General features: G+C 40.4%; 1 protein-coding gene across 1 annotated transcript; it reads left to right on the top strand.

Moving 5' to 3' along the window:
• The first annotated feature begins 22,690 nt into the window (after positions 1–22,690).
• HAS2 (hyaluronan synthase 2) lies at positions 22,691–50,485 on the top strand. The gene is made up of 4 exons (XM_056522691.1): positions 22,691–22,725; positions 38,869–39,495; positions 46,156–46,257; positions 48,975–50,485. Exons 2-4 carry the CDS (start codon positions 38,869–38,871, stop codon positions 49,902–49,904), a joined length of 1,659 nt encoding a protein of 552 aa, XP_056378666.1. The 5' UTR covers positions 22,691–22,725; the 3' UTR covers positions 49,905–50,485.
• The last annotated feature ends 21,604 nt before the right edge of the window (positions 50,486–72,089 follow it).

The following is a 72,089-nucleotide window of genomic DNA, read 5'->3' as shown; positions in this document are numbered from 1 at the left end:
TGTGAATCTATATGTTGTTTTTGTTATTGTTATATTGCTGTTTATTATTATGGAAATGTTTTATATTTTTAAATAAAAGAACTGCAAACTGTAACTTAAAGGGGTATTCCAGGCCAAAACTTTTTTTTATATATCAACTGGCTCCGTAAAGTTAAACAGATTTGTAAATTACTTCTATTAAAAAATCTTAATCCTTCCAATAGTTATTAGCTTCTGAAGTTGAGTTGTTGTTTTCTGTCTAACTGCTCTCTGATGACTCACGTCCTGGGAGCTGTGCAGTTCCTATGGGGATATTCTCCCATCATGCACAGCTCCCGGGACGTGACATCATCATTGAGCAGTTCTTCAGAAGCTAATAACTATTGGAAGGATTAAGATTTTTTAATAGAAGTAATTTACAAATCTGTTTAACTTTCCGGAGCCAGTTGATATATATATAAAAAATGTTTTGCCTGGAATACCCCTTTAAGTCGGTACAAACTGTGTTGTTAAATTGTTTTTACTTACTTTTATATTGTTATTAGGAAACACTGATCTTGGTGTATAATAAGTGCATACTATGAGGGAGATTTATTAAAACCTGTGCAGAGGAAAAGTTGACCAGTTGCCCATAGCAACCAATCAGATCGCTTCTTTCATTTTGCAGAGGCTTTGTTAAAAATGAAAGAAGCGATCTGATTGGTTGCTATGGGCAACTGGACAACTTTTCCTCTGGACGGGTTTTGATAAATCTCCCCCTATATGTATCTATGAGCTCCATTTTCCACACAATTTTTTATATAACTCGTTCCCACAATCATTTATCTTCTCTCCTTATTGTTGGGTCCCTCCCATATAAATTATCCGCATTATTGATGCTAAAATGTGGAAGTGACTATCTCAACTCATCATGCGCTACAAATGGGGAAAAAGCAATTCATCAACGCATTACACAGCAACCAAAACAGTGATAATGATGTAATCCCCGAAGGCCGGCGCCCCCCACAGATCACCTCACAACATCACAGCGCAGTGTCCTATTAACACATCCACTAACCATATGATCCCCCATTAAAGGCGGTGTCTAGCTGGGAATAAACACTTCAGATTTCTACTGACTTCTGTAAAGGATCAAAATATTTTATATTATACAATTTATATTCTATTTTACTCTTCGATCCTAAAAAATATGAAGTTGTTCTATGTTAAATTGTTAAGAATCATATGAGGTAATTTCACTGTTATCTCTGTACCTGTTACAGGGTCCTGTAGCTAGGGGGCACATGACTACTATCTATCTATCTATCTATCTATCCATATCATATCTATCTATCTATCTATCTATCTCATATCTATCTCATATCTATCTATCTATCTCATATCTATCTCATATCTATCTATCTCATATCTATCTCATATCTATCTATCTCATATCTATCTATCTATCTCATATCTATCTCATATATATCTATCTAAATCATATCTATCTATCTATCTCATATCTATCTATCTATCTATCTATCTATCTATCTCATATCTATCTATCTCTCATATCTATCTATCTATCTATCTATCTATCTAATTTCTATCTATCTATCTATCTATCTATCTATCTTATTTCTATCTATCCATCTCATATCTATCTATTTATCTCATATCTATCTATCTCATACCTATCTATCTCATATCTATCTATCTCATATCTATCTATCTATCTATCTATCTATCTCATATCTATCTATTTATCTCATATCTATCTCATATCTATCTATCTCATACCTATCTATCTCATATCTATCTATCTATCTATCTATCCCATATCTATCTCATATCTATCTATCTATCTATCTACCTATCTATCCCATATCTATCTCATATCTATTTATCAATTTCATATCTATCTATCTATCTATCTATCTATCTATCTATCCCATATCTATCTCATATATATCTATCTCATATCTATCTATCTATCTATCTATCTATCTATCTATCTATCTATCTATCTCATATCTATCTATCTCATATCTATCTATCTAATATCTATCTATCTATCTAATATCTATCTATATATCTATCTATCTAATATCTATCTCAGATCTATCTTATTTCTATCTATCTAATCCAATCTGTGCCATCTTGTGTTTATATGCATTGTTTAGACCATTCCTCTGTTTTATCTGTATATCTACTCACTAACTTGTATAAACATATTTGCGTTTTACTTGTGTATAAATGCATTTGTATATATTTGTATATATCTATATTTTTGCGTTTTTCTACACTTTTTAGGTGCTGTTTCAACTAGTTTAAAAAAATGCTACTGCTTAAAAGCATGAATAATAAAACCTGTACTTCCCTCCCTCGCTTCCTCTGCCGTCACAGTCTCCCTGGGCCCGATCCCGATGCACAGCACTTTGTGAGTTTAGGGGTCACTAAAATGGCTAAAACGGACGGTGCCTATACCGACCCCAAACACAGCAAGTGCTCTGCTATGGGATCGGGCCTGGGAGATCGTCGGCGAAAGCATGGGAGGTAAGTTTAGGTTTTTATTATGCTTTTAAGCAGTACCAGCAATGAATGTATGTGCATAAGCAGGATGGAGAACTCTATACAGACTGTGGGGGAGATTTATCAAAGTTGTCTATGTCCCGCATCAATATAGACCAAACTACAGAGGGTTAAGCCGGTCTATTCTGCGCCTAATTTATCAAAAGGCGCACGGCTCCTTATAAATCCTGCGCACAGACTTCGGGTTCTATGCTTTAGACTGTACTTAAACCTGCTCCAGCATGGTCTGACATTTCGGCGTACTTTCAGCCGATGCGACTTGTCACTGAAAAGTCACTATTGATAAATTCAGCACCAATGCATAATGTTCTAAAATTCCTCTAGAGCAAAAGTCGCAGAAAAGTTGCACATATTTAGACTGCGACTTCCTGTGCGACAAATTAAGACAGGAAAAACCAGTCTAAATCCTTTGATAAATATCCCCCTATATATCTAAACTGTGTGCCTACAGCTGTTGCAAAACTACAACTCCTGGCAAGCTGGGAGTTGTACTTTTGCAGCAGCTGGAGATCCACAGTTTGGAGACCACTGCTATATAGCTTCATCTTGCTTCTCATGTCCTTAAGTAAACCTTCATAGGCCGAAGAGAGAACCCCACCATAGGTTCCCTATACAAAGGGTGTCTGGGGGTCCACGGTCACATGATCCTTCTCTGAGAAATTACACTGATATTCCGACTTTATCTGTGTTATTTCTAGTTACCAGATGCGGAGATGCAGAAGAAGAGGAGACCCCAGTGAGATGGAGCAGAGCCGAGCGGACTGCTCCTCGGCCTCCGGCCTCCTCTGTTAAATACTGGAGTATAATTAGTCGGGATGCGTCACTTCTTGGCTCTCCGTCCATTGTCTGCTGTCTGTCTACAGGCCGTGAGTCACAGATGGAGCAGATTTCTTTCTTTTTTTTTTGGCAGGAACTGCATCATAACTTATTCAACGCTGCAAAAAGCGAAGAAGAATATCATAGGAAATACAGTGATCTCCCCCCCCCCCCCCCAAGAAAAAAAGAACCCTTCGAGAAGACCACCCCCCTTATCCAGACCAGATTGTTGTATGATTGTTGTTTGATCCACCATACATTATATAAAAAAAAAATTCTTTAAAAAGAACCCCCCCCCCCCCCCCCATAGAAGACCACCGTTTTCATGTAATTGTGGGGTTGCACTTTGTGAGCTTACGGAAGGATGATTATGTCACCATTAACCCCTTCAGGACCAGAGTCAGAGAGCTGTTACTTTTTCTCAGCGGCGAAGATGTATAAGGGAGTGTTGGTTTGTTTGTTTTTTGTGGGGTGGAATGTAGATTTTATCAGCACTTGCCAATTCAAGTCTATGGAAAAGGGAGGGGGGAGGAGGGAGATGGAGGGTGAGTTTAAAGAGAAAGACTCAGACTGCTGTTTCTTTGAGTGTACTATAGGTAGAAGCAGGGCCGGCTCTGCCTATAGGAAAAATGGAGACAAATGGACTTCAAAGGTGCGCTGGGTCTTTTGCGGCGCTGACTCGGAACAGGCACATCAGATGAGTATAAAAGGTTTATTAAAATGCAACACGTTTCGCCGCACATGCCTGGCTTCATCAGTATGCCTGATGAAGCCGTGCATATGCGGTGAAATGCGTTGCATTTTAATAAACCTTTTATACTCACCTGATGTGCCTGTTCCTAGTCAGCGCCACAAAAGACCCGCCGCACCTTTAAAGTCCATTTGTCTCTATCTACTTGGTTGGGAGGCTGCAGACCGGGCTCTAACAATCCTTACAGGCTGTTCATAGTTGGGTGTGAGCTCACACAACCACCTGGGGTAAGAGGCTTTAAAAAGAATCCTTCTACCAATACCTACTCAGTCGCGCTCTCTTTTATATTTATAGGCAAAATAGGCAGCCGCCTAGAGCGCACTCTTGATAGGGGCGCCGCTCTGCCTGTAGCAATAACATTAGCCAGCATCTGAAGCACTCGCCCATCCTGCAAACCCCTCTGTGCCCCCCTCCCAGGTACCATAATAATCTGCATCTGGTAGCGCCACCTTCATGGCAGACAGGCGCAATCACTAAGGTCAGGTCCGTCCAGCATCCTGACATTGCGCGCGCCTCCAAACATCCGCCCGCCTAACAGTGTGTCAGCCCAGTAGTAAGGTGGGGGGCGTGTCAAAGGGCCGTTCCAATGGGCGGGGCGTCAAATTTGGTTTTCACCTAGGGTGGCAAAAATCCTCGCACCAGTCCTGTATAGAAGTGTGGGCCGCCTATAGGACACATAATAGAGACAAAGTTCTACACACTTATCCTGAGATGGAGGGTGTAAAGGGTGAACTGGTGAAAATGCCCTATACAAGCTATATAACGGCTCCTCGGGACCACTTCTTCTCAAGACTCATGTGCAATGACTACTACACTTTAACACAATTCTGCTATTTTATTGTGTGTTATTTTATATGTCATTCACGTGATGTTTAAAGGGGTTCTCCGCTGCTCAGCGATTGGAACAAAATGTTCCGAATGCTTAGATCCGGCGTCGGGAGCTCGTGATGTTATAGCTCCGCCCCTCATGATGTCACTCCCTGCCCCCTCAATGCAAGTCTATGGGAGGGGGCGTGACGGCTGTCACGCCCCCTCCCATAGACTTGCATTGAGGGGGCGGGGTGTGACGTCATGACTTTTACTATGAACAATTTCTTTTTTTTTTTTTGTTTATTAAATAAACTTTTTTTATTTTTTTTATTACTTCCACTAAGGGGTCTACACAATGTAATTTTCTGATCGCTTCTGTAGTGCTTTGGTAAACTCAATAAACAAGCATCATTGCCTGTATGTAACAATCTGCTATTGATTCTGTATGCACGTGTATATGTATGAACTATGAATATATGTATGTACATGTGTATCTATGAATATATGTAAATATGTCTTTGCCTGTGCATATATTAATGTATGTATGTATACACATGTGCGTGTATGAATATATGTATTTGCTTGTTTATGAATATATGTGTGTATACACATGTGTAAGTGTAAACATATGTATATGTATGTGCACATGTGTTTGTACGCTTGTGTGTATGCATAAATGATGTATGTATATGAATATGTATTGTGAATGTAATAAATATACAGTATACACATGAGCATGCATGTGTGTATGTATGCATGGATATGTGTATGTAGGAATGTATGGGTTTATTTATATATGTATGAATATATGAGTATATGTATGTATTATGTATGCATGAAAAAATGTATGTGTTTATGTATGAAGATATATGTGTGTGTGTGTATAAATCAATGCATGTGTGTACAGTATGAATATAGGAATATATGTGTGTATGTATGTACCTGTGTATGTATGCATATATGTACAGTGGGGATCAAAAGTTTGGGCACTCCAGGTAAAAATTTGTATTAATGTGCATAAAGAAGCCAAGGAAAGATCTCCAAAATCTCCAAAAGGCATCAAATTACAGATTAGACATTCTTATAATATGTCAACAAAAGTTAGATTTTATTTCCATAATTTACACTTTCAAAATAAGAAAAAACAAAAAAAATTGCATCTGCAAAAGTTTGGGCACCCTGCAGAGTTAATATCTTGTACTGCCCCCTTTGGCAAGTATCACAGCTTGTAAACCCTTTTTGTAGCCAGCCAAGAGTCTTTCATTTCTTGTTTGAGGTATCTTTGCCAGTTCTTCCTTACAAAAGTCTTCCAGTTCTTTGAGATTTCTGGGCTGTCTGTCACGCACTGCTCTTTTAAGGTCTATCCATAGATTTTCAATTATGTTGAGGTCAGGAGATTGTGAAGGCCATGGCAAAACCTTCAGTTTACGCCTCTTGATGTAAGCCCTCGTGGATTTCGAGGTGTGTTTAGGATCATTATCCATTTGTGGAAGCCATCCTCTCTTTAAGTTCAGCTTTTTCACAGATGGCATCAAGTTAGCATCCAAAATTTGCTGAAATTTTATTGAATCCATTTTTCTTTCTACTCATGAGATGTTCTCTGTGCCACTGGCTGCAATACAACCCCAAAGCATGATTGATTCACCCCCATGCTTAACAGTTGGACAGAGGTTCTTTTCATAAAATTCTGTTCCCCTTCTTCTCCAAACGTACCTTTGCTCATTCTGGCCAAAAAGTTCAATTTTAACCTCATCGGTCCACAGAACTTGTTTCCAAAATGCATCAGGCTTGTCTATATGTTCATTTGCAAAGTTCAAACGCTGATTTTTGTGGTGAGGACGTAGAAGAGGTTTTCTTCTGATGACTCTTCCATGAAGACCATATTTGTACAAGTACCTCTTGATAGTGGAATAGTGTACCACAACTCCAGTGTCTGCCAGATCTTTCTGGAGGGATTGTGCAGTCAAATGTGGGGTTTGAATTGATTTTCTCACAATCCTGTGAGCTGTTCTGTCTGATATTTGTCTTGGTCTTCCAGACCTTGCTTTAACTTCCACTGTTCCTGATGACTGCCATTTCTTAATTACATTCCGAACAGAGGATATTGACATCTGAAAATGTTTTGCTATCTTCTTATAGCCTTCTCCAGCTTTGTGAGCATCAACTATTTTCAGTTTCAGATTTCTAGACAACTGCTTAGAAGATCCCATGGTGCTGATTGTTGGGGCAAGGTCAGATGAGTCTGGGCATTTAAAAACTTTGAGATTGACATCACCTGGTCTTCCCAGATGATGATTGAGAACAATCCATGACACTGGCAGGTCTCAACTTTGCAAAGGGGGCAGTGCATGCTATAAATTCTGCAGGGTGCCCAAACTTTTGCAGACACCATTTTTTTGTTTTCTGTTATTTTGAAAGTGTAAATGATGGAAAAAAAAAGTCTAACTTTTGTTGACATATTATAAGAATGTCTAATCTGTAATTTGATGCCTTTTGGAGATTTTTCCATCTTTCCTTGGCTTCTTTATGCACATTAATACATTTTTTTTTACCTGGGGTGCCCAAACTTTTGATCCCCAATGTATGCATACATGAATTCATGTATGTGTGAATATATGTATGAATCTATGTATGGATTCATGTTTGTATCTATTAGTACATGTATGTGTGTATGTCTGCACCATTGTATGCATGCATTTATGTATGTATGAATGTCTGTGTGTATTTATGTTTGTATGTATGAATATCTGTATGTGTGTATGTACGCACCATTGTATAAATGCATTTATGTATGAATGTATGTGTGTATTTATGTATGTATGAATACATGTATGAATAAAAATATGTGTGTATGTGAAATAGATCCTGGTTGTACCCAGTGAAGATCTTCCCCCTTCCTGATTAGTTTTACCAGAAGCGGTGCACGTGCTAAGAAAGACCTCTCAGATACCTGTCAGCTGAGTTGATACTTTCTTTATTACAGAGGAAGCGACTACAGGTTTTTTTTTTCTTTAATATGGTTATACAATGCTGTGTGCAGGAGGTTATGTGAATGGGGCATGAAAAACAGATAATTGGTTAAAACTCCTTCTACGTATTCCTCTTGAAAGTAAAATTTCTTATCTTTGCTACATTCCAACGCCATCTCTGATTCTCGATCGGAGGGGAAAGGAGCATTTCAGGTGAAGGAGGATCTCTTTATGCAGTTTAGGAAAAATAGAAATTTTTATATATATATATATATATATATATATATATATATATATACATTTATATATATATATATATATATATTTATATATATATATATATATATATATATATATATGTATATATATACATATCAATCCACTACAGTTCATATTAGTACATATGAGTCCACTACATATGTATGAATAAATATGTGTGTTTGTATGAATAAATATATGCATGTTGTATGAATATATGTGTGTATGTATCAATATAAAAATGTTTTATTAATGAGTATATGTGTGTATGTCTGAAAGTATTTATGTGTATATATGGATATATGTGTGTATGTATGAATAAATATATGCCTGTATGTATGAATATATGTGTGTATGTATGAATATTTGCATGTATGTATGTCCTGTATGTATGTGTGTATGTATACATATACTGTAGGTATAATTGTCTGTATGATATACTGTATGTATGTGTGTATGTATGGATATACTGTATGTATGTGTGTATGGATGTATGTATGTATGTATAGATATACTCTAAGTATGAGGGTAGGTATATATATACTGTATGTATGAGTGTATGTATGGATATACTGTATGTATGAGTGTATGTATGGATATACTGTATGTATGTGTGTTTGTATGTATGTATGTATAGATATACTGTAGGTATAATTGTATGTATGATATACTGTATGTATGTGTGTATGTATAGATATACTGTATGTATGAGTGTATGTATGGATATACTGTATGTATGAGTGTATGTATGGATATACTGTATGTATGTGTGTATGTATGTATGTATAGATATACTCTAAGTATGAGGGTAGGTATAGATATACTGTATGAATGAGTGTATGTATGGATATACTGTATGTATGGGTGTATGTATGTATAGATATACTAAGTATGAGTGTATGTATGTATAAACTGTATGTATGAGTGTATGTATGATATACTGTATGTATGTGTGTATGTATAGATATACTGTATGTATGAGTGTATGTATGGATATACTGTATGTATGAGTGTATGTATGGATATACTGTATGTATGTGTGTATGGATGTATGTATGTATGTATAGATATACTCTAAGTATGAGGGTAGGTATATATATATACTGTATGTATGAGTGTATGTATGGATATACTGTATGTATGAGTGTATGTATGGATATACTGTATGTATGTGTGTATGTATGTATGTATAGATATACTCTAAGTATGAGGGTAGGTATAGATATACTGTATGTATGAGTGTATGTATGGATATACTGTATGTATGGGTGTATGTATGTATAGATATACTAAGTATGAGTGTATGTATGTATAAACTGTATGTATGAGTGTATGTATGATATACTGTATGTATGTGTGTATGTATGTATAGATATACTGTATGTATGAGTGTATGTATGGATATACTGTATGTATGTGTGTACGTATGTATAGATATACTCTAAGTATGAGTGTAGGTGTGGATATACTGTATGTATAAGTGTATGTATGGATAAACTGTATATATGGGTGTATGTATGTATAGATATACTAAGTATGAGTGTATGTATGTATATACTGTATGTATGAGTGTATGTATGATATACTGTATGTATGTGTGCATGTATGTATAGATATACTAAGTATGAGTGTATGTATGTATATACTGTATGTATGAGTGTATGTATGATACACTGTATGTATGTGTATGTATGTATAGATGCACTGTATGTATGAGTGTATTTATGGATATACTGTATGTATGTGTATATGTATGTATAGATATACTCTAAGTATGAGTGTAGGTGTGGATATGTGAGAAGGCTGGCGCAGCTAGCCTGTTTTTGTGGGAGGGGCGGGGTTTCTGCGCTATAAGAGCCTGCGGCTTCACTAACTAGGCACGCCGCGGGTTCTGTAACATCATCCTGGTCAGCTGACTGTCGGGTCAGCTGACCGGAAGTTCGGTCGGTCTTGGTATGGGTAAGTGGCTGGGACTGTCTGGGGCATGCGGCAGCGCCCTCCTCGCTCCGGAGGTAAGCCGTGGCTGCGGAGGGACCTCAGTCAGGCCAACCCTGTTGTTTACACGTTGTATCGGGGCACTATTAGGAATCTCATGGTAATATGGGGCCGCATCGCAGGCACGGTGTGAGGCCACGGGATGCGGCACCATGTGGGCAACATAGGAGTATTTGCGGGGCGGAGGCGGGCACGGGTGTGCCGTTGACTCCCAACCCCCCTTCCTGCTCGCATCTAACCAGCGGTAGGGGCAGCACGTCACGTGTTATAAGGGCAGGTGTTTGCTTCCATATAGTGTACCCAAAGCTTTGCTGTGTTCACACTGTTACGCATTGCACAGTTTGTCACTCGTTTCCAGCCTTTTAGTAGCCCAATTGCAAATCTAAAAAAAAAAATAATAATGATAAAAATAAATAAATAAATAAAAAGGGCAGGAATGTGGGATCATGGCGTCACTATTGCTTGAGGTGGAAACAGGTTGTCTTTCCATCATGGTGCGGTGTTCGCTTCTGTCATTTGGTTGCACAGGTAGGTTAATCTTAAGTCGCAGTGGGCGTTGCCGTACACGCGATCATAGAGTGCGTATTGTTCACGCACTCATGCTGTTTGTGCTGCACGCACGCTCGCGGCGTTGTTCTGTGCACGTGTTGTATCATACACAATCATAGCATTCATATGGTACACGCTTGTAGCATTTGTGCCAGGCACGCACTCATGGCATTTATACTGTACACACGCTCGTAGCATTGTTACTGTACACGCTCGTAGCATTTATACTCTTCACACGCACGTAGCATCTTACTGTACACGCTCGTAGCATTTATAGTATACATACGCTCGTAGCATTTTTACTGTTCTCGCCCATAGCATTCTAGTGTACACACACTCGTAGCATTTATACGGTACACGCTCGTAGCATTTATCCTTTACACACGCACGTAGCATCTTTCTGCACAGGCTCGCAGCATTGTTACTGTACACGCTCATAGCATTCATAGTGTACACGCGCTCGTAGGGTTTATACTGTACACATGCTCGTAGCATTTCTACTATGCACGTGCTCGTAGCATTCATACTGTATACACGCTCTCAGCATTCATACTGTGCTCACGCTCTTAGCATTCATAGTGTACACACGCTCGTAGGATCTGTACTGTACACACGCTCGTAGCATTTATACTGTACACACGCTCGTAGCATTTTTTACTGTACATTTGCAGTGTTCACATGCTAGTAGGGTTTATACTGTACACGCGTTCATACAGGCACGCGCTCGTAGCTTATACTGTACGCATGCACGGAGCATTATGCTGTACACGCTTGCACCAGTTTTTCTGTACACATCGAAATTAATAAATAAATAAAAAAAATAGTAAATAAATAAACGCTCCTTCAATTGTGCTGGCCAGTCGGTCATAGAGTTCTGTGCACATGTTACCATAATTAAGTCAATGCAGACAGTATTAGTTGTTCGAAGCATATGCTCCCATTTTCATTCCTCGCATACAGTCACATAGTCATTCGGTGCACGCTCCTATAATAATATTCATATGCACGGTCATTTGGTTACTTGCACACGCTCCTATAATTTGTCACGCTACTGGCATACGGTCACATTCCGCATCTATGCTCTTTATTTATTTAGCTTTCAACACGGCCCTCCCCTTGTCAGGAGGGGAATATCATGTGTTGCACGTGCACTTATGGCATTTGGTGCAGTAGCAGTGTTGCTGCATGGGTTCATTTGGTACAGACGTTACTATGGTTAAGGTTTTCATGTCACATTGACCAGTCACGTCTACAGGTCAGTTCTGTTACAACCTGACACGACTTCAGGTTGGCGTCAATGTCATTACGTACGTTGTGTTATTTAGCAGTAGGGTTAGGCTACTGGCATATAGCTTTATTTAAAAAAGAATTTTTTTTATTGTATATATTAGTCTATGCATGGTCACAAACTTTCGTTGCTTCAAGCGGACCAGTCACGTCCACAGGTAAGTCCGATACAACCTGACACGACTTCAGGTTGGCGAGTTTTCCATTTTCGGCTGGACCTGTCACGTCCACAGGTTGGTTCAGTCACTACCCGACACGACTTCAGGTGGAGGACGATGTCGTGATGTGCTTGTGCATGGTTATTTAGCAGTTGGGATGTGCATACAGGGATATAGCTTGGTTTTGGTTGACGTTTGTCTGTCTCGGTTGTCAGTGATGTAGTTATACTTTGGTTGAGTTTCATGGTCATGCCCGGCGCGTTAGTGTTGTCATTACCTGTCACGTCCACAGGTCGGTCACAGTTACAACCTAACACGATTTTAGGTTGACGTCTAGGTACTTTTCTCGGTTTCATGTTTGCACTTGGGATTGTGCATACGGTCACGGTTTTCATATTTTTACTCTTACTGACATATCATTGGGTTTTGGCCACTATTTGCTGTAATTAGCATATATCATCAAGGTATCATCATAGTTAATAAAGCGTTCTTGTTTATTATAATGAAGTTTTGCCCTCTATTTAATTCAAGTGTACCTACACGCAGCAGTACATGGCACACCTCTGACTGCCTGATAGTTCGTTAGATACTAGGATTTGGTAGGGATGCTACGCTTATGAGCACCGAGCACAAACTGTATGTATGAGTGTATGTATGGATATACTGTATGTATGGGTGTATGTATATATATACTCTAAGTATGAGTGTAGGTGTGGATATACTGTATGTATGAGTGTATGTATGGATATACTGTATGTATGGGTGTGTGTATGTATGTATAGATATACTAAGTATGAGTATATGTATGTATATACTGTATGTATGAGTGTATGTATGATATACTGTATGTATGTGTGTATGTATGTATGTATAGATATACTAAGTATGAGTGTATTATAGATATACTGTATGTATGAGTGTATGTATGGATATACTGTATGTATGGGTGTAGGTATGTATAGATATACTAAGTATGAGTGTATGTATGTATATACTGTATGTATGTGTGTGTGTATGTTTAGATATACTAAGTATGAGTGTATGTACAGATATACTGTATGTATGAGTGTATGCATGGATATACTGTATGTATGGGTGTATGTATGTATAGATACACTAAGTATGAGTGTATGTATGTATAAACTGTATGTATGAGTGTATGTATGATATACTGTATGTATGTGTGTATGTATGATATACTGTATGCATGGGTGTATGTATGTATAGATATACTAAGTATGAGTGTATGCATGTATATACTGTATGTATGAGTATATGTATGATATACTGTATGTATGTGTGTATGTATGTATGTATAGATATACTAAGTATGAGTGTATGTACAGATATACTGTATGTATGAGTGTATGCATGGATATACTGTATGTATGGGTGTATGTATGTATAGATACACTAAGTATGAGTGTATGTATGTATAAACTGTATGTATGAGTGTATGTATGAGATACTGCATGTATGTGTGTATGTATGGATAGATATACTCTAAGTATGAGTGTAGGTGTGGATATACTGTATGTATGGGTGTATGTATGTATAGATACACTAAGTATGAGTGTATGCATGTATATACTGTATGTATGAGTGTATGTATGATATACTGTATGTATGGGTGTATGTATGTATAGATATACTAAGTATGAGTGTATGCATGTATATACTGTATGTATGAGTGTATGTATGATATACTGTATGTATGTGTGTATGTATGTATAGATATACTAAGTATGAGTGTATGTATGTATATACTGTATGTAGTATGAGTGTATGTATGATATACTGTATGTATGTGTGTATGTATGTATGATATACTGTATCTATGAGTGTATATATGGATATACTGTATGTATGTGTGTATGTATGTATATATGTATAGATATACTAAGTATGAGTGTATGTATATATATACTGTATACAGTATATGTGTGTGTATATACCTTTGTGGACTGATTATCTAAATTCCTTAATACGTTTTTTGATATTTGGTGAGTGTCGATGTTTTCCTCATTATTAGTATCACATCCATTTGTATACACTTTGTCATTCTCCCTATTATATATTTTGTCTGCTGATATCTGACCCCCCACAATCCTCGAATAATGATCAGCTGATCTTCCATTCGGATTCTATTCACCTATTATTGTCTGTAACCAATGGACATGAATACAGTAACCGGGGGCCTCTTGTATCTCCATGATGTCAGCCTTCCCTCCCCTCCCCCACATTCACTGAATCCCTGTACAGTCAAGGAGGAAATGTCTCACCGATAAGGATTTCCACAATCTGAATAGGATTTTTTTCGGACGGTGCGTCTGTACGTTTTGCACATGATGTGGCGGTGACACGCGTCACTGGAATGCAATAGTAAGATGATAGGTTCACGACAATCCGAAGAGAACACCGCGGTTTAGATTTACTAAAACTGTCCAATTCTTATACAAATGGGGAATTCATTGCTCCCTGTGCACACACTCAGCTCTGCTACATCTGTATACCTGCATGTTTCTGGGAAATTCATTGAAAATTGTAGGATGTCCTATTGATTCATGTGGGTGGATGTATCTAACATCTACTGTAGTCATGAACCAAAATGTGGACCACCATCTGTTGCAAAACTACAACTCCCAGCATGCCCGGACAGCCGTTGGCTGTCCGGGCATGCTGGGAGTTGTAGTTTTGCAACAGCTAAAAGTCCACAAAGTTTGGAGACCACTGATATAGAGGATGCATATGTAGCAATTACAATTTCACGGACCAAAGTGGCACGCTGGCTCCCCTACTGGCACCTGAGGGTATCCCCTGCTAGTTTGCCCCCCATAGTTATGGTCCTGTCATCTATCATGCCGGCATTTATCACAGTGGCCTTTGGGCTCCTTATGGCCGCACTGACTCCCTATAGATATTCCCCATTAGAGGTTGGTTCTGTATGAAGAAAAGATACAGTCACCATCTGACAGTCCAATGTAAATAAATCCTGATAATCCAGCAGTAAGAAAAATAATCCTAGGACACATGATAGTCTGGTACTAGATAGATAGATAGATAGATAGATAGATAGATAGATACGAGATAGATATGAGATAGATATGAGATAGATAGATATGAGATAGATATGAGATAGATAGATAGATAGATAGATAGATAGATAGATAGATAGATAGATATGAGAGATAGATATGAGATAGATAGATAGATAGATAGATAAATAGATAGATATGAGATAGATAGATAGATAGATAGATAGATATGAGATAGATAGATAGATAGATAGATAGATATGAGATAGATATGAGATAGATAGATAGATATGAGATAGATAGATATGAGATAGATAGATAGATAGATAGATAGATAGATAGATATGAGATAGATAGATATGAGATAGATAGATATGAGATATATAGATATATAGATATGAGATAGATAGATAGATAGATAGATATAAGATAGATAGATATGAGATAGATAGATAGATAGATAGATAGATAGATATGAGATAGATAGATAGATAGATATGAGATATATAAATAGATAGATAAAGAAAATCCAAAGAGAGCAGTACTCCTGTAGTTCCTTACAAGAATGATGTGGTGCACACAGTCACAACAGATCCAGGTCACAGATCTCCATAGACAGCAAACGAATAGGCGACAGCACTCCCATAAGATGTAAATAAGCGGTCTTTATTCACATAAGCGTGGTGGCGACGTTTCGGCTAGCTCACCCAGCCATTATCGAGCCTGATAATGGCTGGGTGAGCTAGCCGAAACGTCGCAACCACGCTTATGTGAATAAAGACCGCTTATTTACATCTTATGGGAGTGCTGTCGCCTATTCGTTTGCTAGATAGATAGATAGATAGATAGATAGGTAGATAGATAGATATGAGATAGATAGATAGATAGATATGAGATAGATATATAGATAGATAGATAGATAGATAGATAGATAGATAGATATGAGATATATAGATAGATATGAGATAGAAATGAGATAGATAGATAGATAGATAGATATGATAGATGGATGGATAGATAGATAGATAGATAGATATGAGATAGATAGATAGATATGAGATAGATAGATATGAGATAGATAGATAGATAGATAGATAGATACGAGATAGATAGATATGAGATAGATAGATAGATAGATAGATATAAGATAGATTGATAGATAGATATGAGATAGACAGATAGATATGAAATAGATATATATGCAATAGATAGATAGATATGATAGATAGATAGATAGATAGATAGATAGATAGATATGAAATAGACAGATAGATAGATATGAGATAGGTAGATAGATGGATAGATAGATATGAGATAGATAGATAGATATGAAATAGATACGAGATAGATAAATATGAGATAGATATATATAAGATAGATAGATAGATAGATATGAGATAGACAGATAGATATGAAATAGATAGATATATATAAAATAGATAGATAGATAGATGGATATGAAATAGACAGATAGATAGATATGAGATAGATAGATATGAGATAGATAGATAGATATGAAATAGATAGATAGATATGAGATAGATAGATAGATAGATATGAGATAGATAGATAGATAGATAGATATGAGATAGATAGATAGATATATATGAGATAGATAGATAGATAGATAGAAATGAGATAGATAGATATAAGATAGATAGATAGATATGAGATAGATAGATAGATAGATAGATATTAGATAGATAGATAGATAGATAGATAGATATTTCAGTACTGATTTCCTGGTGTACAGTACACATTCAGTCTGTGATAGATCTGTAGCTGTGTAGAGAAATATCCATACTGTACAGATGGGCAGATCTGTGCCCAGGAGCTTCTACCAGGGTGCACCCCTAGGAGTCTGCAGACAGACGTGCCATATGGAGGGGGCTCAGGGGCACAGAAGACTCACTGGCCTCATACAATAGACACAACAGTGGGATCTTCTCTGACACCCACCTTCACACCTGCCTGTGACTGAGGGGAGGAATGTGCAGACAATACACTGCACACTTGTATATTGCTATAACAACTCAGGAACACAAAGCCTATAGTCACCTATAGAGGGCAGCACTGTCACTGCCCCGGACACTGCATGTGCTATATGTATTGTATGTATACAGCACAGCCTAATGTACAGGCTTATATCCACTACATAATAGGATTAAGGTGCCCTGGGGGAATACAAAGTCTGATCTCTATCTATACTATACTATCTATCTATCTATCTACCTATCTCATATCTATCTATCTATCTATCGCTCTCATATCTATCTATCTATCTATCTATCTACCTATCTCATATCTATCTATCTACCTATCTCATATCTATCTATCTATCGCTCTCATATCTATCTATCGCTCTCATATCTATCTATCTATCTATCTATCTCATATCTATCTATATATCTATTTCATATCTATCTAATATTTATCTATCTATGTCATTTCTATCTATCTCATATGTATCTATCTCATATCTATCTATCTCATATCTATCTCATATCTATCTATCTATCTATCTATTTCATATCTGTCTATCTATCTATTTAATATCTATCTATCTCATATCTATCTATCTAGCAACAGGAGAATACAGCAGCACACTGCTAGCACAAAGATATAGATAAAACATGAGTATATAGATAAAACATGAGTATATAGATAAAAAATGAGTATATAGATAGAACATGAAAAGCTATACAGCTATAGTGCAATAAATGAAAATATGAAATTATGAAACAGTGAGGCACTTAGCTTGCAAATTTGGTGGCCAAATAGCATGAACCGTCCCACCATGGTAAGGTGACCTCATTTTGGGATGGACCCTACACTATGAATATGCCTCTGTGTGAACAGCTCAGCAGTAGTGTTGAGCGGCATAGGCCATATTCGAATTTGTGATATTTCGCGAATATATGGACGAATATTTGTTATATATTCGCTAAATTCGCATATTCGTAATATTCGCGTTTTATTTTCGCATATGCGAAAATTAGCATATGCAAAAATTAGCATAAACGAAAATTATCATATGCAAAAATTATCATAAGCGACAATTCGCATATGCAAATGTTCACATATGCGTAAATTCGCACGCCAGTCTCACACAGTAGTATTAGAATCTTCTTTACACCCCACAAGCTGGAAGCAGAGAGGGGTGATCACTGTGATGTGTACTGTGAAAAAAAAAAACAAGAAAAAATAAATATTCGTAATTGCGAATATATAGTGCTATATTCGCGAATATGCGATATTCGCAAATAAAATTCACATTGCGAATATTCGCGAGCAACACTATTCAGCAGGCATTGCAAGATCTGAAACATCTATCTATCTATCCATCTATCTATCTCATATCTATCTATCTATCCATCTATCTATCTCATATCTATCTATCTATCCATCTATCTATCTCATATCTATCTATCTATCCATCCATCTATCTATCTATCTATCTATCTATCATCTATCTATCTATCTCATATCTATCTATCCATCTATCTATCTCATATCTATCTATGTATCTAATATCTATCTATTTACCTATCTCATATCTATCTATCTCATATCTATCTATCTCATATCTATCTATCTCATATCTATCTATCTATCTATCTCATATCTATCTATCTATCTATCTAGCTATCTCATATCTATCTATCTCATATCTATCTATCTATCTATCTATCTCATATCTATCTCATATCTATCTATCTCATATCTATCTGTCTATCTCTCATCTATCTATCTATCTCATATCTATCTATCTCATATCTATCTATCTATCTATCTATCTCATATCTATCTATCTATCTATCTCATATCTATCTATCTCATATCTATCTATCTATCTACATTATTACCAATAACCCCAAATCCCTATGATCTCCCCCTGCACAGAATACATATTTATGCTTTCTAGGAACAATCCAGTGCTGTGTGAAATTTGCACCATTAATAGGTTTGTAAAGAACTGAAGGTGAAAATTGGGGAAGGTAGAAGCATATGGACTGCATGGCATCCCCCCCCAAGGAAAAAAAAATGTATATATATATATATATATATATATATATATATTTGCATTTTATATATATATATATATATATATATATATATATATATATATATATATATATATATATGTATTATAATTAATATACAAAATTATTTATATATATATATATATATATATATATATATATATATATATATAATTTATTTTTTATTTTTCTAAACAAACTGTAATAGACAGTAATATACCAATTGATAGACATGTCTCCTAATATCCCTTAGCTGATGCTTGTGCAGGCAGGATGCAGCTCTATGAATACTCTCCTTACATAGGGACATACAGTAGTGTACAGTGTAATCTCCAGCCCTGGGATCTATTCTATACAAGGCTCCATAAACTTCTCAACAGCGACATCTAGTGGCCGCTCCATAGATCGACCCATTCAATCTGAGCCCTAACAGCCCTCCAGGGAGGAGTTAAAATCTGATTTTTATAAACTTTGCCACTGTCCAGGGGGGCATTATTTCTTGGAAATCAGCAATGAGGGAAAAAATTTAAAAAAAAATAAAAAGAAGCACATATTGCAACCTCTCTATATTCCCTGCTAGCTTTCAATAGGAAATAAATCCCATAAGAGCATACATGTATATAAGTGAGTCTTGGCATTTAACCCCTTCACAACTGGAGATGTCACACAAGCTTATGATATAGGACAGTGTTTCCAAGCCAGGGTGCCTCCAGCTATTGCAACACTACAATTCCCAGCATGCCCGGACAGCCAAAGGCTGTCCGGGCATGCTGGGAGTTGTAGTTTTGCAACAGCTGGAAGCACACTGTTTGGGCAACACTGTAGTATATACTTGATACAATGTTATCTAATGAATATGCTTGATACAATGCATCATACATTGCTTATAGAACGGATGTCTGGACATGCTGGGAGTTGTAGTTTTGCAACAGCTGGAGGCACACTGTTTGGGAAACACTGCAGTATATGCTTGATACAATGTAATTTAATTAATATGCTTGATACAATGCATCATACATTCTTAGAATGCCTGTCCTGGCATGCTGGGAGTTGTAGTTTTGAAACAGCTGGAGGCACTCTGAGCACCACTGCAGTATATGCTTGATACAATGTAATTTAATTAATAAGCTTGATACAATGCATCATACATTCTAAATAGAATGACTGTCTGGGCATGCTGGGAGTTGTAGTTTTGCAACAGCTGGAGGCACACTCTTTGGGAAACACTTCAGTATATGCTTGATACAGTGTAATATAATTAATATGATTGATACAATGTATCACACATTCTTAATAGAATGTTTACAAATAAGCATCCTTCAGTTCTTTCATGCCTGATACAATGTTTACAAATAAGTGCCCTACACTTCCTAAATGCTTGACATAATGGGGGGGGGGGGGGGGGGGGGTTATCAACGGATTTAGACTGTTTTTTCCCGTCTAAAATTGTCGCACAGAAAGTCGCAGTCTAAATACGTGCAAATATTTAGCAACTATTTATTTAGAGTTTTTTTTTAGAACATGATGCATTCTAGGCTATTTTAGATGTAAAAAATGCATTGGTGCTGAATTTATCAATTGCGACTTTTTGGCGCAAATTTGCATCGAGCGAAAATACGCTGAACTGTCAGACCATGCTGGAGCAGGTTTAAATACAGTCTAAACCGTTGATCCCGAAATCCGTGCGCAGAATTTATCAAGAGCCGTGCCCCCCAATGTTTCCAAATAGGCGTCCAAAAGATCATCACCGGTCCTATTAATATCATAGTGTCCTATCAGATCATCTTAAATCTTGTATTAAGAAAGTTTTTGCAAACTTAAAAAAATAAAAAATAAAAAGTTTGTGCCCCCCCCCCATTCCTATTAATATTATTATCATAGTGTCCTATCAGATCATCTTGATTCTTGCATTAAGAAAGTTTTTGCAAACTTAAAAATAAAATAAAAAAAATAAAATAAAAAATAAAAATGTTGTCCCCCCCCCCCCCAATTCCTATTAATATTAATATCATAGTGTCCTATCAGATCATCTTCATTTTTGTATTAAGAAAGTTTTTGCAAACTTAAAAATAAATAAAAAAAAATTTAAAAATTAAAAATTCCCCCCCCAGTCCTATTAATATTATTATCATAGTGTCCTATCAGATCATCTTGATTCTTGCATTAAGAAAGTTTTTGCAAACTTAAAAATAAAATTAAAAAAAATAAAATAAAAAATAAAAAGTTTGTGCCCCCCCCAATTCCTATTAATATTAATATCATAGTGTCCTATCAGATCATCTTCATTTTTGTATTAAGAAAGTTTTTGCAAACTTAAAAATAAATAAAAAAAAATTTAAAAATTAAAAATTCCCCCCCCCCAGTCCTATTAATATTAATATCATAGTGTCCTATCAGATCATCTTGATTCTTGTATTAAGAAAGTATGTTTAAACTTAATAAAAAAAAAAAGTTTGTCCCCCCCCCAATTCCTATTAATATTAATATCATAGTGTCCTATCAGATCATCTTAAATCTTGTATTAAGAAAGTTTTTGCAAACTTAAAAGAATAAATAAATAAATAAATAAAAAAAGTTTGTGCCCCCCCCCCCCCATTCCTATTAATATTAATATAGTGTCCTATCAGATCATCTTCCTTCTTGTATTAAAAACGTTTTTGCAAAAAAAAAAACTTTGTGCTCCCCCCCCCCCCCCCTAAGAGGAGGAAATCAATGTGGTGACAACATATGTGTATTTGCCTGTTGTGCAAATGGTTACAATTATGCTAATGGAATTGGGAGTCAAGAAAAAAAAAATCTTTGAATGAGACTTTTTTTTTTTTTTTTCCCTTCTCCTTCTTCTTCTTCACAAGGAGATGCCCCACCTCCTTAAAGCATGGTCCCTCCGCCCCTATTAAAGACAGGATCACCACCAGCATTTTTGCACTGGTTTAAAGACCCCCTTAACGTGAAGGAAGGAAGAAAAGCCTAACAGAGCAACAAAAAAAAAAAAAAAGAAGAAAAAGGGGGGAGAAAGAAACGTCAAAAGAACGTCTGGAAGAAATTACAAGGAGACATTTGCTTAAAGAGGAGTCCAAGGAGTGTGCAGGGCTCACACTGATGCTGCAGCACATCTGGATTGCCCACTTGGATGTGCACTGCCAGGCTAGCCCCCCTCTCTGCCAGCACTGGGCAATGACAAAGAATAAGCTCCATTGATTTCTTTTTTTCTTTTTTGCTACTTTAGTCTAGATAGATTATTTTTATTTTTATTTTATTTTGTTCTTTACAGAACTTTTGGACACAAGTTTGGAAACATTTTTATATATAAATATATAAATATCTATATTTTTGATACATTGTTGGCACTTCACTTGCTTGAAGTGGTTTATTACATTTTAGTTTTATTTTATTTTTATTACTGCTGCCTCAACATTTTTTTGCTGATCTCCTACTATTACCTCAGTGTTGGGAACTGAAGACCCCACATCAGACTGCGGCTCACAGGACCCTGGGATTCTCAAGGTAAAAAAAAAAAAAAAAAAGTTTTACTATTGCTTGAAATTCATTGTTAAAACTGTTGCTTGAGTCTTCAGCATGGCCCTGGCAAGGGTGGTCAGGGCATGCTGAGATTTGTAGTACTGTTAAGTAGAGCAGTGCTGCCCTACCCCCCCAAGCTGTGGCTCTCCAAGTTTTGGAAAACTACAACTCCCAGCATGTCCTATCAGGCTGCAGTTAAGATGCTTGAAATGAATGGTTAAGCTGTTGCTGATTTAGGAGTCTTTTGCATGCCCTGTCAAGGGTGTTCAGGGCATGCTGAGATTTGTAGTACTATAAGGTAGAGAGGGGATCCCTAAACTGTGGATCTCCAATGGTGGTCTGAACATGCTGAGATTTGTAGTACTATAAGGTAAAGGAGTGATCCCTAAACTGTGGATCTTCAATGGGGATCTGGACATGCTGAGATTTGTAGTACTATAAGGTAGAGCAGTGATCCCTAAACTGTGGATCTTCAATGGTGGTCTGGACATGCTGAGATTTGTAGTACTATAAGGTAGAGCAGTGATCCCTAAACTGTGGATCTCCAATGGTGGTCTGGACATGCTGAGATTTGTAGTACTAAAGGGTAGAGCAGTAATTCTTAGCTGCATGAAAACTACAACTCTCATTATGTCTTGCATAAAGTGGTCAGGATATGATGATATTTGAAGGACTAAAGGATGAAGTAGCGATTTCCAACCTGTGGCTCTCCAGCTGTAGCAAAACTACAACTCTCAGCATGCCCTGCAAATACTGGTCTGGGCATGCTGAGATTTGTAGTACTATTGGGTGATCCAATGTTGTGGCTCCCTAGTTGTTGCAAAACTACAACTCTCACCTTATAGGTCTACTGAGATTTGTAGTACTAAAAGATAGTGTAAGTGATCCTCCCCAACTTGTGACTCTCCAGCTGTTGCAAAACTACAACTCTCAGCATGTCTTGCAAATAGTTGTCAGGGCATGCTGAGATTTGTGGGACTCAAGGATAGATGGCAGTGATTCCAAACTTGTGGCTCTCCAGCATGCTGGGAGTTGCAGTTTTGCAACAGCTGGAGGGCCACAGTTTGGGGATTTTCACTTTAGCCCAAAGTTTCCCAACCTGGGAGTTGTAGTTTTGCAACAGCTGGAGGGCCACAGTTTGGGGATTTTCACTCTAGCCCAAAGTTTCCCAACCAGGGTGCCTGCAGCTGTTGCAAAACTACAACTACCAGCATGCCCGGACAGCCTTTGGCTGTCCGAGCATGCTGGGAGTTGTAGTTTTGCAACAGCTGGAGAGCCACAGTTTGGGGATTTTGTTTTTACTTTAGCCTTTGACGGGAGTTGTAGTTTTGCAACAGCTGGAGGGCCACAGTACTGGTGTCTGGTGATGGTTGGTGACATAGATACCTGTATGTATATTAATAAATAATATTAGAATTGTGATAGGCAAGGAGCTGCATGCTTCATACATTGCTAGAATACATCCATTCATTGTGCCTCTATGTCTTCTGTTATTAGTGGGAAGTTGCAGAAGGGGGAGGAGGGGGCGTTGTGGGCCACCTATAGCCTGCAGGGGTAGAGGACTACGTGCCAGGGTCTTGTCTAAGCATGGGGGGTGTCAAGTCCAACCACAGAGACAATGACAAAAGGGGTGAGGATGAAGTGACACAGACACCTCTATTCCAATAGATTGCAAATGCAGGGTGGGCTTTGTCAGGGGGAGGGGGGTTTATGTATTGGCAGCAGCCACTTCACACCTCACCAGCTCAGCATTTCAATGAGAGAAGTGGTGAGGGCAGACATCTCAGTTCTGTGCCAAGGTGAATTGTATCAAGTAGGGATGTGGAGATGGATTCCAACCATCACAGATCCTTGTCAGTGTCTTCTATGTGTATCTAGTGATACAATGTATCAAACAAGGGTGAAGTGTTGGCACATGCTGGGATACATTGTATTATATATATATATATATATATATATATATATATATATATATATACTGCTGGATACAATGTATCAAACAAGGGTGAAGTGTTGGCACATGCTGGGATACATTGTATCATATATATATATATATATATATATATATATATATATATATATATACTGCTGGATACATTGTATCAAACACACACACACACACACACACACACACACACATATATCCTGCTGGATACATTGTATTGCTGTTATTACTATTGTTGCTTGATACAATGAAGAAAAAAACTAATACTGTATAATCTATAGAATACATTGTATCAAGCATAGATACGGCTAGATACATTGTATTGCTATTATAATACTATTATTGTGTGATACAATGGGAAAAAAACTAATATTAGGTATAGAATACATTGTATCAAGCATAGATATGGCTAGATACATTGTATTGCTATTATAATACTATTATTGCATTATACAATGAAAAAAAAACATGATATAAGCTATAGAATGCATTGTATCAAGCATAGATATTGCTAGATACATTGTTTTGCTGTTATTACTATTATTGTGTGATACAATGGAAAAAAAACTAATATTAGGTATAGAATACATTGTATCAAGCATAGATATTGTTAGATACATTGTATTGCTATTAAAATACTATTATTGTGTGATACAATGGAAAAAACTAATATTAGGTATAGAATACATTGTATCAAGCATAGATATTGCTAGATATGTTGTATTGCTATTATAATACTATTATTACTTGATACAATGGAATAAAAACCTAATATTAGCTATAGAATACATTGTATCAAGCATAGATACGACTTGATACATTGTATTGCTTAACTGGTTGATACAATATATATATATATATATATATATATATATATATATATATATATATATATATGCTAAGTGATACATCTCTGTAGAAATTGTATCAGACATGCATGAACTACTGGATAGGCTTTTGCATAAAATGTATCAGGCAGGTATGAACTGTAGGAAACTTATTTATAAACATTGTATTAAACTTGTATGAACCGTAGGATGCTTTGTATCACACATATTTAGGAGATGACATTGCATCAAGTATGTTCATTAGATTACATAGTATCAAGCATATACTGCAAGTGTTTCCCATCCAGCGTGCCTCCAGCTGTGGCAAAACTACAGCTGCCAGCGTGCCTTGCAAATGGTGGTCTGGTTATGCTGAGATTTGTAGTACTATAGGGTAGAACAGGGAATCCCCAAACTGTGGCTGTCTGGCTGTTGCAAAACTACAGCTCCCAGAATGCCTTGCAAATGATGGTCTGGTTATGCTGAGATTTGTAGTACCATGTGGCAGAGCGGTGATCCTTAAACTGTGGCTGTTCGGCTGTGGCAAGACTACAACTCCCAGAATGCATTGCAAAGGGTGGTCTGGTTATGCTGAGATTTGTAGTACTATAGGGTAGAGCAGGGACTCCCGAACTGTGGCTGTCCGGCTGTAGCAAGACTACAACTCTCAGAATGCATTGCACTGTATCAAGCATATACTGCAGTGTTTCCCAAAGTGTGTGCCTCCAGCTGTTGCAAAACTACAACACCCAGAATGCATTGCAAATGGTGGTCTGGTTATGCTGAGACTTGTAGTACCATGTGGCAGAGCGATGATCCCTATACTGTGGCTGTCTGGCTGTAGCAAGACTACAACTCCCAGAATGCATTGCAAATGGTGGTCTGGGTATGCTGAGATTTGTAGTACCATGTGGCAGAGCTGTGATCCCTGAACTGTGGCTGTCCGGCTGTAGCAAGACTACAACTCTCAGCATGCTCCCATGAACTGTAGGATACATTGTATCAAGCATATACTGCAGTGTTTCCCAAAGAGTGTGCCTCCAGCTGTTGCAAAACTACAACGCCCAGCATACCCGGACAGCCGAAGGCTGTCCGGGCATGCTGGGAGTTGTAGTTCTTGCAACAGCTGGAGGCATACTCTTTGTAGAATGAATCCTTGGCTACTTTGTTATCAAACATACACGGACTATTGAATACATTGTATCGAGCATCACAGGAGATGTTGCTACAGATCATGTTCCCTAGCACCGCGTATCACGTGGCCGGTAGAAGTTGGATACATCCCCGCGTTTGGCTGAGATACAGTGATATTTGTGCAGATGTTGCTACGATTCCTTGTCAGTTGTTCTCTGAAACGTGGCAGATGTTGTACCCACTTCCAATGAAGGGGCTGCTTAATGTTGACCAGGGGTGAGGTTACTGGCAGACATTCCGCCTCTTACATAGTCGCAACGTATTATACACCCTCACGGATGATCCCTCCCCGCTTTGGGCTCAGAACCAGCGCCGTGCTGGAAAGGGATATTACATTGTATGGGAAAAAGCGAAGCAGCACATGGACCCAGGGGGCCATACAATGTGATGGGCCTGGATGTCACTGTCACGCCGGGGCCCCATGTGGCTCTATGCAGTAGGCTCCATGCTGTTTGCTCAGCTCAGCAGTGACTTTGGGCCATTTCATCCTGACATTCCCCCTACACAGAGCCCAGTGTATGAGACTTGGCTCAGCTCCTGCACTGCAAGCAATCAAGTTGCCTCTTGTACTCCCTGATCCGTGGGATCCATGTGAGGGAATACCTGTGACGTCAGCGAGGGGGGTGTAGACTTCCCTGGGTGACGCAATGGTCCAACTCCTTGGGATTGGATGGAGGGTGGTGGTAGGCCGGTGGGGGGGTTCCCTTGTCCTTTATAGGCTTGCAGCTTGGAGGCAGAGATAGTAGAGGGGGCATGGAGAGGCTTAGTATAGTGATGACAGATCAGAGATGGTGGGGCCCTTTATCCTGACACACAGAGGGGGGAAGCTCTTATCTGGGCAGATATTTTCCATTAGGCGCTTGTACGACCATTTTCCTCAGATTTGAAGGCGTCACAGTCACCTCTTCTGTTATCTGCAGCCTGGCTATACATAGAACCTGTCTGACTGATGTCCTTCTATAGTCTGCGGGACAGAAGATAGGATCCATGGACCGTAGTAGAGCAATAGCAGGCTATCCATCTATCTAACTATCTATCTATTTATCTATTCGTCCATTAATCCATCCATTTCTCTACTGTCATCTATCCATCTATCTATTCATCCATCTCCTTCGTATCTATCTATCTATCTATCTAATTTCTATCTATTATCTATCTATCTATCTAGAAAATCATATGATTCCGCAGCACACAATTCCCAAAAAAAAGGTGTAGTTTATTCCATCAAAAAACAAGTGTCCATAAGCGACGTTTCAGCCAGCTCTCCTGGCCTTTCTCAAGCTCAGGTCTATCTATCTATTCATCCATCTCCTTCGTTATCTATCTATCTATCTATCTCATATCTATCGATCTATCTCATATCTATCGATCTATCTATCTCATATCTATCTCATATCTATCTATCTATCTCATATCTATCATCTATCTATCTAATATCTATCTTTCTCATATCTATCTCTCATCTATCTATCTAATATCTATCTCATATCTATCTAATATCTATCTATCTCATATCTATCTCATATCTATTTATCTATCAATCTATCTAATATCTATCTAATATCTATCTATCCAATATCTATCAATCTCATATCTATCTCACATCTATCTATCTATCTATCTATCTATCTATCTATCTCATATCTATCTATCTATCTCATATCTATCTATCTAATATCTATCTATCTATCTATCTATCTATCTAATATCTATCTATCTCCTATCTTTCTATCTATCTATCTATCTATCTAGCAAAAGCAGAATACAGCAGCACACTGCTTGCACAAAGATATAGATAAAGCATGAGTATATAGATAGAACATGAAAAGCTATACAGCTGTAATGCAATAAATGAAAATATGAAACTATGAAATTATGCAAGCTTGCAAATTTGGCGGCCAAATATCTATCTATCTATTTCATATCTATCTATCTCATATCTATCTATCTATCTATCTCATATCTATCTATTTATCTATCTGTGTATCTATCTATCCATCTATTCATCCATTGCCTTTGTATCTATCTATTTATCTAATTTATATCTATTATCTATCATCTATCATTATCTATCTATCTATCTATCTATCTATCTATCTCTCTCTTATCTATCTATCTATTTATCCATCTCATATCTATCTATCTATCTATCTATCTATCCCATATCTATCTATTTATCTATCTATCTCATATCTATCTATCTATCTATCTATCTATCTATCTATCCATCTATCATTTTATCTATCATATTATTTATTGGTACCTATGTGACTTGATAGATCTTATAAACCATTGAATATCATTTTTGGCTCTGCTACTTTCATACATGTGCATGAAGTCTAATGACATCTTCAGCTCTGCCTCTATGCTACGACCATTACTGCTGATACTACTACCCTTGGGTTTAGTATAATATTGTATATGACGTTATGCAGCTAAATTCTATAATTGTCATACCAAATGCAGCTCCTTCCCTAGTGGCTATTTAAGGAATTACAATTTAAGGGTGGTCTGTTTTTTGTTTTCCAAATGGAATAAATGGAAACTTATTTTTATTTCCTTTAAAAAACAAATAAAAAAATAATAATAACTTTTTATTTAATAATATGTTGGAAAAGGAAATGTTCTACATTTTTCAGGAGATGGGAAACTTATTAGACAGCCCACAATGATGTTTTCTATCCTTTTCCCATGTAACCGTCCGTAATGATTGTTTTCTTACACGTTGCATCTTATAAAACCCAAAAGTAGGAAGAAGAGAATCTGTCGGCACAATATATTCTCTTTACTATAAATATAAATGTACATTCAGATGTAGCAGAGTTGAGTTTGTCAATTATGTCAAGTCCGGTTTGACATCATATCTAGGTATACCTGTAGTACTAAGGGACAGACAGTTGTCTTATATGGAGGACATTTCCCATATTACGTATTTTAGTAGTGGTGTTACTTTTGGGGTCGCCACCATGTAACGTGTTGACAGATTTCCACTGCAGCCCGAGCCCACAAGGAAACATGTGTTTGAGCAGTAGATTGATACAACATATGGCAAACAAAGGCCAACACTTCTTCCCTGTCACGTCCTCCTCGTCACCTCTTTGACCTGGGAAAGACTTTTACTTGTCAATGAGGGTCATTAGTAGTTGATTTACCGCAGGCAGTTGAAGTCAATGCATCTGTATGGCCAATGGCTTTCTGAGCAAACCAAGTGATTCCATTAAAGGGGACGTCCTCTTTGGACTATCCCAAATAGTTAGTTGGCATTATCCTGATCACAAAGTGTCCCCCTCCTAAGTGATCACCTGTTATCTGTCGGAATCCCTGACAGTGTTTGATTTGCCTGTAGCGCCACCACAGGGAAAATTAAGCATTGCGCAGAATCCGTTCAAATCAATGGGCTGTCTGTGTGAGATGTGGATCCTCAACTGGTGGGTACCAGTTGACTAAGATCTTCCCATAAGGCTATGGAATTTCTGCCTTCAATTCGGCTTTGAAATTGCAGGCAGAAATTCTCCTTACTAAAATGTATTGCATAGTGAATGGGTTTTCCGTTCACAAATTCAAACTTTTGAATTTTTTAAAAGGGAATTTGTCGACGGAAAATCCGCTTTAAAATTTCTTGCGGAACACATTGCAGTCTATTGGGGACTGCAATGTCCGCGCGGTCTTTAATCAGGCGGCCCTGGCCGCACTCGGAATCTCTAGACAGAAATTTTCCGTCTGGAGATACCGCAGTCTGAACCTAGCTTTAGGGTCTATTCACACAGCAGAATTTCCGCATTCGGAATTCTGCCTAAAATAAAAAGCCCATGGACTTCTATGGGATTCCGCACTCCAATTCACACTTCTGAATTTTTGCTTGCAGAATTCCGCCTCAAACTGAAGCCCATAGACTTCTAGGGGATTCTGCACTTCATTCACGCTTCTGAATTTCTGCTTGCGGAATTCCGCAAGCGGAAATTCAGAAGTGTGAATGGGAGTGCGGAATCCCATAGAAGTCTATGGGCTTTAATTAGAAGCAGAAATTCTGCCGTGTAAATAGACCCTAAATATCATAAATATTATGCTCAAAGTACTTAACGCCATATGCAGAACTTTTTTGGACAGTAAAGGCCCCATACACATTAGTTAGAAGTCAGCCCAACCTGATGTTTTTGGCAGGACCCCAGTGATCAGACATCTTATCCACTATCCTTTGGATGCCCCCAGACATCTTATCCACTATCCAAAGGATAGTGGATAAGATGTCTGATCGCAGGGGTCCAGCCACTGGGACCCCCCACGATCTCTGCTGTGGCACCTTAGTCATCCGGTACACGGAGCGAACTTCGCTTCATGCCGGATGACTAGCGCCAGCTCGTGACGTCATGGCCAAGCCCCCCTCTCAATGTAAGTCTATGGGAGGGGGCGTGACGGCCACCATGACCCCCCTTTAATGGCACTGGAAGCCTAGACCTCACTTAATCTTTTGGTCTTTAAATTGACCTTAGACCAGGAGTCAAGTCCTAGGAAAAAAAGTGTGGGAACTCACCCAATCTTTCCACTCAAGGGCTGGTCCTGCTGGACTCCTGCTAATGGGACCAGTGTTCCTGCTGTGGAAAAAGTGCAGGAACTCCGTTCACCACACCTTCCTGCAGGACTTGAGCCCTTCCTTAAACTATTAAGCCATGTTATTTTGCAATATGCAATAGTTATTGACCAGATAAGAGACGACCACAATGTTTGGTTCTTCCATTGGGCAGTTCCTTCTCATTCCCCGACCTTTCAATTGTAATCCTAATTCTATAATTCCCGGCCTCTGTAACACTTGGCAGGCGAAGGATCTTTGGGACCACTGCAGACATGATATAATTTTTTCGCAGTCAGATTGTGTATGTATCCAGCCACACGGGCTCTGGTGGGTAATCAACTTAAGTCTACATTCTTTATATTAATCCATCCCTTCCTCCTTATTTTATGTGCTTACACTCTACAAGGGTTATTGCTTAACCTCTTTCACTGGAAACAGTGCCGTATTGTTTCAAACCAAGGCAACGGAAAACTAAACTTTTTAGTTCTCCATGGACACTTGTATGTGGTTAGAGGTCTATGATTCGGTAGTGTGGGAAAAGTGGGAGCTCCATGAAGAAAAACTAAATTGCTCTGTCCTGGTGCTGGTCCAACTGAATACCCAAAGCCTAAGATAGGAAGGTCCTCCAGGAAGGTCCTCCTCTTTCCATGGTTTGTAGAATGTGACCATAACCCTGATTCTGTCTTTCATGTCCGCTCTTTGATAAAGAGGATGGAGTCAATCTAAACCGGGTCTATGTCTGCCTGAACCCAATCACATCTTCAAGGGCATAAAAGTCCATATGGTGCTCAAAATTCTAGCTCTTATTAGTATAGATAGCTCACGTAGAAGGCAGCATCCTTACAGTGTGCTGATACATGCCTCAGCCCATCCTTGAGCCCAACCATGATGAACACCCTTAAAGGGGTACTCCACCCCCAGACATCTTATCCCCTATCCAAAGAATAGGGGATAAGATGTCTGATCGCGGGGGTCTAGCCGCTGGGATCCCCACAATCTCTGTGCAGCACCGATGTTTGTTTAGAACCCTGGGTGCAGGTGGCGGGGGTCATGAAATCTTGGCCATGCCCCCTCGTGATGCCACACCCCCTCAATGCAAGTCTATGGGAGGGGGCGTGGCAACTACTACGCCCCCTCCCATAGTCCTGCATTGAGGGGCCGTGACGTGACGTCACGATGGGCATGGTAGTGACGCAACGACCCCGCCGCTCCGCACCAGACATTCGGAACAAAATGTTCCAAACGCTGGGGCAACGGAGTACCCCTTTTAGGTGCTCTAAAATCTCGATCTTCATATAGTAGTGGCTTCTCACAATAGAAGGCAGTCAATGAGACAGGATAGAGGTGCAATTCCTATAACAAAACAAGGTGGAAAGGGTCGGCACTCAAGTCTGTGGTGGTGCTTGCGGAAAGCTGGCATACTGGAAAAATGAAGGAATCCCGGCACTCACTGAATTCTTTTGCCAATTGTAGCGTGTTTTATTCACACGGATGCAAATCACAAATAGTCACAAATGATGCGTTTCGGCCAAAGCCTTTCTCAGACTGACTGATGTCAGTCTGAGAAAGGCTTTGGCCGAAACGCGTCATTTGTGACTATTTGTGATTTGCAACCGTGTGAATAAAACACGCTACAATTGGCAAAAGAATTAATGAGTGCCGGGATTCCTTCATTTTTCCAAGTCCTATCACGGACCCAGAAATAGTCCAGCTTTGTAACGTCAGAACAACATACATCTACCAGAATGCATGAATTGTGCCATCATAGAAGCCAATGTTTCGTTATATATTGGTCATCTCCCATTGCGTTCCACCGCACGAGCCAAGAGCCATAATGGTCCATAATAGTCATTCTATGACCACAGTGAAGTCACAATAGATTTTTGCCTGAATGTAACAATGTTGAATGAAAGTAATATTTTAGCAAAAACATATTATGATTCCAATTATAGATGACCACGTTTCGGACCAATATAGACCTTTACCAAGCAGGTTGGGCTATCCCTGTGTCTGTGATAGGATTTCACCTCTATACTATCCAGTTGACTGCCCCCTTGAGGCAACGCCTATGGGTTGATATGAGTCTATTCATGGGAACGTTGGTGGCAAGATCAATTCATGGCTGTTTTTCCATAATCATCTTGTGGGTGACTGGTTACTAGTACGGTCATGAGGTAATAGTCTGACACCTGTCAACTTTGAATAAAGTAAATATGGCACCTCCATTATGGCTCCCTCAGTGGATGTCATCTAGCTCATGGGAAACCTCTGTTGGAGTTGTATTGGTGGCCATATTGACTTTGTGACTCAAGTCGTATATCACGTTTCTTCTGGGCCTGGAGAGCTATTTGGGGTAAATAACCAAGTCCAGTCGTGCAGAATTGATTAAAGGGGTACTCCAGTGGAAAACTTTTATTTTTATCAACTGGTGCCAGAAAGTTAAACAGAATTGTAAATTAGTTCTATTAAAAAATCTTAATCCTTCCAGTACTTATTAGCTGCTGAACACTACAGAGGACATTCTTTTCTTTTTAGAACACAGTGCTCTCTGCTGACATCACAAGCACAGTGCTCTCTGTTGACATCTCTGTCCATTATAGGAACTGTCCAGAGCAGGAGAAAATCCCCATAGAAAACATATGTTGCTCTGGCAGTTCCTAAAATGGACAGAGGTGTCAGCAGAGAGCACTGTGGTCATGATGTCAGCAGAGAGCTCTGTGTTCCAAAAAGAAAAGAATTTCCTCTGTAGTATTCAGCAGCTAATAAATAAAGGAAGGATTAAGATTTTTTAATAGAAGTCATTTACAAATCTGTTTAACTTTCTGGCACCAGTTGATTAAAAAAAAAAAAAAAAAAAAGTTTTCCACCGGAGTACCCCTTAAAAAAATAAATAAATAAATAAAACATGGCTGACACCTTCCAAAAACAGCTCCACTCCTATAGAGTCTGTTAGTTATTTCATCTTGGCTCTATTGAAGTACAATGGAGCTGAGCTGCAATACCACACACACCCTGTGGACAGGGGTGGCACTGTTTTGGAAACAAGCAGCCAAGCCCTTTAGAATTGAATGCATCGTTATAGTATCTGAGGGGACAAGTGAACTCAGTTTATTCTGTTTTGCTTTATTTTCAACCAAAATGTGGCCTGACTAGAAGACTGTTCCATAACATAACATATCCCAGCCCTGATGTTAATGACATTATATTAGTGCGTGGCACACCAGAATCTTTGATGAATGACCCCTGCCCGGCTCTAATGTTTACTACAACCATACCTTTGATATACATCGGGCACTTTCCATAACAGGGGCCGGTTTTGTTGCCGCTCCGGTCTTTTTTTTTTTTTCTTTTCCCCAGGATTACATTTTATCCTGAAAGGCTATTTTGTCATATTCGATGAAAGTACAGGCCTTTTTTTGGGGGGGAAAAAAACATGTGCTACTTGAGGTAAATTCATCACATTCCAGTAACACAGTGAGGCCTTTAAATATCCTGGCGTTCTGGCACAGAACAAGTCATATGTGTACGATTCCTTCTTCTCAGTCCTTAGGAGGACTTCTGTAATGTACTGTACAGAGCAGCTGCAATTTCACTGCTACCAAACAAATTCACCAAAGAGTTAAAAAAAAAAAAAAATAATGTTGTGCAATGAACTATTTGTGCCCAAATAGTTCACCGGTGCCTTCGAGAGTCTATGGTGGCTTTACGGATGTCTTCTGTTTAAATGGAAAGAAAGTTAGGTAGATAGCCCCACCCTCTTCTCAGTTCCTAGGACTTGGGGACATTGTGTGCCCACCTGTAGTGGTCATGCATAGATACAGCAGAAAAACATATTTAAAGGGGTACTTTTTAAACAACTTGTGCCAGAAAGTTAAACAGATTTGTAAATTACTTCTCTTAAAAAAATCTCAATCCTTCCAGTACTTATTAGCTGCGGAATACTACAGAGGAACTTATTTTCTTTTTGGAACACAGAACTCTGTGCTGACATCATGACCACAGTGCTCTCTGCTGACACCTCAGTCCATTTTAAGAACTGTCCAGAGTAGGAGAACATCCCCATAGAAAACATATGCTGCTCTGGACAGTTCCAAAAATGGACAGAGATGCTCTGTGTTCCAAAAAGAAAATAATTTCCTCTTTAGTATTCAGCAGCTAATAAGTACTGGAAGGATTAAGATTTTTTTTTAATAGAAGTAATTTACAAATCTGTTTTAACTTTCTGGCACCAGTTGATAAAAAAAAAAAAAAATGTTTCCACCTGAGTACCCCTTTAAGAAACCCATGGTGATAAGATGTGTCTAAAGGTTCCCATAAACATAACAGTAATATTGGTGGAACCAATTGGTGGGGGGGGGGGGGGGGTAGGCTGTTTATTTCATATATGTATAGGGATGCAAGTTTGCCCCTGAGACATGATGTTTTGGGGAAGGATTGGGGCTGATGATTTTCATCATGTCCAATGGTGTTTTTCCAGATGTGAGTTTAAACACTTAAGAGCAAAGTTGGCCGGATACACTTATTTCATTGGGACAGGCTCACACTCTCTTAAAGGGGTCCTCTGCTGCTCAGCATTTAGAACAAACTGATCCGAACGCTGGAGCCGGGAGCTCGTGACATCATAGTCCCACCCCCTCAATGCAAGTCTATGGGAGGGGGCATGACAGCGTCATGCCCCCTCCCATAGACTTGCATTGTGGGGGCGGGACATCATTAGGGGGCGGAGCTATGACGTCACAAGCTCCGGGCTCCAGCATTCGGAACAGTTTGTTCGAAACTCTGAGCAGCCGAGTACCGCTTTAAGTGAATGTAAGTGTTCACGTGTTCTACCTTTCCCTTGACAGACAGATAATGTTTGGGGGGGAGGATTGGCATGTTGAATTCTATTTCCTGATCCTTTTCCTCTCATGGAAGATAAGCAGCCACCAGTGGTTTCTGGCAGCAGCTTTTTGGCCTCCAACCATTGAGATGCTCAGCTGAGACATGACTGTGTACGGGAAGAGTAAGAAGAGCTGTTGGCCAAACAAACACTTGACCAGCTACTATAGAAGGTGTTTGGCCACCTTTGCTCGGTTCTTGACATTAATAGTGGCTCAAGTGTATGGGAAGGTTGAGAGAGATAACAAGCACTCGGGCAGTGGAGGAAGATAGAGCAAACATCTCTGAGCTATTGAATTAAGTATTAGACCCCTATTTCTCTGAAGACCCAAGTGAGGAACTTTAATATAAATGTATTTCATTCTACCTTAAAGGTCATTTCTTAATAAGATACAAAGCAACTTGCAAAATTTAATACAGGACAAACTTTGTTCTTCCATTTGGAGCCACGTGACGGGTTAGTTACATATGCGTTGACGTTCCTCTCTTCCCGCATTCAAACGACTTCAGCATGTGCTCCGAGCTGGAAGAAGTCGTCTCGAGTCAAAGCTAATCCTACGAAGGACATTGTAACGCTCCAGTCAGCCTGCTTCTAAGTAATGTTTGGGCTGGTTCGAGCTGTACAGGAAAGGCAGAATTTGCAGTTGCATGATGTAACAGGGTGGTGTTCCAAAACTCAGATGAAGCCAGGAGATGATGTGAGCGGAGAGAAATCAGAGAATGCTCAGCGAGCTGATATAATACAAAGGGAAGAAAGGCCAGAGGCAGCTTATCGGACCGTTCCCAGGACCCTAATCTCTACCCATGAATAAAAACAAACTGGCACCTAAGCCTATAATCTGGGCTGTCCCGGGGTTCCTGAGCCTGGTGGAAAGAATTACCTATCAGATCTGTGTTCTTAGGTCAGCAACCCTTCGACACTGAGGCTACACCCAACTCTAATGGTTATTTATTGAATTCTGTAACGTGCTGATTTGTAAAGGACAGTCAGATGGAAATGTGACAACCAAACACGTACTTGAAGCTTCTGTGCACCAGGGCAAAATTTGTAAGGCTGGGTTCACTTATGTCTGGCATCCGGGATAGGTGAACTCTGCCTAAATCTCGATGCAACTGATGCCGCAACTGATGACAATGGGCAGCAGTTGTCATCAGTTGTCTGGCATCCAGCGCCCATTGTTTCTGGCACCAGACAGGGGAACACAGCTGTCCGGTGCTGTCCAACAATCCGGTGTCAAAGTTGGGATGATGGATGATTGTGAATTGTCCAATTCAAATGAATGGAACCAGTTCTAGCATAAGTTTCTGTCCGGTGCAAAATTTTCCGTCCCAGTCCGTCTGGGAGGAAAACTGTGCCCGACAACTGATAACTGAACCCAGCCTAACAGGGTGCCACCTCTACCATGTGCCATTTATGCAGAACCTTGGTCCTGGATGTAATGGTAACCTCTGCCCCTTCTGGAACCATCTCTATGGATTCCTTCTAAGACGTTGTCAGCGGTGCAGTGGTTGTTGTCGGACAATGGGTCAACAAAATTTTTGTAGATTCTCTACCAATTCAATCATTGACTATACAAAGTATTAGGGTACTACCAAAGATTTGTCTTCCTCATCTACTTACTGTGGTTGTTTTCTGACATCTCTATGGATTCCTTCTAAGACGTTATCAGCGGTGCAGTGGTTGTTGTCGGACATTGGGTCAACAACATTTTTGTAGATTCTCTACCAATCCTATCCTTGACTATACATAGTATTAGGGTACTACCAAAGCTTTGTCTTCCTCCTCTACCTACTGTAGCTATAGGCCTGAAATTGTCTAAACAGGAGTGTTTTTGTGTAGCCCATGCCATACCAACCTGTTGCAGTTGGTCATATGTAGTAACCTATCTGCTCTAGGATGTGAAATGTATGAAGACAGCTGTCCATAGTCTATCACTGACTGACATGGTCTACAAACGGCACAGATCATAAATAGACTCCTGGTTCACCTTGCTATAGACCTAGGCAGAGATTGATCAGTTTGGGTGTCTGACCTTGAAGTCCATAGCCGATTGAGTCAGCTTTACTATGGTTCCCTACTTCCAATTAACTATTGTATGCCCAGAGTAAGTCGTGAAGCCTTTCCACTTGTGCTTTCCAGTTGTGCTTTCAATAATCTTTTCTATGGTGACTATGTCGATTGATACTTGAAGCAGCCATGCCTTGTTATCGTTCTCAGGAGGTGGCCTTCAACATGTGGACCTCCAGTGGTTACAACCACTGGAGGACCACACTTTGACAACCACTTCTCTAAAGAACCATGGGTCTACATGGTGCTTCAAGTATCCATATATTGTAGGTTAATTTAAGTTAATATGCAAGATGTAGAACTCTCTAGAGCAGTGGTCTGCAAATATGGACCTCCAATGGTTGGAAAACTTCAACTCCCAGCATGCCCGGACAGCCAACGGCATGCTGGGAGTTGAAGTTTTGCAACCACTGGAGGTCCACACTTTGAAGAGCACTGCTCTACAGAACCATAGGTGAGGGGTCAAGTCCTGGGAAAAAAAAGTGCAGGAACTCCTTTCCCATATGTTTCTCAAGGACTTGAGCCTGGTATAGGTCTACATGATGGCTTATAGAGTGGCTTCAAGTATCCATATATTGTAGGATAATTAAAGTTAATATTTAAGTTACAGTATATAACTAATCATTGTTCTATTTTGTCATTTCAGATGCATTGTGAACGATTTATATGTATCCTAAGAATACTTGGAACTACCCTCTTCGGAGTGTCGCTCTTACTAGGAATTACAGCTGCTTACATCGTAGGGTATCAATTTATCCAAACGGACAACTACTACTTTTCTTTCGGACTATACGGTGCCATATTAGCACTGCATCTCCTCATCCAAAGCCTCTTCGCCTACCTAGAGCACAGGAAGATGAAGAGGTCTCTTGAAACCCCTATCAAACTGAACAAATCAGTCGCCCTATGTATTGCTGCATATCAAGAGGACCCTGACTACTTACGAAAATGTTTACTGTCCGTGAAACGGTTGACCTACCCCGGGATGAAGGTCATCATGGTTATCGACGGCAACTCCGAAGACGACCTTTACATGATGGATATATTTAGCGAGATTATGGGGAACGATCGAAGCGCCACTTATATCTGGAAAAATAACTTCCACCAGAAAGGTCCCGGGGAAAGCGACGAGTCACACAAACAGACCATGCAACAGGTCACTCAGTTGGTTCTTAACAACCGAAACGTGTGTATCATGCAAAAATGGGGAGGGAAACGCGAAGTGATGTACACGGCCTTCAAAGCTCTGGGGCGAAGTGTGGATTATGTGCAGGTAAGTAATAAGTCGCTGCATGTTCGCCAACACAAACATGTCCTCAATAAAAGGGGCCCTTTGTACAGACTGCGGAGAGTGTTATAGGATATGCCAGGTTCTCGAAAACAGTGAACCATTCAGACTATTTAAAACAGTGTGCTCCGTGCAAGTCGATTTCTCCCTCGTATAAAGAGACCGAAAAAAAACCTGTAAAGTGAAATGAAAGTGGATAACGTCATCCCGAGAACTGACAGGGTGCCACCTTTTAACCATAGTCCTCCCTTTACTCCCCCTCCCCCTCCCATTCAAGCACATGTGTTCCTAGAAAGCCATGACACTTCAGGAAGACGCAGTAGAACATACGTTCACTCTCTTATAGTCAGAATAACCAAAGCGAACAGTCACCTGATTAGGTTAAGATAAAACTTACGTAGGAGGCGCTTTATTTTTAATAGCCTGATGGCAAGTGGTCCACAGGCCTTATAAAAAACAAAAATGACCTATAGTTGAACCACGTGAGCTCAGACATAACACAGGTGGTCGGACTGGCAGCATTTGGTAAGGGTGGAAAATACATCATGAAATAAAAACATATACCCCCCCCCTTTTCCCCTTATTCCCCCCCCCTAAAATATAATGAATAAGCTCCAAAAAATATATATAAAAAAAATTTATAATAAAATAAATATAATGATAATTAAAAAAGAAACCATGGAGGACTCTACCACACCTTGAGGCTTGAATACCCTTTATCCTGGCCCATTATACTGTATGTTTATTGTCCATGAAGAATGTTCACCCCTTACTCCTTAATTTTCACGCCTTGTTTTTAGGGGTACAATTTATGTATATATATATATATATATATATATATATATATATATATACATATATATAAAAATAAATAATTTATTTATTTATATAGTGCCTACAGTTTCCGCAGCGCATATATATATATATATATATATATATATATATATACATACATATATATATATATATATATATATATATATATATATATATATTATATTTTTCCCAAAACATTTTTATGTATTGGATATTCTTGAAAATATGCACAGTGAATACAAGAAAGGTTAATTTTTTTTAACTCAACATTGTAAGGACATAGCTGTATGGCCTGAGTCTCCAAGCTGTTTGGACAGCCAATGGTTGTCTGGGCGTGCCGGGAGGTCCACACAGTTTGGCGAACAATACTATGAGGGCTCTATGAGGGCTCAATTAATAATGGGGCGCTCTATAATAGACTTTGCATTGGGGCCCAGAAGCTTCAAGTTACCACTCTGAGTTGAAATACTTAGTAAAAGTAATTTTTATTAACATTACTAGCTGAGTACCCGGCCTGCCCAGTCTTCCTATCTAAACCTTGTTGGAAAGGAAAAGCAATGCTCTTCAAGAGACTGGGAAAGCTGGGAGCAAGCATACTGTGTGCCACCCAGCTTTTCCTACCTCCTGAAGCCTTAGGAGCGATAAGCTGCATGTCCTCCCTGCACTTCTTACTACAGCAGAGCTGCCGTGCCCTCCCCTGCCCCCACACTGATGTCTTCTCTCCCACCTCACTCTTCTTTAAGCCCTTAATAAATCTTCTCTCCCCCACCCAGCCTGTCCCCTCTCCCTGCCCTATGCTAACTATTCTTTGCACCTACCTGTCAGACAGTTAAATCATACTTTACCATGATATTGGTCCGACGGCAGGATGTTTTAAAATCCCGAGCAAACGCTGAAGCCTGAGAGTAACATGTTTAGGAGATGTACTGGAAGTCTCACACAAAACATTTGATCGTGTTACTCCTGGGCAGTAGAGATTGTCCAGGATTCTTAAACATCCTGCTGCCGAAGCAACGTCATGGTAAAGTATGATTTAACTGTGCAGGCTCTGCAGTTTTACCCTCGGGCTGTGGAGATTGTTGGTAATGGGACGTCTCTAAACTCTAATATATTTTTAAATGAAATGTGTAAGTAAGTGGTACATTAAACTGTACCAAGATTAATGGAAATATCTACATATATATATATATATATATAGAGAGAGAGAGAGAGAGAGAGAGAGAGAGAGAGAGAGAGAGAGAGAGAGAAAAATAAAATAAATATATATATATATATATATATATATATATATGCAGACAAGGTAGAGCTGCTCACCACTCCTGCGTCTACTGCACGTCCTCGTGCTACGGACACCGGTACCGCTCCCGGCTCAGTAGAAGTCACACAAGAAAACGTCCGGCACTCAAGGAGTTGCAGGTAAAACTTGTAGATGGCTTTATTCAGACGCTATTAGGCAGGACACAATCTGACGCGTTTCGCACGCTCAGGTGCTTAGTCGTCTACGACTAAGCACCTGAGCGTGCGAAACGCGTCAGATTGTGTCCTGTCTTATAGCGTCTGAATAAAGCCATCTACAAGTTTTACCTGCAACTCCCTGAGTGCCGGACGTTTTCTTGTGTGTGTATATATATATACATATATATATATATTTTTTTATTTTTATTTTTTATTTATTTATTTATTTATTTTATTCCCTCTCTCTCTCTAAAGGGATATTTTAACATATTGGAAAATAATATGTAAAATTACTATATATATATATATATATATATATATATATATATATATATATATTGTAATTTTAAATATTATTTTCCAATATGTTAAAATATCCCTTCAGCATTTTACCTTGATTTACTTTCCACCCAGGAGACTAAACCTCCAGCTCCAGTTATAGAAATGAGACGAAAATATTTTCCCACATTTGTAACAAAGCTGTCCTTATATTTTATTTAAAAAAAAAAAAAAAAAAAGGAGAAAAAAAAAAAATTCCACAAAGATGAAACACATGTATGGCACGTTTTCCCGGCTACATATGGCCTACACTCTTCCCTTTTAACTCCACGACACCTGAAATTCGGCCGCATCTTATAATGTAAATTAAGGTCAAGTCGTTTTAACCCCGTAAGCCCCAGAATCTGGAGCAGTGGTCTCGAACTGTGGCTCTCCGGACGTTGCAAAACTTCAACTCCCAGCATGCCCGGACAGCCAACGGCTGTCCGGGCATGCTGGGAGTTGAAGTTTTGCAACATCTGGAGGGCCACCGTTTGAGACCACTGGGCTAGAGCGTCTGCAGCCACGACTGGGTGTAAAAAGAAAATATTTTCTCTCGAGAAAGTCGTTCTCCTAGAATCCCTCGGCATGTATCACCTTCCAAATCCATTTGACTGTCTCCTAGCTGTGAGTCAGGCGGGTCCTCTGATCCCTGAGGAGCCGGCTGTATAGGGAGGGTCTCCTCGCCCCGGCACACAGAGTACATCTGGCGGAGGTTTTTTTGCAGCGTTTGACGTTGAATATGTGAGTTTTCTAATCCCAGAACAGTCTAGTGGCATTTTTCCAGGAAAGCGAGATTCTCGATGTAAGGCAGGCTCGGATTATTCTTTCTCTGCCGCAACAGCTGATCTCTTCATGAATAGTCATGTGGGAGGGAGTGTCTTTTTAATAAAAAAAATAAAAATAAAATTCAGGTTTTATCCCATTAAAGGGTTACTCCACTGGAAAACTTAAAATAAATAAATAAATAAATAAATCAACTGGTGCCAGAAAGTCAAACAGATTTGTAAATTACTTCTATTAAAAAATCTTAATCTTTCCAGTAGTTATTAGCTGCTATATTCTCCACGGGAAGTTCTTTTCTTTTTTTTTATTTACTTTCTGTCTGACAACAGTGCTCTCTGCTGACACCTCTGTCCATTTGAGGAACTGTCCGGAGCAGGATAGGTTTTCTGTGGGGATTTGCTCCTACTCTGGACAGTTCCTAAAATGGACAGAGGTGTCAGCAGAGAGCAGTGTGGTCAGACAGAAAGGAAATTAAAAAAGAAAAGAACTTCCTTTGGATCAAACAGCAGCTGATAAATACTGGAAGGATTAAGATTTTTTAATACAAGTAATTTACAAATCTGTTTACCTTTCTGGCACTAGTTAATAAAAAAAAATAACAAAATAAATGTTTTCAAGTGGAGTACCCCTTTAAAGCTATAGGGCATTGGTCTTCAAACTGGGGACCTCCAGCTGTTGCAGACCTACAACTCCCAGCATGGCCTGACAGACGGAATTTAACCAGTTTTATATCCTTTCTTAAGCCTATAACACATTGTTCTGATGCCTTAAAGGGGTTGTGCGCTGCCCTGCCTTTCGGAGCTCCGCTCGCAGCGTCCGGAAGTTCATTACTCCGAACGCTGTGTGCAGGGTTCCGTGTTCGCGGCTGCCCCCTCGTGACGTCACGCCCGCCCCTCGTGACATCACGCCCGCCCCCTCAACGAAAGTCTATGGGAAGGGGGCGCGACCGCTGTCACACCCCCTTCCCATAGACATTCGTTGAGGGTGCAGGCGTGACGTGACGAGGGGCCGGGCTTGATGTCGCGAGACGTCTCCTTTCGTTTTTAGTATGCAGCCCCCATGCAGATCTTTAAAAGGAATGTATCATCAGAAAATGAGGGTAGTACAGGAAATTAAACATATCCACCAGGGGCGGAGGTATAGAGGGTGCAGAGGTAGCAGTCACATCGGGGCCCTGCTGCCTAAGGGAGCCCCAAAGCACATCTGAGACTAGTATTAAAATTGGCACATGGGGACCTGTTGCATATTTTGCATCGTGGCCCAGAAGCTACAAGTTGGTATCTGGTATCCCCTGGTGTCCACAGGAGAGAGAAAAGCGTCTGATACTGGCAAAGGGGGGTCTGACCACTGGGTCCCTCACAATTTCCTGTATAGGGTCTGGCCCTGGTGCTGGACTAACCAAACTCCTGAGTGCTCCGGTCCCTACTCTCAGAGACGAGCAGGAGTGACAGCCCTCTCAGCCAATTGCCAGCTGAGACAGGACCCCATCCCAGTCGGTGGTTGGCTGAGTGGGACCTGCTAGCCGGGTGAGTTGTTGTGCCCCATACAGGAGACCCCAGGGGGTCGGAGCCAGGGCTGTCTCTGCCTATAGGCAAAATAGACAGCTGCTTAGAGCACCCTCTTGATGGGGGTGCTGCTCTGCCTTTAGCAAGAAAGTTGGAAAAACCACATCTGAACCACTTGCTCAGCCAGCAGCATGAGGAGGAGGTTTGTTACACTATCACGCCAGTCGTAAGGTGGGGCATGTCAAAGGGACAATGGGCAGAGCCAAGGGGTGGCAAAATTAGCTTTAGCCTTGGGTGGCACTAGCCCTGGTCAAAGCGGTAGGACCCCACAATCCTCTATCCTGTTGATAGAGGATAAGTATTGCTCTTCTAAATACCCTTTTAAATCAAGTTTTGATGTTAAACATTTTTAAAGAGTTTTTGGTGATTTTGTTTTCTAATTTCTTCATTTTCCTATATATATTATAAAATAACCATGCAGTCTGCCTACTAAGCCCTAATCCCCGCCTATTCAGAGGTCACTATAGGATGTTAATGGTGGATCTATTAATATATTCTAATTGGCTGAGGCATTACTTGTTGGAACCTCAATGCAAAATTGGTAACAGGACCCTCGCCCATTATACGCCATTTGTGATACTGATATCGTATGTGTAGATTGGCCTTTGAGCCCCCAGGCCCGGTTGAGACTGTTACCTTTGTATCCCCCGATAGTTACGACCCTACTGACCGGTTGCAATTTTTACTAGATTTAGGAAATTGGGTATTTTTGTCTTTTTTTTCACTGCTCATTTCTCCTCTGTCTCTGGCCCGGGCTGAGTGAGTTTATTTATTTATTACGATTCAATATTCTCTTCATTTCAGCCAACAGCTGCAAATGTTCTATTTGCCGAGCAGTGAGACAGCAATAAAAATGATACAATAAGAGCCTGTTGCTGAAAGTTGTTTTATCCCATCAGAGAAACCAGTCATAGAGACCCATGTAAAAGCTTGTGTTCATCTTCCATCGCAACACGGAGATGTTCCCACAATAAGCAGCACCTGCGGTGGCCAAGTGTCTGCGTCATAGCTGGAATGGGATTGGGATTCCGCCATGATTTAAAGGGGTACTCCGCCCTAGACATCTTATCCCCTATCCAAAGAATAGGGGATAAGATGTCTGAACGCTGGGGTCCCACTGCTGGGGACCCCCGCAATCTCTCAGAGACATCACTGCAGGGAGCTAAGTTTGCTCCATGCGTGAGGAATCACGATACAGAGTATCGTGACGTCACGGCTCTGCCCCCTCAATGCAAGTCTATGGGAGGCGGCGAGATGGCCGACACATCCCCTCCCATAGGCTTGCATTGAGGGGGCAGAGAGTGATGTCACGAGGGGGTGGAGTCATGGAGCAAACTTAGCTCCGTGCAGTGATGACTCTGGGTGCTGCAGAAGAGATTGTGGGGGTCCCAGCAGCGGGACCCCCACGATCAGACATCTTATCCTATATCCTTTGAATAGGCGATAAGATGTCTAGGGCGGAGTACGTCTTTAAATCTCCAAGGCCTGACACTTATAAGAGAGACAGGGCAAACCGATTTCCAGCTACATTTTCAAAAATAATAAGTAAATTGTCACGTAGATTTCTTTATATATATTTTCCAAACTTGATGAAAAAATATAGAAATTCTACTTTAAATTATTACATATGTATATAGTTTGTTGTACTTTATTTTATTACTTTCAAAATAATTAGATTTTTTATATGTGTTTTCTCTTTTATCAGGTATGCGATTCTGATACAGTCCTTGACCCGGCTTCATCTGTCGAGATGGTTAAAGTTTTGGAAGAAGACCACATGGTGGGAGGAGTAGGTGGAGATGTGCAGGTAAAAAAAAATATATTCTGGCCATTTTATAGAGTTCATAAACCGGCCAGTATTGTATGTTTACGTGTGCGGTGGATCCTACTCTTCAAGAGTTGCCTTGACCTGAGGCAAAACATTTTGTTTGCTGCCCTTGCCCCATATCTTTCTTATCTAGCCAAGACGAATTGACCCAGTGGCAGGGACAAAAGCTAGGGAGGGCAGTTAGCGAAACAAGTGCCCAGGGATACTGGGGGAGGTGACAACATGCTACGTTGGCTCGTTCAGGGTTTATAGACACAATGATAAGGAATCAAGCATAATCTTGACCCAAAGTGAACCAAAGCCTTACCATGATGGCTTGTGGTTTCCTTCTAGTACTCAGCCATTGCCAATGGCTTTTGGGCAGGGGCAAAGCTTGTGAGGGTGGTTGATAAGGCATGTACCCAATGTGCCAGGGAACATGAACGCAAGCCATATTGCCATAGCCAGGTTATTTACATGCAGTGCTAGGGAAGCAAACTCTGGGTATTCTGGTGTTCTAAAATGATTCATATATTGCTAAGAAAAAAATTAAAATAAATTATACTTACCTACCCTCGCTGTAGTTCTTGTTGTGGCTCCTTCCAGTTCCCGCTACTCTTTTCTTCTGCCTGCTCCCCAGACTATTGGTCTAAACAGGACCTGCCTGCTCAGCCAATCGCTGGTCGAGATGAGACATCTCTGCAGCCAGTGATTGGCTGAGCGGGCAGGTCCTGCTCCAACCTCTAGTCTTAGAAGTAGAAAGAAGAGGGGAGTAGCAGGGGAGCTACAGTGGGAGCTGCAGGGGACCATGGGTAAGTAAGTATAATTTCTTTTAGTTTTTTCACCAACCCCAGCAATATATGAATAATTTTAGAACACCAGAATACCCCTTTAAAGGGGTACTCCACTCCCTAGACATTTTATCCCCTATGCAAAGGATAGAAGATATGATGTCTGATCGCGGGAGTGCCGCAGCGGCGATCTCTGTGCATCACCAGGCATCCGTTCAGAATGCTGGATTTGGGCGGCAGGGGGTTGTGACGTCACGGTCATGCCCCTCATGATGTCACGCCACGCCCCATCAATGCAAGTCTATGGGAGGGGGCGTGGTGGCCCATAGACTTGCATTGATGGGGGCGTGGTGTGATGTCACGAGGGGGGCGTGACCATGACACAACCACCCCTGCCGCCTGCTTTAAGCGCGTTTGGAACAAAATGTTCCAAACGCTGGGGCAGCGGAGTACCCCTTTAATCTTCTCCCCCGAACAGATAAAGTTTGCCCTGGTGCCCTCCATTATGAATGTGTTCTGGATCACTTTGGCAGCCCTTTCAGATATACCCATGCATGCCGCAAGACACATTCATAATAATATAAGACACATTTACCAAAATTTGGAGACAAGATGCATTTGATGAATAATTGGATTTATAACCCAAGCAAGCGGCATAACTGTGAAGAATACAAAAATTTTGGTTGCAGATCAAAGGGCCATGGTGGCAACTATACATTGGTGCCCACTATGCCTCTGGCCCAAGCAAATTCTAGGACACGTTTTTTACTTCAAAATGATGCAATCCTCAGCAGCCTGGAATAACATGGGCTGCATAGATTTATATGAATGTGTCTTCTTACCAAAGAAACAAAAAAGCTGGCAACTGTCTATCGCCTACGGAGATGTTTGACTGTAACCCCAGCCAGACTGTGGCCTGTCATCTCCAGGAGCTCCCTGCTGGTTTTGGCTAGCTCTATCCCTTTGAAAGCAATACTCCTTGTAGTCACTGAGATGACATGGGGATTGCTGAAATTCTAATTCATGATTATCCCGAAGAACCGGCAGGATGTCCGTTCCCGCTAGACAAGAGCTTGTGCTTTTACAATTACGACAAAATATGACCGATGGAGGAGAAACACTTAGATGTTCTTCCTTTTGATGTTCAGCTCACAGCCCTATTGTTCCTTTTGCTTCCTACGTATAATTTAGTCTGATGTCTTTTTACGTTCAGAGCCATTATTTCTGTATTAACTCACATCCATGTATTTAGATAGGATACTGATGTGTAGTGCCTTTGTGTATTTTAAGATATCTATTAGTGTCATTTGCAAATTATACTCTACGACTGTGTCATAGTTTTCGTATCGTGAATACAAGCCAAAGTCTCTACATAAAATTGAAAATTTAATCCTAAAGGAGTACTCCGCTCCTAGACATCTTATCCCTAAGCCAAGGATAGGGGATAAGATGTCTGATCGCGGGGGTCCTGCCTCTGGGACCCCCGCGATCTCTGTACAGTTCATTTAGAATGCTGGATGCGGGCATTGGGGGTAATGATGTCACAGCCACGTCCCCTCAATGCAAGCCTATGGGAGGGGGGTGTGGCAGATGCCACGCCCCCTCCCATAGACTTGCATTGAGGGGGCGTGGTGTAACATCACAAGGGTTGTGGCCGTGATAGCACAACCCCGCCGCCTGCTCCAAGCATACGGAACAAAATGTTCCGAACGCTGGGGCAGTGGAGTACCCCTTTAAAGGACAGGATAAAAAAAAAAGTCTCATTCTTCGAAAACAGTTCTACACCCATACATCAACCCATACATGGTGCTGTTTTTAGAAGACAGTTGCCATGTTTTTCTAATTCTGCACAATCCCGTCTATTATTTCTTTCTTTATCTTTTCTTCCCATAAATTAATACTTTTTCTGTTATTTTTTCCATGCAGATTTTGAATAAATATGACTCGTGGATCTCCTTTCTGAGTAGCGTGAGATATTGGATGGCCTTCAACATCGAGAGAGCTTGCCAGTCCTATTTCGGTTGCGTCCAGTGCATTAGTGGACCTCTTGGGATGTACAGGAACTCGCTGCTTCATGAATTCATAGAAGATTGGTATAATCAAGAATTTTTGGGTTCCCAGTGTAGCTTCGGAGACGACAGGCATCTAACCAACCGAGTTTTGAGCCTTGGCTATGCAACCAAATACACAGCACGATCCAAATGCCTTACCGAAACCCCTATCGAGTATCTAAGGTGGCTTAATCAGCAGACACGATGGAGCAAGTCCTACTTCCGCGAATGGTTATACAACTCCATGTGGTTCCACAAACACCATCTATGGATGACCTACGAAGCTGTGATCACCGGATTCTTCCCATTTTTCCTTATCGCCACTGTAATCCAATTATTCTACCGAGGACGCATATGGAACATCTTGCTCTTTTTGTTGACTGTACAATTGATTGGCCTCATCAAGTCTTCTTTTGCCAGCGTGCTCCGGGGAAATATTGTTATGGTTTTCATGTCGCTCTACTCAGTGCTTTACATGTCCAGTTTACTACCTGCCAAGATGTTTGCCATCGCGACCATCAACAAAGCAGGTTGGGGCACATCGGGAAGAAAAACTATCGTCGTCAACTTTATAGGATTGATTCCTATAACCGTCTGGTTTACAATCCTTCTTGGGGGTGTCGTTTACACCATATGGAGGGAAACTAAAAAGCCATTTGCAGAATCTGAAAAGACAGTTCTCATAATCGGTGCAATACTATACGCATGCTACTGGGTGATGCTATTGACTCTGTACGTGTCGCTTATCACGAAATGTGGCAGGCGGAAGAAGGAACAGCAATACGATATGGTGCTTGATGTATGATGATACTCAATTGCCTTATAAGAATGCAAACTTAACAAAATTTATCGAAAAGCCGTAAGAGACTTTTTTTTTGTATTTCTCTAGGAATATTACGGACATGAATTCATGTCTTTAAGGGAATTGCAATACTGCTGCTGGGACTTGAACAAACACTATTTGTGGCTCATTTTCACTTACCCAATGCCAAATAGTTGAACACTTTCGAGAAAATGAACCAGGCTTCTCCCCGGTTTTCGGGGCAGGGCTATTTTCGTGCACTTTTTAAATTGTGCATATGCCTGACAGTGTTATGTTCTATATACCTCACTGGTCATGCTTATGTCTGGGTGGTTAAGGTGTAAGATTTCTAGGCCTCATACACTATAGGTTCTTTTCTATTTTTTCCTCTGGAAAAGTTCCTAGTAAGTGGGCCAATCGGCTCTAGCAATACACTAAAACTTTATTTATAAACTTTTTTTATTTTTTTTATTTTAGGGATGGCTCTTTAGCTATCAATTTTAAATGCCAGGTGTGCTTTAAATGAAGCCTAATGGCTATGCTGTATTTTTATATTATTGTATTAATTATGTTTTTTTATTTGTATGCCAATGTTTAAAGTTTTTACATATTGTATATTTTACTTATCTGATAAATCATTTGGTTCTCTATTCTTTTTTAGAATGTGTTTTTTTTTTTTTTTTTAACTGGCCAAAATGTGAAACTTTATAATAGTTCATATTGTTCACCAAGAAAAGAATAAAATAATTATTTGTACGTTTATGTCTGAATTGTATTCATGATGTCATATGTGCCCGGAGGTATTATTTTTAGTTTTGTACACAATCCACGAGCCACTGGCAATACTATGCAGGTGGTATCTGGGGAGCTCAACTACTTTCCAATTGATCTCCTGAAAAAGCACTTTTAGTGTCCCTTTAGGCTCAGTTCACACTTCATTTTAAAGGGGTACTCCCCTGGAAAAAAAAATTTTTTATCAACTGGTGCCAAAAAGTTAAACAGATTTTTAAATTACTTCTATTTAAAAATCTTAAAGGGGTACTCCGCCCCTGGCATCTTATCCCCTATCCAAAGGATAGGGAATAAGATGTTAGATCGCCGCGGTCCCGCTGCTGGGGACCCCGGGGATCGCCACTGCGGCACCCCGCCATCATTACTGCACAGAGCGAGTTCGCTCTGTACGTAATGACGGGCGATACAGGGGCTGGAGCAGCATGACGTCATGGCTCCGCCCCTCATGACATCACGGCTCGTCCCCTTAATGCAAGTCTATGGATGGGGGCGTGACGACCGCCACGCCCTCTCCCATAGACTTGTATTGACGGGGGCGGGCCGTGACGTCACGAGGGGCGGTGCCGTGACATAACGATGCTCCGGCCCCTGTATTGCCCGTCATTACGTGGCGGGACCGTGGTGATCTGACATCTTATCCCCTATCCTTTGGATAGGGGATAAGATGTCTAGGGGCGGAGTACTCCTTTAATCCTTCTAATACTTATCCGCTTTTATTTGCTCCACAGGAAGATATTTTCTTTTTGAATTTCCTTTTCAGTCGGACCACAGTGCTCTCTGCTGACACCTCTGTCCATTTTTGGAACTGTCTGGTGCAGGAGAAATTTGCTATGGGGTGGGGATTTGCTCCTACTCTGGACAGTTCCTGACATGGACAGGGGGGTCAGCAGAGAGCACTGTGGTCAGACAGAAAGGAAATTCAAAAAAGAAAAGAACTTCCTGTGGAGCATACAGCAGCTGCTGCTGCTGAGACCCCCCGCGATCTCCCTGCAGCACCAGCATTCTGGGGAAGTGACGCCATGACACGCCCCCTCGATTTATGTCTATGGGAGGGGGCGTGACAGCATGAGAAAACATTCACTTTAAGAGTATGTTCACACACCATCACACCATTAAAAAATTACTAGTTTAAGGGGTGCTCCACTGGTAAATAATTTTTCTAAATCAACTGGTGCCAAAAAGTTGAACAAATTTGTAAATTACTTCTATATAAAAATCTTAATACTTCCAGTACTTATCAGCTGATGTATACTACAGAGGAAATTTTTTTCTTCTTAAATTCCCTTTCTGTCTGACCCCAGTGCTCTCTGCTTACACCTCTGTCCATGTCAGGAACTGTCCAGAGCAGGAGAGGTTTGCTATGGGGATTTGCTCCTACTCTGGAAAGTTCCTAAAATGGACAAAGGTATCAGCAGAGAGCACTGTGGTCAGACTAGAATGAACTACACAACTTCCTCTCCTCATACAGCAGCGGATAAGTACTGGAAGGATTAAACATTTTTAATAAAAGTAATTAACCAATCTGTTTAACTTTTCCAATTGATTTAGAATTTTTTTCCCAGTGGAGTACACCTTTAATTTACAGATACATTTAATGTATAATAAAGATTACTAAAAAAGAAAACCACTCTAAAGTATAAAAAAAAATAAGATAAAATAAAACACACATCTAACAATATCCTGTATAGCCTGGTTTTAAAAAAAGATCCTAAATTCATTGAAAGAATTAAATAAATATATAAACACAAAATAATTCAGCAATAATATATATATATATATATATATATATATATATATATATATATATATATATATATAACATTTCTGCTTAGAAGCATAGGAGCAGAAACGTTGCTTTTTTCTTTGACATGAGAGAATAAAATTCACTTTTTTGGAGTGCTGCACCATTTTTTTTTTTATCTGGATGGACTCTGATCAGGTTCGGGGTGCTGGCGCCATTAAATTTTTTTGTGGAGTAGAGCTGCAATTCTTTGGTTTTGTGTGTGTGTGTATATATATATATATATATATATATATATATATATATATATATGCCAGGTCTTTACAATAGTTTGGAATCAATAGTGCTGGCCAACTTATTCTTCGGTTGTATTACACATACGGGGGAGTGGCTACCTCCATGTTGGCTCTTGCACCCCACCCACCACTATTAGGTGTATATAAGGTGCCTTGGATGTTTCAGACCTTGCAATGCCTGTTGAATTGTTCACACAGAGGCAAATTCATAGTGTAGGGTCTGTCCCAGAATGAGGTCACTTTACCGTGGTGGGACGGTCCAAGCTATTTGGCCGCCAAATTTGCAAGCTAAGTACCTCATAATTTCATAGTTTCATATTTTCATTTATTGCACTACAGCTGTATAGCTTTTCATGTTTTATCTATATCTTTGTGCTAGCAGTGTGCTGCTGTATTCTCCTGTTGCTATATATATATATATATATATATATATATATATATATATATATATGTGTATATGTATATATATATATATATATATATATATTCCAAAACGACACCAATTTAGGGTTCATTCACACAGGACACATGGAGTGAATATTTGTTGCTAGGGAAGATATGCAGCATTTCCATCCTTTCTAGCAGCACCCTAAAAAAATCTGACTAATATAAACAGCAAATGACAAACATTTTACCAATAACCTAAAATGTCCAATGTCAGTCGAGCACAATGTAAACATTAAACATTGTGACTCAAAAAATCATAACAAAATAAATAAATATAATATATCTCTTGAGACACCTCGATCAGAGAGAGTTCTTCAGTCTCCTAACCACCCCCTGAAGAAGCCGACCTTGTTTGTAATGATCAGTGAGATCAAAGAACCGTTCCAAAGCCGATGAGGGCAAGTGTCAGCGGGGGCAGGGATGCTTGGGAAATAATAGATGGCCCATCTGAGCACTGAAGATCTCAAGTCAAAGACCCTCAGAGCCGTCACATTTGTTTTGCCTGGTGTCTGGGTCTGTTGATAAGTTTTTGTAGCTTTAATTACCATGAAAGACAAAGTGATGGGATGTGGAGTCAGGAGGTCGTGATCCTCGGTGCTCATTACAGTGACTAAATGATAACATCCCACCACCCAACAAGTGACATTCTTCACTGGTGCCAAAAACATCTTCACGTGACCCATATCACCAGCTGGGCATTTATCTAATCTATTCATTGCAGCCACTAAATGTTAACTCACTTCTATTCTCAATTTTGCCTGAAATTTTCGGTAGGAAATTTCTAAGATTTCAAATTTTTTTACAAAGGTCTGCGGACTAATTGTTTTAGAGAAACATGAAGAACTGATAGTAAGGTACAATGTCCATTTTTCGGATCAGGTCTTTAACCGTTTAATGTTAAAGGGGTACTCCACTGGCCAGCATTCAGACCATTTAGTTCCGAGCGCTGTGCGCGCGCTGCGGGTGTCGGCCATGCCCCCTCGTTATGTCACACCCCGCCCCCCCAATGAAAGCCTTTGAGAGGGGGGCATGATGGCCACCATGTCCCCTCCCATAGACTTGCTTTGAGGTGGCGGACGTGTCGTTACAAGGGGGCATGACCGACCCCGCTGTGCACGCAGTGTTCAGAACTAAGTGTTCTGAACGCTGGCTGGTGGAGTACCGCTTTAATGTAATGTAGAAGGTATTTGTAAATATAACCACCCCCTATATGTCTAATCAGACATATGTCGTCTTTATGGCGTCATGCTTTTTCATCTGGATCACAGAGTCATTTGTTTTTTACAATTTTGATGTTTTTGTAATGATTTGGCCCTTAAAACATAGATATAAGGCCACATCATGTTTTGCTGATACCTTCTAGGTAGATGTTGGGAAATTAGCAAAAAGGTATGCAGACTCCTTAAGGGGAGAAACATTACCAATTTGGTCCCGCGATAATAAACCTCTCAACAGCCGGGCAACACCCTGCTCTGGTAAGGGGCAATAACCCAAAAACAGCTGTCTACAGATGGGTATTCTTTTCTTATGGAGAGATCTCTGACTTGGCATATATTCCCAGCCATGTTCTAAGACTCTTAAAGGGGTACTCCGGTGGTTAATTTTTTTGACTATATGGCATCTTCTTTGTAAGTTTAGTTTTTTTGCAATATACATGTGTTATTTGTTTTGGCAGCATGTGTGGGTTTTTCTTACCTGTTTGTTAGGCAGGAAGTTCTGTAGTTCAGAGGGTTTTCTTTTACTGTTGTCCACAGTTCTGAGTCTGTTGTGGACAAGATGTCACAGCTTTTTTTTTTCCTTCTCTGTCTGCATGAGAAATAAGCCACACCCCCTCATCTCATCCAGAGTACACAGCTCCTCCCCTCCCCCCTGCTCTGTATTCTAAGGACGCAGGTCTGCACAGGAGAAGGACCTCACAGAGAAGATAAGTGTTATCTGAAGGGGAGAATGAAAAGGTGCACGGGCTGGGGATGTATGGACTGCAGGGGAATAAATCTCATAATGGGAATGATCTCTATATATGAAGGGGGAGGGGGGGACTCCTGAATGACACATGCTGGGAGTTGTAGTCCCTGTTGTGTGTGTGTGTATGCTAGTGTTTAGAAACCAGTGTGCCTCCAGCTGTTGCAAAACTACAACTCCCAGCATGCCCTGACAGACTTTGGCATGCTGGAAGTTGTAGATTTGCAACAGCTGGAGGCACACTGGTTGGGAAACACTGTTCTAGCCTATTCAGCATACACATCATGTTTCCCAACCAGTATGCCTTCAGCTGTTGCAAAACTACAACTCCTAGCATGCCCAAAGGCTGTCAGGGCATGCTGGGAGTTGTAGTTTTGCAACACCTGGAGGCACCCTGGTTGGGTAACACTGGTGTATGCCCTACAGAGGTGTGGTGAACTACAACCCCCAGGAGACTACAGAGGCAGCATGCTGGTGTTATACCACAGACTGAAGACTCCTGAATGACACATGCTGGGAGTTGTAGTCCCTTTTGTGTGTGTATGACAGTGTATCCCAACCAAGGCTGATTATATTAGTGTGCTGTGTATGAGGGGGCCGACCCGGGAAAATAGTAGGGTGGGTAAAGGGCGGAACAAAAAAAAAAAAAAAGGAGCCGCCCCAAACCAGCAAGACATGTGGCATGCTGGGATTTGTAGTTTTCAGCACAGCAAGAAACAGGAAATAGAAGCAAAGATAGGAAAACAAAGTGGGGGATAAAAAGACAACAAAGAACGGAAATAGAGTAGGCTAAACAACAAGAATAGAAATGAAACAAAACAAATAGGGTAAGTCACACATGGAAAAACACGTTGACCACCGGAGTACCCCTTTAATTGGAGTAAAACATTGTTTTTAATTGAAAGCTATCTCAGAAAGATGGCATGAGAGAGCTGTTTGCATATCCTTTCTTCCTAGAATTCCCGGTGGCGCATGAATGGCCTATAACTCTTTACAAATCTTACCCATTTGGCCCCCCCTACATATACCCCATCATAGTCCTGGAGGGCTCATTGAGTTAAAGGGGCATTTTTCCAAAATACATCTTATCCCCTATTCAAAGGACAGGGGATAAGATGTCTGATCACAGTGGGCCTTCCGGGACTGGAGACGTGAAGTCATGCCACGCCCCCTCCATTCATGTCTATGGGAGGGGCATGATGGCCGTCACGCCCCTCCCATAGACATGAATGGAGGGGGCGTGGTGTGACGTCACGTCTCCAGTCCCAAAAACATAGAGCAGCAGCCTGGCATATAATACGGGTGCTACACGGAGATCACTGGGGGGTCCCAGCCGCGTGCCCCCCCGTGATCAAACATCTTATCCCTTATCCTTTAGATAGGGGATAAGATATGTTTGGCCGGAATACCCCTTTAACTGGACTGAATGTAAATCACTATTGACTTCATTCAGTCCATCACTAAAGTTTTTTGTTCAGCAGATTGGGCTTTGGGTCCAGCACAAAAAAGTATATGTGACAGACCCAACAATGGAATGAACATAGATTATGTTTGGTCCATAAATTCACTGCGACTGCCATGGGCATGCCACAGTAGAGCGTCCCTTCTTGTTGGTATCCCGGCTTTATCTGCAAAATGTGAGTCAGTGGAGACTACGTTCCATGTCTGAACTCGGCGTTTATCTTTAGGTTTATGCATCTAAGACTCTGCTAAGGACTTTTAGCCTCAAGTACGAATTTGTATGCATTTATTTATTTATTATAATTTTTATTTTATTTTATTTTTTTACAAACTGTTATGCTTTGATATAAAATTGCATAAAGGCACCCCCGGAATGTGAACTTTAAAATTTAGTTTTTATTCGTGTGAGTCAAAAGTGTGAAAATTTTCCCCAAATCCTAGTCAGCAAAAGGATTAAACTCTGCCGAGTAGTTGCCGATGCTATGAGCGAATATCTAACTTTGAATAGTAGTTGTGATTTCCTGGCTGAAGGATTAAAGAGTTAAATTTATTTAATTGGCTATATAGGCAATGTATTGCTTGAGCTTGGATGGTGTAATCTTTATAATCTTTACTTAAATTGTCAAACTGATAACTAATTAAACCCTCTGTATTTGTCTAATATACTGCCTCGCCAGTCGCCAGTCATCCGGCATGGAGCAAAGTTCGCTCCGTGCACCCGATGTTTGGGGTGCCACAGCCGAGATTGCAGGGGACCCCAGCAGCGAGACCCTGGCGATCAGATATCTTATCCCTATCCAAAGGATAAGATGTCTAGGGGCGGAGTACCCCTTTATCTAAACTCAGTCTTGGCTTCCTGCTTCAGGGATGCAAAGTCCCTACTGTCAGCGCTTCCTCTTCTAGTCCTCGACACATAGGAAATGTCCAAACAGCGTATGATGTGAAACGTGCTGTGGCCAATGAGTGACCACTTCTTATTTGTTGGGATGGAGAAGAAAAAGCACTGACAGCAGGAATGGCACCATTGGAACTATACCGGTGGGGGCTCGGCAGCAGGTGAGTGCAACTATTTTATGTTATATTGCTACCCTGGGCACTTTTATAGGCAAATTTCATCCTCCAGAAAACTGATTTAAACCTTGATTTCAAGACACTTTATATGCAAAACTGTCCCTGGTACAGAGCTATTCAAAGTTCACTTGTCTCCGTCCCCAGGAGTCCTTTACTATCTTTCATGAAGCTGTATCGTTCTACTTTCCCTCAGGTTCCTTCAGCACAGCACTGATTCTCTCTTGCTCCATCTATTGTGGGAGTTTAGGCAAACGGCATGAAACATCAGTCAGAGACAGTGACACAGTTCAAATGCAGGACTCCTGCTCTTTATTGCCTAAAACAAGGTATACAGCTGTATTTACACTGGCACAAAACAAAACCTCCTTGTCTAAGCACTACCTACACACCTTAACCTGCTCTCACTATACAAGTGGCTTACTACCAGTCACCAGGCAGAAGAAACTTTAAGGGTAGGGCTGTGCCTGCAAAAAATCCACTGCTACAAGCAGACACACAGGGCCCTGCAAGTTGCTACCCACACGCGCATTGTACTCAAAAACATTGTGGTTGTTCCCCCTGTTCCCTGAGCTAGACTGAGAGTGTCCGTGATGTCTGTGTACACTGCGCATGCGCGTGGCGACTGGCAGGTCCCTGTGTGTCTGCTCATAGCGGCGGATTGCTGCTATGAGCAGACAACTCAGGCACAGCAGGCTGCACACTCTAGGGTCGGTCATTGGCAGATCCACAGTGTAAAACACGGTGCGGATCTGTAACGGATCCTCACCATGTTTTATACTGTGGATCTGCCAATGACTGACCCTAGAGTGTGCAGCCTGCTGTGCCTGAGTTGTCTGCTCATTAATACCCTAAATATGTTACCTGACACATATTGCTGCACCTTTGCTGCTCTGAACTCGTCTGAAGTAAGATAAAAGGCCCAACTACCAACTTGCCTTTCATCCCTTAAAAATCCAGGCCTGAAATTGGAATTTGCAAATTTAACGCCTTAAGGGGTTTTTGCTCCTTGCCCTTAAAAAATCATAACTCTTTCAATTTTGCACCTAAAAATCCATATGATTGCTTATTTTTTGCGGCACCAATTCTACTTTGTAATGACGTCAGTCATTTTGCCCAAAAATCTACGGTGAAACGGAAAAAAAAAATCATTGTGCGACAAAATTGAAAAAAAAAAACGCCATTTTGTAACTTTTGGGGGCTTCCGTTTCTACATAGTACATTTTTTGGAAAAAATGACACCTTATCTTTATTCTGTAGGTCCATACGGTTAAAATGATCCCCTACTTATATAGGTTTGATTTTGTCGTACTTCTGGAAAAAATCATAACTACATGCAGGAAAATTAATACGTTTAAAATTGTCATCTTCTGACCCCTATAACTTTTTTATTTTTCCGTGTATGGGGCGGTATGAGGGCTCATTTTTTGCGCCGTGATCTGAAGTTTTTAACGGTACCATTTCTCCATTGATAGGACTTATTGATCGGAATTTTTTTGCGCGCACGCCATTGACCGAGCGGTTTAATTAATGATATATTTTTAGAATTGGGACATTTCCGCACGCGGTGATACCATATATGTTTATTTTTATTTTTATTTACACTGTAAATGATTAAATGATTTTTATTCACTTTTTTTTCCCACTTTTTTTTTGCAGTGTTATTGGTCCCATAGGGACCTATGACATTGCACACACTGATCCTTATCATTGATCACTGGTTTCTCATAGGAAACCAGTGATCGATGATTCTGCCGCTTGACTGCTCATGCTTGGATCTCAGGCACTGAGGAGTCATTCGGCGATCGGACAGCGAGGAGGCAGGTAGGGGCCCTCCCGCTGTCCTGCAAGCTGTTCGGGATGCCGTGATTTCGCCGCGGCTATCCCGAACAGCCCACTGAGTTAACCGGCAGCTTTTACTTTCACTTTTAGCCGCGCGGCTCAGCTCTGAGCGCACGGCTAAAGGGTTAATAGCACGGGGCGCTTCGCGCTATTAGCAGCGGGTCCCGGCTTCACTATGATGCCGGACCCGCCGTGATATGATGAGGGGTTACCGTGTAACCCTGCGTTATATCACGGGAGCAGGACCAAGGACGTACCTGTACGTCCATGGTCCTTAAGGGGTTAAATATCTCCTGGGTGAAATATGTGCTTCCTTGAAGGGGTACTCCCGTGGAAAACATTATTTTATTTTTTATTCAACTGGTGCCAGAAAGTTAAAAAGATTTGTAAATCACTTCTATTAAAAAATCTTAATCCTTCCAGTACTTTTTAGGGGCTGTATACTAAAGACAAATCCAAAAAAAGAAATGCATTTCCTCTGATGTCATGACCACACTGCTCTCTGCTGACCTCTGCTGTCCATTTTAGGTACTGTCCAGAGTAGGAGAAAATCCCCATAGCAAATATATGCTGCTCTGGACAGTTGCCAAAATGGACAGCAGAGGTCAGCAGAGAGCACTGTGGTCATGACATCAGAGGAAATGCATTTCTTTTTTGGATTTCTCTTTAGTATACAGCCCTAAAAAAATACTGGAAGGATTAAGATTTTTTAATAGAAGTGATTTGCGAATCTGTTTAACTTTCTGTCACCAGTTGATTTAAAAAAAAAAAAAAAAAAGTTTTCCAAGGGAGTACCCCTTTAAATCCATCTTCAACAGGTACTTTGGGGAAAATAGCAATCCACGACCACCACTAATACTGCCTCACTACACACATGTATATATATATATATATATATATATATATATATATATATATATATATAATTTGAATAAAACATTAAATAAAAGTTCAACCTGAAATCTGTGTAACTGTTGATGATCTGTGTAACTGTTGATGAGTGTTGATGACCCAACACTCAATCAATGGCTCGTGGATGGACGCTTCAGTTCTATGGCGTTGCTTTGGCGGGTAGAGTCTTACTTTCCTGTTTCAGGCAGAAAGGACACAAAGTCTCCCATGTCCTTCCGTCATCACATCAAAAAGTAGAGTTTATTTATCTGTTTTGTGTCGTTGTCGAATTCAAAGATTGAGTGGCAGGTTACCAATATTGTAAAGGGTTAAAAAAGACATTGTAAAAAAGAGAAAAGGGAGAGGTTCAACTCTGCTACATCTGTTAAGCTCCAAGATCATTTGAGACTTTTTATGCCATTTTTATTGCACTCACAAAAAAAAGTGCACCCTTTGCATGCTTCTCCTATTACGTGAAGTTTGACAGCTTGCCACGGTCAGCTCTCACTTGGGAAGTTGGCAAAGATCTGCGCCGTACTTTTTTGTCCCAAATGTTAGAACATATGCTAACCAACAGGCTAGCGTTTACTATAACACAACAGGACTCATTCTTTAAAGTGAAAAAAAGTGTAGTACTAGAGCTAAGACTGCAAAGTATCACAATGTACGTCTTGACATTGGTAGTGGCATGTAATGAATGTAGCCGGCAGGAGAAGAGCCAGATCAGTGTGTGAACCGGTTATAGTCACGGGCCTTGGGGGCTCCATTGGTGGGTGAATTTATTTTCTTTCTGTGGATTTTCAATGTCGATGTCACCGCTGCTCCCGGCTGATCATCAAATTTCTACATTTTGCTCCTGGATCCTGTCTGCCAGCCATTGTAGATCCCCACACAGGAAGGGTCTTTCACTGTTGTGTGTTCTACAGATAGGAAGTGATGTCAGCTGATCCACATTTCCTATTTGCATTGTAAAGTGGGAAATTCTGAAAGAAATGTTAACATTACTGGAGGGAACGGGTTTTCCAGTCTGTCGAGACGCCATGCTAATATGTTGGCCTATAGGTAGGTAGTATGTGCCAAGCTGCTTAACATTTCTATTTTGGCCATTTGCTCATACCTGATCTGCCTAATATTCCCTTATTGTTGACCTCAAGACCAGAAATTTCAAAAACAACAACTAAATAAATTCGAGCTGTGATAATGCAGAAGCTAGAACAATGTGATGTCATGACCTGAAGTTTGAGAATGTCAAAAAAGCAGCTAGAATATGTATCATAAAGGTGGCCACAGTTCCCCTTAGTATGTAGTCTCCATTGGGAGAGGAAAAACACGTTTGGCAGTGTCTTATCTTTCTTGAGGACAAAAGGATTGGTAGTGGAAATTCAACATGCCCGATCCTTCTTTCCATAGACATCTCATGCCATGAATGGTTATACTGTTTTTGGATGGCCCTATGTCCTCCCTTGAGCATAGGTAATACTTGACCAATCTACATAGAATTTTCCCCTCTTTGTGACTCACTTAAAGGGGTACTCCGCCCCTAGACATCTTATCTAGGGGCGTTCGTTTAGAACATCGGTTGCAGCGCCAGAGACTCGTGACATCAGGGTCAAGCCCCGCTTGCGAAGTAACAGCCATGCCCCCTCAATGAAAGTCTATGGGAGGGGGCGTGATGGCATAGACTTTCATTGAGGGGGCGTGGGCCGTGATGTCACGAGCGGGCATGACCGTGATGCCACAAGCCTCCACCCTGCATTGCCAGTCATCTGGCATGGAGTGAAGGTCGCTCCGTGCACCAGGTGTCTTGGGTGCCTCAGCCGATCGAGGGGTCCCCAGTGGCGGGTCCCACGTGATCAGACATCTTATCCCCTATCCTTTTGTACCCCTTTAATAGACTGAACTTGGTGTGAATGAATTATTCCTTTATGTCAGGTCTCTTTACTGCTCACTCGCTGTTCCTTTGGTGGCCAGATGCTATTTTTGTCTCCAAATCTTCACTAAAGTGACAGGTGCGGTAAGTATGGTTATCCTGTAGCCTTCAAAAAAAACACGCTCTTGTTCTGCCTTCCCTTGTATGGTGTTTGTTTTCCTTTTATAGCCCTAGAGCTTAAAGCGACGATGACTCAACAATCGGGCAAACAAGACTTCTGGCAGAAGAGGGTCATAATCCTCACGTGTCCTGTAATGCATGAACCAGAATACGTCTGTACTTATGAGAAGAAAAACATGATCGATGGTTGGGTTTAGGTAATGGCTGGAAAGTCTTATAATTTACATTAAATTATTTGGGCCTCATTCTTAAAAATCAGTGAAGACAAAAAGAACAAAACTTGAAAAATTATTTTATTAACCTTTTCCCTTCCCTCTCAGCAGGATTGTACTGGCTGGGCAGAGGATCCTCCAGTGGACCTAAAGTCTCACTCACTATTGAGCCCAAAGATCTGGCAGAAGAGAATCAGGCTTTACTCTTATTGGGGCCCATCACTGAATGACTGACATCCAGCTGCTCGTGAAGGATTGCTGACATGGTGTTTACAACCCTTTTTTTTTTTGGGGGGGGGGGGGGGGTCTTGAACTGCAATTCCCATTTTTAAGTGAAGCTCACACATCACAGTCTATGCTAATTTGTTCCTTAAACAATTCCCCCAAACATTGGAAAACTGCCATTGTGTCTGCTGCCACCTTGGCCATTAGCTATTACAGTTGTAAATTTGGTCATACATATGTGACTTTAAAACAGACCTGAGGACATTTTTATTTTTTATTTTACTTAGGGCACCCTGATCACAAATCTTTTTACAGTTTCTTGATAGGCCCTTCCGTTCCTGAGATATGAGGGTTTATAGTTTGTCTGACAATTCACGGAATAGTCAGATGGGCGTGAACTTAATTTTAATAATGGAAGGGACGGGCAGGGGATAAGTATTAGATCATAAAGGTCAGGGGATATGTATTAGACATGCACACCTCTCAATGTACAACATTAACCCCCCCCCTTATTATTTAATCCAACGCCTTAACTGACAGTCCCTCCCAATATTAAAATGAAGTTCCCACCCATCTGACTGATTCCTAAATTGTCAGACAAACTATAAACCCTCATATCTCGGGAACAGGAGGGTGTATCAAGAAAATGTAAAAAGGTGTGTGATCACAACACCCTAAGATATTTAATGATAATGCAATCTCATTTTATGGGGGGTTGGTCACAGGTCCTCTTAAAGCAGCCACAACATTGGGATCAATGCTTTTGGTTGATCTAAATTTGACAAACATAAGTCTTCTGCCATCACAAACGATCATTTGCTCAGCCAAAATGGTCAAAATTGGCATTTTTGGCTGTCCATTATCTCATGTGTTCGGGCAGCATTAGGTTCTGGAGTATACACAATTTCTCTTCTGCTGAAAAGGAAAATAAGTATTATATAGCTGGAGGCACACTGGTTGAGAAACAATGGCTTAGGGCATATAGTTGCCATATTGACATTTTATTATAACACTTATGTCCATGTTAAGGAAAAATATTTCCAGTAATACAAAAAAATTGACCCATAGAAAATCATCTACATTGTTGTAAAAAAAAAAAAATCCAGGTATCCCAAATATTTACACACAGTAAATGCAACATTATACAGTGATGTTTTTGGAAGATACCATCAGAAGTGTCCCATCAGCCGTTACTAGGACAAAACATCAATGGTGAGCAGCCATGGAGGAAAACACGGGTCAGATTTGTTACAATAACTTTAGTTTTTGTTTGTTTTTAGTAGAAGATTCGTCAGCCCTTGTGAGAGGGAAAGTGCTGGGTGTTGGACAGCAGCATCCTCTCTGGGAGTCTGGGTGGTCTAGTCCTGACAGGGGGGGCAGCAGATTACATCCATGACAGATTTCTACCAGATCGGCTCACAACAAGCTACACAATGCACACCCGCTATACAATGCACACCCGCTATACAATAACACTTCATCATTTAAGATAATATAATTTTCGCTATTAATATCCGCTGCTGGATCAGAATAAACTGGTGTAATGTGTTTGCCTATACACAGCTTTATTAAGAAATGTGTTTATCAGGCCTGAGATTTTAAACAATATCAATAAAGAGCTGAAATTGAACAAATATGAAAAAAGCAAGACCAGTATATGGAGGGTAATCAATAATTTACAACCTATAGGTTACCTTTTGGCAACCCAAAAATTACCCTAGATTTCCCATATAACCTAAAAACAAATAAAATTCTTTATTGAAAGTGCACACACAAAGTTGAAATGTATGTCCTATCTACTTAATCTGATCCTACATAGTGAAAAATATTGCACTTGGCCCCCTGGCCTCTTCTTATTGCAATATTAGATTTTTGTGTACCTGTGTCTGCAGTTACAACGGTAAACTATTGGTTAGAGTAGAAACATGTGTAAAAACCACACTTGACCCCCTCTATTGAACAAAAACACTATAAAACAACAAAAAAATAAACATTTTAGCATTTCCTTCCTTCTTTCTTCCCTTTCCGTCTTCATGCCCTTTTTCCTTTTCCATCTTCCTTCCATTCTTTCTTCCTTTCCTCCCTCCATCCTTCCCCTATTCTCTTCCCTACCACCCTTCTCTCCTTTCTTCATTCTCCATATTTCCTTTCTTCCTTCTTTCCTTCCGTCCTCCCACCCTTTCCTCCTTCCCTTCCTTCGTTCTTCCTTTTCTGTATTTAATTCCCCCCACCCTCCTCCTTCTCTTCCTACCCTTCTTCCTTCTTTCTTCCCTTCTTCTCTTCCTTCCCTTCTTCCTTCCTTCCCTCCCTCCCTCTCTCCATTCCTCCTTCCTTTCCTTCCTTATCTTCTTCTCTTCTTCCTTCCCTTCCTTTTTTCGTCCTTCCCTCTTTCCCTTCCTTCTTCTTTCCTTTTTCCTTTTCCATCTCTCCTCCTTCCTTTCTTCCTTCTTAAATTTCCTTCCCTCCATCCCTTCCTTTCTTCCCTCAATCCTTCCTTTCCTCCATTCCTTCCTTCCCCCCTCCATCTTTTGTTCCTTTCTGTTACGCCTAGCGCTCCGGGTCCCCGCTCCTCCCCGGAGCGCGTACGGCGTCTCTCTCTCCGCAGCGCCCCGGTCGGTCCCGCTGACCGGGAGCGATGCACTGTCATGGCCGTCGGGGATGCGATTCGCACAGCGGGACGCGCCCGCTCGCGAATCGCATCCCAGGTCACTTACCCGTTCCCGTCCCCTGCTGTCATGTGCTGGCGCGCGCGGCTCCGCTCTCTAGGGCGCGCGCGCGCCAGCTCCCTGAGACTTAAAGGGCCAGTGCACCAATGATTGGTGCCTGGCCCAATTAGCTTAATTGGCTTCCATCTGCTCCCTGCCTTTATCTGACCTCCTCCCATGCACTTCCTTGCCGGATCTTGTTGCCTTGTGCCAGTGAAAGCGTTTTGTGTGTCCAAAGCCTGTGTACCAGTACTACTGTTATCCACCCTGACTACGAACCTTGCCGCCTGCCCCCGACCTTCTGCTACGTCCGACCTTGCTTCTGTCTACTCCCTTGTACCGCGCCTATCTTCAGCAGCCAGAGAGGTTGAGCCGTTGCTAGTGGATACGACCTGGTCACTACCGCCGCAGCAAGTCCATCCCGCTTTGCGGCGGGCTCTGGTGAAAACCAGTAGTGACTTAGAACCGGTCCACTAGCACGGTCCACGCCAATCCCTCTCTGGCACAGAGGATCCACCTCCTGCCAGCCGGCATCGTGACACTTTCTTCCTTCTCAATACTTCATTCCTTCCTTTGCTCCCTTCCTCCCACTCTTCCTCCATTCCTTCCTTCTTTCCTTCCTTCCTTCTCTCCCTTCCACCCTTTCCTCCTTTCTTTGTTTCTTTCTTTCTTTCTTTCTTCTCCATACTTACTTCCCTTCCTCCTTCCCTTCTTTCCCTCCAAATGCAAATGAGTTTCCACCATTTATAGATGGTCATACACATAAGATAAATCAACAGTTATATCTCATGATCCCCCCATTCACATAAACACTTGGTTGAGCCAAATTTTCATGTGTTCAGAAAAGAAAGAGAAAGAGAGAAACCACTACAAGTCTTCTCTGATGGCAGCTTATCTATCCAAGAACAAAATTACCAGGTAATTGAAATCCAATGTGATCATTCCCTCTTCTGACATCATCTATCAGAGGAGACTCGAAAGGCCCCTATACACATTAGATGAGCGGCTGTTCCTGTTGAAGTCATCTGGTTTGGCCAACACGTGACCGAAAGAAACTTTCCTCAAGGGCTCAAAATTAGAAATATTGTGTAGATAAGGTAGGGGATTTATTATTCACTGAAAAGAGCAACTAAAACAACAACCTACAGGTGTGGAAGACCACACAATAAATAGTGAATATACCCCAGTTAAAAATAATTTATGACAAGTATAATCATGTATAAAAGTAATTTTATTGAAATGTATAGTTTAAAAAATACATATATGTATATCTAAAATCACAGAATCAATTCATAAACGGTAGTAAAAAAATATATATAGAATATATAAAAAAAAATATATAAATATGAAAGTATAAGGTGGATGCTGGGGTGAGAGAGCCTGTATGCCAATAAAATAAATAAGGAGATAAAATAGTTCTTTGCGAAGTCACAATGCTAGTAGTGAGCTGCAATTAATAGTTTATAAATCATAAATAAATTATAAATTAATATCTGCAGGGGTTGCATGCACAAGGTGAGGGGAAGGAGGGGGGAGGGGGGAAGGGCGTAGTGCAAAATGTGCAAAAAAGATGTGCAATACTTGTGGAAATAAATTACCACGCAATGGCCGGTGAAGGCAACCAATTATATGTGATAAAATATGGATTAATAACCAAAACAAAAGGCAAATGAATAAAACATGACACTCAGGTGAGTTGCAACAAGTGAAAAAGATTTAAAAATTAAAAAGTTAATTAACCGTGCAAATGAAGTGGACAAGGACTTGAACATGCAGCCTAAAGAAGGGAAAATAATAACACCTGGGTCACACGGTATAGTGCTAATGGTAAGCAATAACAACCAACAGGCAATGGGCAGCAATAGTGCAGATAGCAGCAGATAGATAGCAGCAAGTTTAGGTGGTGACTAGCAACAAGAAATAATATGCAGAAAAGAAACGATCTAGTATAAAACTGGCACAGGACTCACCCCAATCCACCTCCACAACTCCGACGCGTTTCGCCGGAAGTGGCTTTTGTCCTTGACAAAGCCGCTTCCGGCGAAACGCGTCGGAGTTGTGGAGGTGGATTGGGGTGAGTCCTGTGCCAGTTTTATACTAGACCGTTTCTTTTCTGCATATTATTTCTTGTTGCTAGTCACCACCTAAACTTGCTGCTATCTATCTGCTGCTATCTGCACTATTGCTGCCCATTGCCTGTTGGTTGTTATTGCTTACCATTAGCACTATACCGTGTGACCCAGGTGTTATTATTTTCGTTTCTTGTCCACTTCATTTGCACGGTTAATTAACTTTTTAATTTTTAAATCTTTTTCACTTGTTGCAACTCACCTGAGTGTCATGTTTTATTCATTTGCCTTTTGTTTTGGTTATTAATCCATATTTTATCACATATAATTGGTTGCCTTCACCGGCCATTGCGTGGTAATTTATTTCCACAAGTATTGCACATCTTTTTTGCACATTTTGCACTACGCCCTTCCCCCCTCCCCCCTCCTTCCCCTCACCTTGTGCATGCAACCCCTGCAGATATTAATTTATAATTTATTTATGATTTATAAACTATTAATTGCAGCTCACTACTAGCATTGTGACTTCGCAAAGAACTATTTTATCTCCTTATTTATTTTATTGGCATACAGGCTCTCTCACCCCAGCATCCACCTTATACTTTCATATTTATATTTTTTTTATATATATTCTATATATATTTTTTTACTACCGTTTATGAATTGATTCTGTGATTTTAGATATACATATATGTATTTTTTAAACTATACATTTCAATAAAATTACTTTTATACATGATTATACTTGTCATAAATTATTTTTAACTGGGGTATATTCACTATTTATTGTGTGGTCTTCCACACCTGTAGGTTGTTGTTTTAGTTGGCCAACACGTGTCTAATGTCTATGGAGGCCTTTAGACCCTCTACTACTTGCCATGAGTCATTATTTGGTTGGTGTAGGGGAATATTCTTTGGACACTGTTATTGATATTTGGGTTTTTCATGAAAACCATTGGTGCAATTGTCGTAATTGCTTTGTGTTATGTAGAAAAAACAATATTATTACTGTCTCTTTAAATGACCATCAGGGCCCACTTCAAAATACATTGCTGTTTTTACGACCATTAAGAGACACTTCTATTGTACAAGACCATTTGGTCATCATCATTATACTTTAGGCAAGCGGATCCTAATTGACTTTTTGTTTAGTGCCGTAACCCAATGTGTGAAAGTCAATAAGTGCGGTGGCCTGAATGGCAAACATCTTGATGGGCTCCTACTTGGAGGGCATTGACTCTGTTTTACATGCTAATGTGATGAATTATTTTGAAGTCTGAAGCAATTGCTCCACAGTGAAGGTACATGAAGGGCTCCTTTTATTTACATGACAGAGTTAAGCTTTTCATGAAGAACTGTAGACAGCTGAGTAAGCACAGGCAAGCTTTAAGGCAGTGTTCACCAACCTGTAGTTCTTCAGCTGTTGTGGAACTACAACACCCATTGTAAAAACGACCATCACAGGCTGTCGGAAATGATGAGGCAGGAATGATTACCCATAGGTTGGGAAACACTTTTCTAGAGTATGCAGAGGAATGTGTTTCGGCAACTAGTTGAGGGACTTCAACAGATCGAATGGCCAAAATAGCCACAACACTACTACCAACTACACTAGCTACCATTCATTATGGTTTCTCCCACAATGGGTTTATGGGGTTTATGCAACTTCCACCCAAAAGCATATGTTTTAGGGGTGTTTCAAAGGGGATGGCCTTAAATGTACCGGTTTAGGCATTTTAAATATTGGCAATGTAGGGAATTTTTAGCAAAATTATACTGATGTATAGTAGCCCGGTAGGCCAAAAGGACACTATTTTATTATCCGTTACACCTTTGGGGGTCTATACAAACATGATTTCTTTAAAGAAAAACTGTACACAAAAAAATTCCAAGGAACAAACATAACTTTACTTTGCAAATCTAAATAATGTCACAAACTGATGTGACTAAATAACCAACATGAAAATAAACCAGACAAAATATAACTTACGAATGTTTAATGTCATCGATGTCACTGGCCACTTCACCCTTGTGACCTTTTCTCCACATTTTGACTCAATTTCTTTTATTTAAACATGAAATTTTATTTTCAATTTATGAAACAATAAAACAAATCTACAACATTCTTAAAGACAGGGCACGGAATTTCAATTAATGAAAAGATATTATCGCCCGCTTGTGTTAAGCCAACGTGTGGTTTGGCAGACACAAAAAACGCTGTAAACTGATGGAAAATTCTATGCCAAGGGTCACATGTGTCAAAGCTGGAGCTGGAATCTGAGGTATGACGTAATACATGCAGATGTGCCCTACTTGTGGATATTTCTTCCTTTTATGCTTGAATAGGAACAAAGCTTTCTTTTCATGTTGGATATCATAGTAGTCCATTTTGTTGTCTATTTATAGTCTATGTAATAGTCAAATTATTCTAATTCTACAAATCATCAATAGTGGAGGTCCTTATAATGTTAAGGCAAAAGTCGTCTGAAACTGTTGACTTCTCTGATGGATTCTATAGAAAGTATATGGCAGTGAGGACAGTGACGGGGAGAGAAGCACTCAGCTGAGTGCTTTTCCCAGGCCTTTCTAGCAATTGGCGGGGATCACTCAGACCTAAAACTTTTCAGGTGTCTTCATAATATTACTGTAAAATGTTACATTCATTTGCGTAGGTCCCCATCCTACCAAGACATCTCTGACCTGTTAAGGCCTGGACTACACAAGACCTCTGACGGTGTCTTGTTGTATCTGGCACCAAGAAGTAAGCAGCTGATCCTTTAAATCCTGTAAGTTGAGAGGTGGGTCCTCCATATATATTTCATGTTCATTGAGTCTTGGGGCCCAATGATTCTGTTGCTGGTTTACCAGTCCCTCATTGATCTTGTTGCCGGTTCACCAGTTCTTCCTCTTTAAGCCCACCCCACTCAATCTGCCATTTTGAAGATGCGCTTAGCCATCTAGTCATCACAATTTAGTTCTTGTCAGAGTCGCTCAAATTTATCAAGAACTGACTGTTTACTTGCTGCCCTATATTTTCCACCCCTGACAGGTGCCTAACTAAAATGGATTGTAAGTAGAAAACATTCTTATCTAATCTATTTCTAAATATAAAAATGTATAAAATGTAAATATTGTAATAGTAGGGGAAAAAAAAGTTCTGGCTCTTATTTTGGAGAAAATCGAAAGGTTTTGCAATTGGCACAGCATTCAGACTTCTTGTAGAAGAAAAAGAATGGGAATAAGGGTGAAGGATCTTTTTGTTTGCCCCCATGTTATGCCAGTATAATATCCTTTTCATGATCTAACAACACAACAAAATACATTTTAGTAAGATTCTACCTTGTTTAATTTTCCTCAAAACGTAGGCCATACCTAAAAAGAAAATTTCCCATGTATTTCAGATACATGTTGGGGTTACATCTGCGCACTCTGTTTTCCTGCATGAAAATGAATGTGAAGACCATGAAAGGATTAGTCGTACTTGGGCCAGAGATCAATGAGGGGCCTCAAATTGTTGCCTTGACTTGGGTTGTGTTAAATCATGATCAGACGTGCTCCTGAGAGCAAAAACTGGAAAAAAAAAGATCACATCAAAGGGTCACATGTGTTTCTGATGAGCATATAATATATTCAGAGCTCTCCCGTATTTAAAGTAGACCCACCACGCGCCAAACTGGAAACATTTACTGTTGGATATCATCTCCGTGCTTCAAAACAAGACAACAAAAAACAGTACAGTAAGAACTTTCCAATGTCATCAGTGCTAGAACCTCCAGTAATCCCTGATATTGATGTGTGGATTATTTAGTACTGTTAGTTCAACACCTGATACCGAAGTGCTGTCCCACCAACACCATGGCATCCTGATAGTAACGCTTTAAAGGGGTACTCCACCCTAAGACATCTTATCCCCTATCCAAAGGATAGAGGATAAGATGCTCAAATGTGGGGGCAGCTGGGACCAAGCTTCCGTGTTTGTGAAGTCATGCCATGCCCCCTCCATTCATGTCTATGTGAGGGGGCGTGACGTCTAGTACATAGCTGTCACGCCACCCTACATAGACATGAATGGAGGGAGTGTGATAGCTGTGGTTGCCAGTCATCCAGCACAGAGCGGCATTTGCCCCGTGCAACGCAGGCAGGGGGGCAGGGGCGTCCTTTGGATAGGGGATAAGATGTCTAGGAGCGGAGTACACCTTTAAGGATGACTCATGTCTCCACATTTCTGAGCAGTTATGATGGCACTTATGGCATCCTCTATATGCCATGACAGAATCCCTTTAAGGGTACGTTCAGACAAGTGGATCCACAGCGTATTTTACGCTGCGCATTCACCACTGAAGGACCGCTACATGGTACCCTTAGATGTGTCTGCTCGGAGTGGCAATACGTCGCTATGAGCAGACACACTGCGATGTGCGGGTCGC

This window comes from Hyla sarda, chromosome 5 (genome assembly GCF_029499605.1).
Source record: "Hyla sarda isolate aHylSar1 chromosome 5, aHylSar1.hap1, whole genome shotgun sequence".
In the NCBI taxonomy this organism is placed as follows: Eukaryota; Metazoa; Chordata; class Amphibia; order Anura; family Hylidae; genus Hyla; species Hyla sarda.
Note: the sequence above shows the minus strand (reverse complement) of the source record. Positions and strands in the feature narration are given on the sequence as shown.

Excerpts from the sequence above, each read along its gene's own strand:
- HAS2 (XM_056522691.1), top strand. The coding sequence starts at position 38,869 with ATGCATTGTGAACGATTTATATGTATCCTAAGAATACTTGGAACTACC. Across the intron at positions 39,496-46,155 it reads GAAGTGTGGATTATGTGCAG|GTATGCGATTCTGATACAGT; the intron begins GTAAGTAATAAG and ends CTCTTTTATCAG. Across the intron at positions 46,258-48,974 it reads GAGTAGGTGGAGATGTGCAG|ATTTTGAATAAATATGACTC; the intron begins GTAAAAAAAAAT and ends TTTTCCATGCAG.